This window comes from Bubalus bubalis, chromosome 1, assembly GCF_019923935.1.
Source record: "Bubalus bubalis isolate 160015118507 breed Murrah chromosome 1, NDDB_SH_1, whole genome shotgun sequence".
In the NCBI taxonomy this organism is placed as follows: Eukaryota; Metazoa; Chordata; class Mammalia; order Artiodactyla; family Bovidae; genus Bubalus; species Bubalus bubalis.
The window spans coordinates 67,183,268-67,255,356 of NC_059157.1; positions in this window are offsets into that span (position 1 = coordinate 67,183,268).

The following is a 72,089-nucleotide window of genomic DNA, read 5'->3' on the forward strand; positions in this document are numbered from 1 at the left end:
TCTGAGGGCTGCGATTCTCAACTGAGAATGATTTTGCCTCCCAAGAGGTACTTGGCAATGGTGATCACAACTGGGGATGATGCAGCTAGCATCTACTGGGTAGACAACAGAGATGCTGCTAAACACCTTGCAATCTACAAGACAACTCTCTACCACAAAGAATTATCTGGCCCCAAACATGAATACTGCCAAGGTTGAGAAATCCTACTGTAGGGACCCAGGAGAAAAGCAAAGCTTGGGCAATATTTTTTTAAATTAATTTTTATTGCAGTATAGTTGCTTTACAATGTTGTTAGTTTCTGCTGTACAGCAAAGTGAATCAGCTACACTTTTACATATATCCCCTCTTTTTTTTTTCAGATTTCCTTCCCATTTAGATCACCACAGAGCACTGAGTAGAGTTCCCTGTGGTCTACAGTAGGTTCTTATTAGTTATCTATTTTATACATAGTAGTGTATGTATCGGAGAAGGCAATGGCACCCCACTCCAGTACTCTTGCCTGGAAAATCCCATGGATGGAGAAGCCTGGTAGGCCACAGTCCATGGGGTCGCTAGGAGTCGGACACGACTCAGTGACTTCACTTTCATGCATTGGAGAAGGAAATGGCAACCCACTCCAGTGTTCTTGCCTGGAGAATCCCAGGGACAGGGGAGCCTGGTGGGCTGCCGTTTATGGGGTCGCACAGAGTTGGACACGACTGAAGTGACTTAGCAGCAGTGTATGTATATCAATCCCAATCTCCCAATTCATCCTACCCCCTGCCCCCCAACCTTGGTATCCATACACTTGTTCTCTACATCTGTGTCTCAATTTGGCAGACAGTATTTTTTATCTGATGCCAAACAACTGACAGTGAAGGGTAAGGACATTGGTTTCAACAATGATATAGCACAAAACATTTTCATTATTTTTCCAAGAGATATTATTAAGTAAAGTTTTAGTATTTACTGAACTAATCCAAGGAAATTATGTATTTTCAGATATGGCAAAAGCCAAATTTTGCCATCTCTCCTAACTGTGATATTTCTGGTTGTACACCACACAGCTAATAGTTGGATGGTAGATTGGAATTCTATGGAATTTAATTGCTATATTGACAGTAGATATCAGATTATGATATAGTGGTATATCATGCCTACTGGTTATACCCTGACCTTGTATTATAATCTAGGTGCTACCTTAAAAAAATGTTTTTAATTTTGTAAAAGCCTCCTGATGAAGGTGAAAAAGGAGAGTGAAAAAGTTGGCTTAAAACTCAACATTCAGAAAACGAAGATCATGGCATCTGGTCCCATCACTTCATGGCAAATAGATGGGGAAACAGTGGAAACATGTCAGACTTTATTTTTTGGGGCTCCAAAATCACTGCAGATGGTGATTGCAGCCATGAAATTAAAAGACACTTACTCCTTGGAAGGAAAGCTATGACCAACCTAGGCAGCATATTAAAAAGCAGAGACGTTACTTTGTCAACAAAGATCCATCTAGTCAAGGCTATGATTTTTCCAGTGGTCATGAATGGACTATAAAGAAAGCTGAGCACCAAAGAATTGATGCTTTTGAACTGTGGTGTTGGAGAAGACTCTTGCGAGTCCCTTGGACTGCAAGGAGATCCAACCAGTCCATTCTGAAGGAGATCAGCCCTGGGATTTTTTTGGAAGGAATGATGCTAAAGCTGAAACTCCAGTACTTTGGCCACCTCATGTGAGTTGACTCATTGGAAAAGACTGATGCTGGGAGGGATTGGGGGCAGGAGGAAAAGGGGACGACAGAGGATGAGATGGCTGGATGGCATCACTGACTCAATGGATGTGAGTCTGAGTGAACTCCGGGAGTTGGTGATGGACGGGGAGGCCTGGCATGCTGCGATTCATGGGGTCGCAAGGAGTCAGACACGACTTAGCGACTGAACTGAACTGAACTGATGGCCTATTAACAATGTTGTGATAATTTCATGTGGATGGCAAAGGGACTCATCAATACATATACATGTATCCATTCTCCCTTAAACTCCCCTCCCATCCAGGCTGCCACATAACATTGAGCAGAGTTCCCTGTTCTATACCATAGGTCCTTGTTGGTTGTCCGTTTTAAATATAGCAGTGTGTACCTGTCCATCCCAGATTCCATAACTATCCCTTCCTCTCATCTTTATCTCCAACAACCATAAGTTCATTCTCTAAGTCTGTGCTACTTTTAAGAGGGTAGGTCTAGAATCTGATGAAGCTTTCTCCCTGTCTATTGCATATTGTATTCCTATGTTCTATTACTATATCACATTTGCCATAGGCCAATAAAAAAGGAAGAAAGAAAAAGTAAAAGCAACTCCAAATGTATTACAAGTCAAAACAGTAAGAAAGGAATTATGTTTGTTGTGAACCAAAGATTCTGAGCTCAAGGGAAAAGAGCTACGAGAATAAAAAGACAAAAGAAGAATGGGAGGGAAAGAGAGGAGACTTTCCATATGGCATGGGAGATGAGGAGGGGAATTAAGGATTGAGAAGAAAGAAGGGCCTGGGAGCTTCATAACCTTTTTCCAGCAACAGATTTTTAGAAGTTAGCGGTGCTTCAAGAAAATAAAGTAGTGTGCCTGATGCCTTTTGAAACAGGAGTCTGTTCTCAGCTTTTCATCTTCTGTTCCGCCGTTATATGTAAATTGGGTTTCATGGCATATTAGAACTGTGAAGATGATTTAATATGCCAAAATATGCTATGGATCATTTGTTCATCAGCTCTGCAGTTTAACCAGCAGTCACTGAACTGAAACTCAAAACTTCCCTTGCCAAATCACAGAAAATTTTAGGCTTCACTTGAAAGCAGCATCCCCATCTGAAGAGAGACATGGCTTTCCGCTACCTGTTCCAGGTACATATCACAAACATGCAGTGTGTTTATTTGTTTTTATTGCAAAAATGTGAATGAGACTAGAATATAAGGATTTTCTTCATGCAGTATTGTCAGTGTAGTCCCGAGGTCTCTATACTATGTCATTTTTGCCTGGGCTTCAGAAACAGAAATTGAGATGAAATACAGCACCTAAGTACATTAACCTTTTCAGGAGCAAGCTGCCAGAAAATACTTATTCCTGGAGAGCAGACCCATCAGAATAAGAAAAGTGCCTCTGATTTCTCTGTGTTACCAGCCACGTCTATTTATTGAGCACTCATACTGAGGAATAAGCAACTTGTCATTATCATCACCATCATTATTATCATCACCAGCATTAGCATCATCACACCATCATCATGGTTGTGATTACAGTTCCTTTCAGTCCCTCAGTCGTGTCCGACTCTTTACGACCCCATGAATTGCAGCACACCAGGCCTCCCTGCTGCTGCTGCTGCTGCTGCTAAGTTGCTTCGGTCGTGTCTGACTCTGTGCAACCCCATAGACGACACCCACCAGGCTCCTCCATCCCTGGGATTCTCCAGGCAAGAATACTGGAGTGGGTTGCCATTTCCTTCTCCAATGCATGAAAGTGAAAGTGAAGTTGCTCAGTCATGTCCGACTCCTAGGGACCCCATGGACTGCAGCCTACCAGGTTCCTCCATCCATGGGATTTTCCGGGCAAGAGTACTGGACTGGGTTGCCATTGCCTTCTCCCCCAGGCCTCCCTGTCCATCACTAATTCCCAGAGTTCACAAAAACTCACGTCCATCGAGTCGGTGATGCCATCCAGCCATCTCATCCTCTGTCGTCCCCTTCTCCTCCTGCCCCCAATCCCTCCCAGCATCAGAGTCTTTTCCAATGAGTCAATTCTTCACATGAAGTGGCCAAAGTATTGGAGTTTCAGCTTTAGCATCATTCCTTCCAAAAACACCCAGGACTGATCTCCTTCAGGATGGACTGGTTGGATCTCCTTGCAGTCCATGGGACTCTCAAGATTCTTCTCCAACACCACAGTTCAAAAGCATCAATTCTTCAGCACTCAGCCTTCTTCATAGTCCAACTCTCACATCCATACATGACTACTGGAAAAACCATAGCCTTGACTAGACGGACCTTTGTTGGCAAAGTAATGTCTCCACTTTTTAATATGCTATCTAGGTTGATCATAACTTTCCTTCCAAGGAGTAAGCGTCTTTTAATTTCATGGTTGCAATCACCATCTGCAGTGATTTTGGAGCCCAAAAAAATAAAGTCTGACACTGTTTCCACTGTTTCCCCATCTATTTCCCATAAAGTGATGGGACAAGATGCCATGATCTTCGTTTTCTGAATGTTGAGCTTTAAGCCAACTTTTTCACTCTCCTCTTTCACTTTCATCAAGAGGCTTTTGAGTTCCTCTTCACTTTCTGCCATAAGGGTGGTGTCATCTGCATATCTGAGGTTATTGATACTTCTCCCAGCAATCTTGATTCCAGCTTGTGCTTCTTCCAGCCCAGCATTTCTCATGATGTACTCTATACATAAATTAAATAAGCAGGGTGACAATATACAGCCTTGATGTACTCCTTTTCCTATTTGGAACCGGTCTGTTTTTCCATGTCCAGTTCTAACCGTTGCTTCCTGACCTGCATATAGGTTTCTCAAAAGGCAGGTCAGGGGGTCTGGTATTCCCATCTCTTTCAGAATTTTCCACAGTTTATTGTGATCCACACAGTCAAAGGCTTTGGCATAGTCAATAAAGCAGAAATAGATGTTTTTCTGGAACTCTCTTGTTTTTTCCATGATCCAGGGATGTTGGCAATTTGATCTCTGGTTCCTCTGCCTTTTCTAAAACCAGCTTGATTCTTTCTTTTTAGAAATAATTGGTTTCAGTTATAAAGAAATAACCACACTTTCAGTTCAGTTCAGTTCAGTTCAGTTGCTCAGTCGTGTCCGACTCTTTGCGACCCCATGAATCGCAGCACGATTCAAGAGATGGACTGACACAGACATGCCTGTGAGTGTTCAGGAGTCTCCAGTGGAGTTGTGGGTCAGCAGTGGCCTGCTGCAGGGTCGGAGGCACTGAGTGCAGCAGTGCATGCCTGGGACCTTTTGAAGGAGGTTGCCATTGTCTTCATTACCTCCAGGCCTCCCTGTCCATCACCAACTCCCGGAGTTCACTCAGACTCATGCCCATCGAGTCAGTGATGCCATCCAGCCATCTCATCCTCTGTCGTCCCCTTTTCCTCCTGCCCCCAATCCCTCCCAGCATCAGAGTCTTTTCCAATGAGTCAAATCTTCGCATGAGGTGGCCAAAGTACTGGAGTTTCAGCTTCAGCATCATTCCCTCAAAAGAAATCCCAGTGCTGATCTCCTTTAGGATGGACTGGTTGGATCTCCTTGCAGTCCAAGGGACTCTCGAGAGTCTTTTCCAACATCACAGTTCAAAAGCATCAATTCTTCGGCACTCAGCCTTCTTCACAGTCCAACTCTCACATCCATACATGACCACAGGAAAAACCATAGCCTTGACTAGATGGACCTTTGGGACACTTTACCCACTCTTTTTTGCAGCTGTTTTCACAAAGAGAATGTACAGCCCCCTCCTGTGGCACTGGCTCAAATTCTTTCTCAAAGACTGGGTCTCTTATAAGAGGGTGAGCTCAAGACAGGGAGTGGTGGACCATTTCTTTCTTTTATTTTTTTTTAACATTAATTATCTAGAATCAAAGATGATCTGAAAAGTCCTGTGCAAATGATTGCAAAAAAGAAAAAAAAGATTTTGGTTTGAACATGGTTTTGACACTAAGCTTATTTCATAAACATGTGAAGTTTGTACATGCTCACTCATAGGTTATTGTCCCAGTAGTTCTAGGATCTCTTATTATACCTTATGGTCTGTGTCTTGATGCTGAACCCTCACTTTGAGTTATCATTCTCTTATGAACAAGGGGACCAGAGTGATGGGATGGATTTGGGTAATGCATAGACTGGGACCACAAAGAATTGTTTCTCCTACACCTTCATCCAGTGTACTTACTGACTACACAGTTAGAGGAGTAGCCAGTGGCTAATACTAGATGTAGACCACATGAACACATGACCACAGCTGGGAGGAAGAAGATGAGTTGCATAACTGTACCCATCCAGAAGATGGCTAGATAATTGTAGAATCAGTTCAGACTTTCTCAGGCACAAAAACTCAAGTTCCAAAATTGTACCCATCCTTATGGACTTTGGATGGGATGGGCTTTGGATGGGATTTTAAAGTTACCAAGATGATGGAGTAGAAGTACGAGCGCTCATCTTCTCCTGTGAGAACTCCAAAATTACAACTCACTGCTGAACAACCATCAACAAGAGACTGTTGGGTCTCACCAAAAAAAGTCACGCCACGTCCAAGGACAAAGAGAAAGCCCCAGCAAGTTGGTAGGAGGGGCAAAATCACGTTTATAATCAAACCCCATACCCACCAGAGATGCCTGAAGGGCTCAAACAAAACCTTGTATGCACCAGGAGACCCCACAGAGACTGAGACAGACATACCTTTGAGTGTTTGAGTGTCTCCTGTGGAAGTATGGGTCAGCAGTGGCCTGCTGCAGGGGCAGGAGCTCTGGGTACAGCATACCTAGGTGTGGCATAAGCCCTCTTGGAGGAGGTCATCATTAACTCCACCATAGAGCTGCCAGAACTTACACAGGACTGGGGAAACAGACTCTTGGAGGGCACAAACAAAACCTTGGCACATCAGGACCCAGGAGAAAGGAGCAGTGACCCCACAAGAGACTGACTGACCCAGACGTGCCTGTGAGTGTTCAGGAGTCTCCAGTGGAGTTGTGGGTCAGCAGTGGCCTGCTGCAGGGTCGGGGGCACTGAGTGCAGCTGTGCATGCCTGGGACCTTTTGAAGGAGGTTGCCATTGTCTTCATTACCTCCACCATGGTTTGGTCTCAAGTTAAGCAACAGGGAGGGAACACAACCCCCATCCATCAACAGAAAATTCAATTAAAGATTTACTGAGCATGGCCCCACCCATCAAAACAAGACCCTGTTTCAGCCCTCAGTCAGTGTCTCTCATCAGGAAGCCTCCATAAACTTCTTATCCTTCTCCATCAGAGGGCAGACAGTATGAAAACCACAATCACAGAAAACTAACCAAACTGCTCATATGGACCACAGCCTTGTCTAACTGAATGAAACTATGAGCCATGCCATGTAGGGCCACCCAAGATGGACAGGTCATGGTAGAAAGTTCTGACAAAACGTGGTCCGCTGTAGAAGAGAATGGCAAACCACTTCAGTATTCTTGCCTTGAGAACCCCATGAACAGTATGAAATGGCAAAAAGATAGAACACTGAAGGATGAACTCTCCAGGTCAGTAGGTGCCGAATATGCTACTGGAGAAGAATGGAGAAATAAATCTAGAAAGAATGAAGAGATGGAGCCAAAGCAAAAACAACACCCAGGTGTGGATGTGACTGGTAATGAAGATACAGTCTGATGCTGTAAAGAACAATATTGCATAGGAACCTGGAATGTTAGGTTCATCAATCAAGGTAAATTGAAAATGGTCAAATAGGAGATGGCAAGAGTGAATATCGGCATTTTGGGAATCAGTGAACTAAAATGGAATGCAATGGGCAAATTTAACTCAGATGACCATTATATCTACTACTGTGGGCAGGAATCCATCAGAAGAAATGGAGTAGCCATCATGGTCAACAAAAAAGTCCAAAATGCAGTACTTGGATGCAATCTCAAAAACGACAGAATGATCTCTGTTTGTTTCCAAGGCAAACCATTCAATACCAGAGTAAACCAAGTCTATGCTCCAACCAGTAATACTGAAGAAGCTGAAGTTGAACGGTTCTATGAAGACCTACAAGACCTTCTAGAACTGACTCCAAAAAAAATATGTCCTTTTCATTATAAGAGGCTGGAATGCAAAAGTAGAAATTCAAGAGATACCTGGAGTAACAGGCAAATTTAGCTTTGGAGTACAAAATGAAGCAGGGCAAAGGCTAGCAGAGTTTTGCCAAGAGAATGCACTGGTCATAGTAAACACCCTTTTCCAACAACACAAGAGACAACTCTACACACAGACATCACCAGATGGTCAAAACCGAAATCAGATTGATTATATTCTTTGCAGCCAAAGAAGGAGAAGCTCTATACAGTCAGCAAAAACAAGACCGGGAGCTGACTGTGGCTCAGATCATGAACTCCTTATTGCCAAATTCAGACTTAAACTGAATAAAGTATGGAAAACCACTGGACCATTCAGGTATGACCCAAATCAAAACCCTTAACAATTATAAAGTAGAAGTGAGAAATAGATTCAAAGGACTAGATCTGATAGACAGAATGCCTGAAGAATTATGGACAGAGGTTCGTGACATTGTACAGGAGGCAGGGATCAAGACTATCCCTGGGAAAAAGAAATGCAAAAAGGTAAAACGGCTGTCTGAGGAGGCCTTATAAATAGCTAAGAAAAGAAGGCAAGCAAAAGGCAAAGGAGAAAAGGAAAGATATACCCATTTGAATGCAGATTTCCAAAGAATAGCAGGGAAAGATAAGAAAGCCTTCCTCAGCGATCAATGCAAAGAAATAGAGGAAAACAATAGAATGGGAAAGACTAGAGATCTCTTCAAGAAAATTAGAAGTACCAAGGGAACATTTCATTCAAAGATGGGCACAATAAAGGACAGAAATGGTATGGACCTAACAGAAGCAGAAGATATTAAGAAGAGGTGTCAAGAATACACAGAAGAACTATACAAAAAAGATCTTCATGACCCAGATAACCATGATGGTTTGATCACCCACCAAGAACCAGACATCCTGAAATGTGAAGTCAAGTGGGCCTTAGGAAGCATCACTACAAACAAAGCTGGTGGAGGTGATGGAATTCTAGTTGAGCTATTTCAAATCCTAAAAGATAATGCTGTGAAAGTGCTGCACTCAATATGTCAGCAAATTTGGAAATCTCAACAGTGGCCACAGGACTGGAAAAGGTCAGTTTTCATTCCAGTCCCAAAGAAGGGCAATGCCAAAGAATGCTCAAACTACTGCACAATTGCACTCATCTCACATGCTAGCAAAGTAATGCTCAAAATTCTCCAAGTGATGCTTTATAGTATGTGAATCATGAACTTCCAGATGTTCAAGCTGGATTTAGAAAAGGCAGAGGAACCAGAGATCAAATTGCCAACATCTGTAGGATCATCAAAAATGCAAGAGAGTTCCAGAAAAACATCTATTTCTGCTTTATTGACTATGCCAAAGCCTTTGACTGTGCTGATCACAACAAACTGTGGAAAATTCTTAAAGAGATCAGAATGCCAGACCACTATACCTTCCTCCTGAGAAATCTGTATGCAGATCAAGAAGCAACAGTTAGAACTGGACATGGAAAAACAGAGTGGTTCCAAATAGGGAAAAGAGTACATCAAGGCTGTATATTGTCACTGTGCTTATTTAACTTCTATGCATCATGCAAAACGTTGGGCTGGATGAAGCACAAGCTGGAATCAAGATTGCCAGGAGAAATATCAATAACCTCAGATATGCATATTACACCATCCTTATGGCAGAAGCCAAGAGGAACTAAAGAGTCTCTTGATGAAAGCAAAATAGAGTGAAAAAGTTGGCTTAAAACTCAACATTCAGAAAACTAAGATCATGGCATCTTGTCCCATCACTTCATGGCAAATAGATAGGGAAACAATGGAAACAGTGACAGGCTTTATTTTGGGGGGCTCTAAAATCACTGCAGATGGTGACTTCACCCATGAAATTAAAAGATGCTTGCTTCTTGGAAGAAAAGCTATGATCAACCTAGACAGCATATTAAAAAGCAGAGACATTACTTTGCTAACCAAGGTCCATCTAGTCAAACCTATGATTTTTCCAATAGTCATTTATGGATGTGAGAGTTGGACTATAAGGAAAGCTGAGTGCTGAAGAATTGATGCTTTTGAACTGTGGTATTGGAGAAGACTCTTGAGAGTCCCTTGGACATCAAGGGGATCAAAACCATCAATCCTAAAGCAGATCAGTCCTGGATGCTCATGGAAGGATTGATGCTGAAGCTGAAACTCCAATACTTTGGCTACCTAATGGGAAGAACTGACTCACTGGAAAAGATGCTGATGCTGGGAAAGACTGAAGGCAGGAGGAGAAGGGGATGACAGAGGATGAGATGGATGGATGGCATCACTGACTCAATGGACATGAGTTTGAGCAAGTTCCGAGAGTTGGTGATGGACAGGGAAGCCTGGTATGCTGCAGTCCATGGGGTTGCAAAGAGTCAGACACGACTGAGCAACTGAACTGAACTTACAGGCTTTAGCTCATTAGCTGCTCAGTAATGGTGGCAACAACTTTGCCCTGGGTGTTTTTCTGGTGTCTTCTGGGGCCATTATGAATCTTGAAATCACAAGCCAGTATATGAAAATTATACATGCTGTTGGCTGGAATGATCACAGAGGTTGGAAGGTCTTGATCAGCATGGCACAATGGAACTTTCAGTATGTACGAACATGTTCTCTATCTGCATTCTACAGTATAATAGCTATTAGTTACATCTCACTAATGAGCACTTGAAATATACTAGTGTTATGGAAGAGCTGAATTTGAAACGTCACTTAATTAATTTAAATTTACGTTGCTAAATGTGGCCTATGGTTACTGTGTTGGAGAGTCTAGTTCCAGATATCCGCCCCCACCTCTTTGAATGTTTAATTCACTTGTTCACGAATGTCATCTTCCCTTATAATTCACTGAATTCTATCCATGAACAAAACAGTTAACGCTCCCTAATTTATTTTTGAAATCTATTCACTAGGGCACTTCTGCAGTATTTTAGCTGCTAGTTAATGAATAAACCATATAAATTAGTTACATAAAGCTGTTGATAGCTATTGCAAATGGATTCCAACCTTTTTAAATAATATATCTAGTCTTATTCTGACTGCATCTAAATTCTGAGTTCTGAGTGTACTCAGCAGGTCACTTTGTTCTATGTGTCCTTAGTTACCCAGTCTGGGCTCTATTCTGTGCTGAAGGATTCGTTCACATTGTTCTCATTAGTATTGATGGGAGTTACCTGTGGAAGTCTTCCAAGCCCCAGTGAGAGACAAGGCCTCCCTGCCTGTCTGGCTTTTAGCTAATCTTTATTGTTAAGGAAGCTCTCAGGCATTGTGTTACATACGGTACACTGGAGGTAGTTGTGAGCTCAGGAGGTAAAGCCAGTCAAATTCTTTGCAGTAAAGTTGAGGTGGTCCCTTCGTTCCTTGACTTGACATTTGTGTCTGGTAATATCCCTCTGTGTGTGTGCATGCTCAGTCACTTCAGTAGTGCAACCCTATGGACTGTAGACCCCAGGCTCTTCTGTCCATGTGTTTCTCCAGGCAACAATACTGGAGTTGGTAGCAGTTCCCTTCTCCAGGGCATCTTCCTGACCCAGGGATCAAATCTGCAGTCTCTTATGTCTCCTCCATTGGCAGGTGGATTCTTTACCACTAATGCCACCTGGGAAGCCCAATATTGCTCTAAAAAAGTGCTAATGAATTCTTGTTCTGAGGCTTCACAGAGTTTCTTCAGTTTTTAATTAAATGTTAAGCAATGTGTTGTTATAGCCACGGTAGTCAAAGTACATAATATTAAGCAAATGTACCTTTTTATTGTGGTGGCAAATTCTGTCAATGCCAGTTGAAATTAAAAATTAGAAAGTGATAGAAATCAAATAACAGAAGGATTATAGACCTTTCTCCATGTGATAGATTCAATTCTTATTGACCTGATACTCTCATGTTCTAAGTGAGCCAAGAACCCCTTCCAGACATCTTTGGTGTCAAACCCTGAGTTACACAATGCCAGATCAGCACCATGAAGTGAAGGAGGTCGAGTAATAGAAGCATTCAAATGGTTAGTCCAATACAGTATTAAAAAATGCAATAGAAACATGAAAGAATTACATTTACACTCTCTGAAGGCTGGGTTTCTGCCTTGTTCCAGGCTCAGAGCAAAGAATAAAGAAGTAGACGTTTCCCTCTCCCTTCCCAAAGCAGCTCAGCTACTTAGCCTTCGATTTTAACTCTTCATCCCCTCCTTCATCTCAGAAGCCCAGTGAGATGACTCTCTAACTTCAAGTTTTCTTTCAGACTCCTTTCCCCATATCCTTTCTGGGATCAAAACACACTTGCCAAGCCTCTAACATTTCATTGCCCCTCAAAGCTTTTCTACTATGTCCTTCTTTTTATTATTTTTACATATACCCCCTTCCTCTTGGACCTCCCTCTCACTCTCCCCCACATCTTGTCCATCTAGGTCATCACAGAGCACCAAGCTGAGCTCCCTGTGATATACAGCAGGTTCCCACTAGCTATCTGCTCACACATGGTAGTATATATATGTCTATCCCAACCTCTCAGTTCACCCCACTCCAGCTCCCCCACCTACATCCACACATCCATGCTCTACATCTATATCTCTAATTCGGCCCTGCATATAGGTTCATTTTACGATTTTTTTTTAGATTCCACATAAATTCATTTATATATGATATTTGTTTTTCTCTTTCTCACTTACTTCATTCTTGATCCTTTTCTGGTCAGAATGGAACAAGATCAACTCATGGCAATTTCTGTAGTTGTTTTTGGAAACCATTCCTTTGCCTGATTAAATTATTTTTCCAGTTGGTAAACATTATTCCAACAGTGTTACGGGCAGAAGAAAACACAGACCCATTCATTTAGAATATTAACTCAAAGAACAAATTCTTCATGTTTTTAGTCAGGCACTGAGTCATTCTTCTTAGTGAATGTTGACCTCTAAGGGAGATCACATCTATAGTGAAGGACAAGAGGTTAGAAGATGGAGAGGTCAAAAGGTGATTCCCGTACTTCAGCCATCAGGGTTCAGGCAGAGTGAAGTAGGTAGAGTTATTTTCCTTCTAAATTCTCCTTCCTCCAAAATAAACTTCCTTTGTCTCCACTTAGCAGCTATTGTCTACAAATGTAGACCTGACTCACTGCCTTAGGCCATTTGGGCCACTGGAACTGAATACCATATACTGGGTGGCTTACATAGAACACCATAGACTGGATGGCTTACATAGAATACCATATCCTGGGTGGCTTACATAGAACACCATAGACTGGATGGCTTACATAGAACACCATGACTGGGTGGCTTACATAGAACACCATGACTGGGTGGCTTACAGAAAATTACTTCTCACCATCCTCGAGGGGGAAAATCTAAGATCAAGGTGCCAACAGATTCGATGTCTGATGAGAAATCCGAGTTCCCACTAGAAATCCTACTCCCTAGTTCATAGTCACTTTCTCACTCTATCTTCCCAAGGAGAAAGGAGTAAGGGAACTCTTTGGGTCTCTTTTATATGGACACTAATTTCACTAACAAAGGTTCTGCTTTCATGCCCTAATCATATTCCTAAATCCCCACCTCCTAATACCATCACATAGGCGGTAAGATTTCAACTTATGAATTTTGGGAAACACATTCTATCTATGCTGCTGCTCCTGCTAAGTCGCTTCAGTCGTGTCCGACTCTGTGTGACCCCATAGACGGCAGCTCACCAGGCTCCCCTGTCCCTATGGTTCTCCAGGCAAGAACACTGGAGTGGGTTGCCATTTCCTTCTCCAGTGCATGAAAGTGAAAAGTGAAAGTGAAGTCGCTCAGTCGTGTCCGACTCTGTGCGACCCCATAGACAGCAGCCCACCAGGCTCCTCCATCCATGGGATTTTCCAGGCAAGAGTACTGGAGTGGGGTGCCATTGCCTTCTCCAATTCTATCTATAGTATTAACCTAATTGCATTTTAGAGGGGTCCAGTGAAATTTCTCCCACCTATCACCAATAGGTCACAATTAGCCTTTCTGCTTAGTTTACTCAGCTCTACCTACATAAAGAGGTAGATAGGTATTACCCCATTTATCAGCTGGAAAAGATATTGATTGGAACGAACTAACCAATCTTTGATCACCAGGCATAATGCAAATGCTACCCTCTTAGAGCAAGCACTTCTCAATGAATTCCTTGATGTCAAAGAGGTCAGTTCATGAACTAACCTGTGAAGATGCTCTAAAGAAGAGAGCAAAAGGACCTTCTATTCCAATAATACACAAACATTTACCTATGCTCTTTTGGAATCACACCTGTAGTGAATTTCTCCATTCATCTCTCCCCTGAGAATATCAGGCCACAGAGGGAAAATGTAGCATTGTGGTAATGTTGTGGAAGAGAGATTTGGGGGCAGGCAATGGCACCCCACTCCAGTACTCTTGCCTGAAAAGTCCCATGGACGGAGGAGCCTGGTGGGCTACAGTCCATGGGGTCGCTAAGAGTCGGACACGACTGAGCAACTTCCCTTTCACTTTTCACTTTAATGCATTGGAGAAGGAAATGGCAACCCACTCCAGTGTTCTTGCCTGGAGAATCCCAGGGATGGGGGAGCCTGGTAGGCTGCCGTCTATGGGGTCGCACAGAGTCGGACACAACTGAAGCGACTTAGCAGCAGCAGCAGACCTTCAGAATCTCACAAGCCATTCTGTGTAGGTAGTAAGGCACTGATTTCACTTACAGATAGGGTTGCCCCATCCAAACAGAGACTGCATCCATGCTAAGTCACTTCAGTTGTGTCCTACTCTTTGCAAGCCTATGGATTCTAACCTGCCAGTTTCCTCTGTCCATAGGATTCTCCAGGCAGGAATACTAGAGTGGGTTGCCATTTCCTCCTCTAGGGGATCTTCCCAACCCAAAGATCAAAACTGCATCTGTTTATGTCTCCTGCATCAGCAGGCGAGTTCTTTACCACTAGGGCCACCTGGGAAGCCCCAAAACGGAGACTACTGTATCAAAAATGAAAAGCAACAAAAATTGAATAAATCAAATCAATGCCAGTTATTCAGCTTGCTAAGTCAGTTTCTCCTGAATTAATTTTGCCTTTCAAATGTAATGGACAGGACTTCTCTGGTGACTCAGTGGTAAAGAATCCATCTGCCAAATCCATCTGCCAATGCAGGAGACATGGGTTTGACCCCTGATCCCGGAAGATCCCACATGCCACAGTGCAACTAAGCCCATGCACCACAATTACTGAGCCTGTGTTCCAGAGCCTGGGAGCTGCAACTCCAGAGCCCCTGAGCTGCAACTACTGAAGCCTGTGCACCCTAGAGCCTGTGCTCTGCAACCATAGAAGCCACCGCAACGAGTAAGTAGCCCATGCACTGCAGCTAGAGAGTAGAGAGTAGCCTCTGCTCTCTGCATAGAGAAATGCCTGTGCAGTAAGGAAGGCCAGCACAGCCAAAAATAAATAAATAAAATTATTTTTTTAAAAAGAGGATAAGGGACAATAAGAAGAACAACTTTTCTCATATTATCTATGTATGTTGCTCCTTGTAGTTCATCCAAAAAGTCGGCAAGTTTGGTGCTCATAGACCCCAATATGAGTCCCCCAGAAAAAGCATGATCTCAGCACAATGTGCTGTCAACACCTTCTCTTTCTCATTGGGTTATCCTATCCCTCTCTGAGTATAGACCAGAATATCCCTGGCTTTTCTCATTGTCTTATCTCATTACTTACAAATGGCCAGTCTAATTTGCTGTCTCCCGAACACTATGCATTCCTTAGCTATCTCACTTTGTCTGATTAATTTATCTTCATCTTTCCCCAGATTTTATTCATTTGCATTTTCCCTAAAATTATTGAGTTATGTTATCTCCTTCTTTAAAGCCTCTTTAGATTGTGGGAAGCAGGAAGATGCAGAGGATAACAATGGCTTACTGATATTATTTGGAGCTTAATTCTTATTCTATTCATGAATCCCTAGATAACCTCTGGAAAGTCAGTGAGACACTTTCAGCCAAAATTTCTTCACCTTGAAAAAATGGGAAAAGAACAATGCACCCCTTGAGGTGTCCACGGGGAATAATTAACAAAGTGAAATTAATAAAGTGAAAGTGATGCACAAATCAGCATTTTTGAGGATCACAGGAATATGTTTCCTTCCTTGCAGATTAACTGCAATGTGTCTTATTTTGGAACCTGACCATTTCCATAGGTGGGGTAGGACAAATCTTTGAATTTGTTGAGTTTACTTCTTCTTTACTGCTTCATGTCAATAATGGTCATAAGTGATATTAGCGCCTTGTACAAAAGTGTATATTTCCTTGTGACTTTGGTTCCACTTTTATGGGTCTTTGTCCTTCATTTTATGTCTTAATTATATTCAGAGCTCATTTTATGATTGGAATATGCTACAGAAGTTTCTGCTTCTACCACAAAGTATCTTCCTGATTTAGACATGACAATAACTTAAATCCTCACCAGTAGAAATGTTTTCCTTTATGCCTTAAAGGCTTTTGGTTCTTTAGGAGTTGCAAAACTCTAAGATAATACATAAAATATTATCTTTCGTATATATGGACAAACACACATATCTATTACCTTTCTTACATATGTATGAGTACATACACATACATGTATATGGAAGAGAGTACTTTATGCATTGCTGTTGAGTCACTAATAAACACATCAAAGCTAGAGAAGCTGAAGAATTAAAAACAGGAAAGAGGTCAATAAATATATTGCTTACATTATAGTTTTGCCACAGATTCACTTTTTAAAAAATATTTTTAATCTAGCTAGAATAGACTTTAAATTTACAGAAAAATTGTGAATACAGTGCAGAGAGTTCCTGCATTCTCAGTTTCTCCTAACATTTTACATCAGTATAATTTTTACAATTAATAAATAAATAATGATACATTATTATTAACTAATCCCACACCTAACATCATACTCTGTGGTGAAAAGTTAAAAGCTTTTCCTCTAAGACCAGGAACAAGATAAGAATTCTCTCAATACTTTCATTTATTAATAATATAGTATTAACGGTCCTTGCCAGAGAAATCAGGCAAGAAAAAGAAATAAAATATATCCAAATCAGGAAGAAAGAAGTAAAATTGTCTCTATTTGTAGTAGAAAAACCCTGAAAATTCCACCAAAAAGCTGTTTGAGCTAATAAACTAATTCAGTAAAATTGCAGGCTATAAAATCAATGTACAGAAATTACATGTGTTTCTATATACTAAAAACAAAGTATCAAAAGGAAAAACCTAGAAAACAATTCCATTTACAACTGCATTAAAAAGAATAAAATATCAAGTAGGTAAAATATCTGTACACTGAAAATTAGAAGCCACTGATGAGTTGAAAACACAAATAAATGAAAGGATATTCTATACTCATGTATTGAAAGAATTAATATTGTTAAAATGTCCATACTACCTAATTGAATCTATGGATTTAATGGAATCCCTATTAAAATCTCAGTGGAATTTTTCAGAAAAAAAACAACCTTAAAATTTGTACGGAACAACAAAATCCCCTGAATAGAAAAAGCAATATTGAAAAAGAACAAAGCCAGAGGCATCACATGTCCTCATTTCAAACTATATTACAAAACTATAGTAATCAAAACAATATCATATTGGCATAAAAATGGACAGTTAGCTCAATGGAACAGAAGAGAGAGCCCAGAAATAAATCCACACCGATATGGCCACTTAGTCTATATCAAAGGAGGCAAGAATATATAATGGGGAAAGGATAGTTTCTCCAATAAATGGTGCTGGGAGAACAGGACAGCTACATGCAAAACAAAGAAACTAGACCTCTATCTTACAATATACCACCAGTGAAATTGTTCAGTCATGTCCGACTCTTTGCAATCCCATGGACTGTAGCCTACCAGGCTCCTTCATCCATGGAATTTTCCAGACAAGAGTACTGGAGTGGGTTGCCATTTCCTTCTGCAGGAGATCTTACCAACGCAGGGATTAAACCCAGGTCTCCCACATTACAGGCAGACACTTGACTGTCTGAGCCACCAGAGAAGCACACAACATACAATAAAGTCAATTCAAAATGGATCAAAGATTTGAACGTAGGGCCCTTAAGCAATAAAACTCATAGAAGAAATGCAAAGACTAAGCTCCTTGTCGTCAGTCTTGGCAATGATTTTTTAGATTTGACCTCAAAAGCTAAGGCAACAGAAGCAAAAATAAACAAATGAGACTACATCAAACTAAAAATTTTCTGCATAGCAAAGGAATCCATCAACAAAATGAAAAGACAAACTATGGAATGAGAGAAAATATTTGCAAACCATATATCTGATAAGAGTTAAACATCCAAAATATACAAAGAACTCATAAAACTTAATAGCAAAATCAAACCATCAGATTAAAAAATAGGCAGAGGACCACACAGTTTTCCAAAGAGGACATACAAATGGTCAACCGGTACTTAAAAAAGCACTCAACACTACTAATGATCAGTTCAGTTCAGTTCAGTCACTCAGTCGTGTCTGACTCTTTGCAATCCCATGAACCGAAACATGCCAGGCCTCCCTGTCTATCACCAACTCCCAGAGTCTACCCAAACTCATGTCCATTGAGTCAGTAATGCCATTCAACCATCTGATCCTCTGTCATCCCATTCTCCTCCTGCCTTCAATCTTTCCCAGCATCAGGGTCTTTCCTGATGAGTCAGCTCTTTACATCAGGTGGCCAAAGTACTGGAGTTTCAGCTTCAGCATCAGTCCCTCCAATGAACACCAGGACTAATCTCCTTTAGGATGGACTGGTTGGATCTCCTTGCAGTCCAAGGGACTCTTAAGAGTCTTCTTCAACACCACAGTTCAAAAGCATCAATTCTTCAGCACTCATCTTTCTTTATAGTCCAACTCTCACATCCATACATGACTACTGGAAAAACCATAGCCTTGACTAGACGGACCTTTGTTGACAAAGTAATGCCTCTGTTTTTTAGTAAGCTGTCTAGGTTGGTCATAACTTTCCTTTCAAGGAGTAAGCGTCTTTTAATTTCATGGCTGCAGTCACCATCTGCAGTGATTTTGGAGCCCAAAAAAATAAAGTCAGCCACTGTTTCCACAGTTTCCCCATCTATTTGCCATGAAGTGATGGGACCAGATGCCATGATCTTAGTTTTCTGAATGTTGAGCTTTAAGCCAACCTTTTCACTCTCCTCTTTCACTTTCATCAAGAGGCTCTTTGGTTCCTCTTGGCTTTCTGCCATAAGGGTGGTGTCATCTGCATATCTGAGGTGATTGATATTTCTCCCGGCAATCTTGATTCCAGCTTGTGCTTCCTCCAGCCTAGGGTTTCTCATGATGTACTCTGCATATAAGTTAAATAAGCAGTGTGACAATATACAGCCTTGACGTACTCCTTTTCCTATTTGGAACCAGTCTGTTGCTCCATGTCTGGTTCTAACTGTTGTTTCTTGACCTGCATATGGGTTTCTCAAGAAGCAGGTCAGGTGGTCTAGTATTCCCATGTCTTTCAGAATTTCCCACAGTTTATTGTGATCCACACAGTCAAAAGCTTTGGCATAGTCAATAAAGCAGAAATGGATGTTTTTCTGGAACTCTCTTGCTTTTTTTGATGATCCAGCAGATGTTGGCAATTTGATCTCTGGTTCCTCTGCCTTTTCTAAATCCAGCTTGAACATCAGGAAGTTCATGGTTCACATATTGTTGAAGCTTGGCTTGGAGAATTTTGAGCACTACTTTACTAGCGTATGAGATGAGTGCAATTGTATAGTAGTTTGAGCATTCTTTGGCATTGCCTTTCTTGGGATTGGAATGAAAACTGACCTTTTCCAGTCCTGTGGCCACTGCTGAGTTTTCCAAATTTGCTGACATATTGAGTGCAACACTTTCACAGCATCATCTTTCAGGATTTGAAATAGCTCAACTGGAATTCCATCACCTCCACTAGCTTTGTTTGTGGTGATGCTTTCTAAGGCCCCCTTGACTTCACATTCCAGGATGTCTGGCTCTAGGGGAGTGATCACACCATTGTGATTATCTGGGTCATGAAGATCTTTTTTGTACAGTTCTTCTGTGTATTCCTGCCACCTCTTCTTAATATCTTCTGCTTCTGTTAGGCCCATACCATTTCTGTCCTTTATTGAGCCCATCATTGCATGAAATGTTCCCTTGGTATCTCTAATTCTCTTGAAGAGATCTCTAGTCTTTCCCATTCTGTTGTTTTCCTCTATTTCTTTGCATTAATCACTGAGGAAGGCTTGCTTATCTTTCCCTGCTATTCTTTGACAATCTACATTCAAATGGGTATATCTTTTCTTTTCTCCTTTGCTTTTCGCTTCCCTTCTTTTCACAGCTATTTGTAAGGCCTCTTCATACAGCCATTTTGCTTTTTTGCATTTTTTGGGGGGTTGGGGGGATGGTCTTGATTCCTATCTCCTGTACAATGTCACGAACCTTTGTCCATAGTTCTTCAGGCACTCTGTCTATCCAATCTAGTCCCTTAAATCTATTTCTCACTTCCACTGTATAATCATAAGGGATTTGATTTACATCATACCTGAATGGTCCAGTGGTTTTCCATACTTTATTCAGTTTAAGTCTGAATTTGGCAATAAGGAGTTCATGATCTGAGCCACAGTCAGCTCCCAGTCTTGTTTTTGCTGACTGTATAGAGCTTCTCCATCTTTGGCTGCAAAGAATATAACCAATCTTATTTTGGTGTAGACCATCTTGTGGTGTCCATGTGTAGAGTCTTCTCTTGTGTTGTTGGAAGAGGGTGTTTGCTATGACCAGTGCGTTCCCTTGGCAGAACTCTATTAGCCTTTGCCCTGCTTCATTCTGTACCCCAAGGCCAAACTTGCCTGTTACTCCAGGTGTTTCTTGACTTCCTACTTTTGCATTCCAGTCCCCTATAATGAAAAGGACATCTTTTTTTGGGTGTTAGTTCTAGAAGGTCTTGTAGGTCTTCATAGAACCATTCAACTTTAGCTTCTTCGGTGTTACTGGTTGGGGCATAGACTTGGATTACCTTGATATTGAATGGTATCATCAGAGAAATGCAAATCAAAACCACAATGACATCATTACTCACCTGTAAGACTGGCTATCATCGAGAAGACAAGAGATAATGTGTTGCCAAAGATGTGGAGAAATGGGAACCCCGTAAACTGTTGAAGGGAATATAAATCAGTTCAGCCATTATGGAGAACAGTATGGAGGTTCCTCAAAAAATTAAATATAAAACTGCCTTTGATCCAGCATTTCCCCTCCTGGGTATATATCCAAAGAAATGAAAGCAGAAAGAGATACCTGCACTCTGGTGTGTACTACAGCATTGCTCATGATAGCCAAGTTATGGAAACAACCTAAGTATCTGCCAACAGATAAATGAGAGAATAAAAATCTTACAGTCCAAGGCACAGAATGGAAGATGTAGGTTGGTAGGAGGGGATGAAGGCGTCTCTGAGTTTTCCAGTTGGACTCAATGAATGAGCAGCTGGAAATACAAATCAGTATCTGAAGACAGAGATGTGGGCTAGAGATCTAGGTTAGGGTGTGTCTTCAAAGTACAGGTGATAGCTGCAATCATAGCAGGGAATAAGAGCATCTAAAGCAACAGGAAAAGGACATAGTCTTTTTTTGCAGATGTGTACAGGGAAAAGGCTCCAGTAAAAGATGGTATTAAAAATGCATCTTACTCAACCCTTTCCATCATCATGGGATAAAGGCATTAGGAGTTCATACTTAGAGCTTCCATGTGTTTCCTCTACTTTTTTTTTTAATTTTTTAGATTTTATTGAAATGTAGTTTATTTACAATGTTGTGCTAGTTTCAGCTGTACAACAAAGTGAATCGGTTATACACATACATATATCCATTCTTTATTAGATTCTTTTCCCATATAGATCATTACAGAGTATAGAGTAGGGTTCCCTGTGCTATATAAAATGTTCTCATCAGCCACCTACTGATGTCACTTTTTCTGACATCCATGCCTGGGTGTCTTTAAACACCCACTGTCACCCAAAGACTCCCTTTCATCTTGCCACTCAGCATAACAAAAGCCTTGTTTCCTTCCTTCAATTCTGATCATTTATTTTCTCTTCTTGGCTCATTATATTTTTTTCCAGTCTTACATGGACTTTGGATGGAGAAGTGGGTTCAATCTTGTGTTTTGTTCTTTATAAGCTGCATGGCTTTGGACAAGTATCTTCACCTCACTGAGCTTCAGTACAGTTATCTCTAAAATGGAGATAATATCTACCACATGATGTGATTGTATGGATTCAAAGCTTTCATGGAGGGGCTTCCCTGGTAGTTCAGCAGTGGGGAATCTGCCTGCCAATGCAGGAGATACAGGTTTGATCCCTGATCCAGGAGGATCCCACATGCAGCGGAGTAAGTAAGCCGCTGTGCCACAACTATTGAGCCTGTGCTCTAGAGCCGTGAACCTCAACTACTGAGCCCACGTGCCGCTACTGCTGAGGCCCATTGCCCTGTGCTCCGCAGCAGGAGAAGCCATCGAAATGAGTGGCCTGTGCCCCGCAGCTGGAGGGTGGCCCCCATTCACTGCAAATAGAGGAAAGTTCCTGCAGCAATGAAGACCCAGTGCAGTCAAAGATAAATAAATAAATAATTTTTTAAAAAGAAGCTTTCACGTAAGTCAAACATCCGTTCTTGTACTTGATCCTGAGCAGGTACTGAGTAAATAAAAACTCAACTCTAACTCTTACTGCTGTCTGATTCCTTAGCATTTTGTTTGTATCTCTCTGTCCTCACTGTCCCGGGTACATTGTCATTGTTTTCTTCGCACATGCTCTTTGAGGACTAGAAATGGAACGTATCTGAATTTATATTTATGCCTTTCCTTCATGTGCACTGGGGCACAGTAAATAACTGTGAAAATATGTATGTATGTAAACATCTGCACATAAAGTTCTCAATAAATACCTGAAACATCGTAAGCTTTGACAGATATCTACTAAAGGAATGAAACCTGCTCATGATCTTTTCAACTCTATTCTGGTATAAATATGGAAAAAGAAATCTTAGCTTGTTTTTATGAATTGCAAGCAATTAATCTCCTAAATTCTAAACCTTTGAGGTGCTAGTATATCTCTGTGGGCTGTGCTCCTTCCTAAAGGTAAAATATTAATCCATGCTATCACTGGTAAGGAGCAGCACCCTAACCGACCCATTGGGTAACTAGTCTAGAATCCTGCCTCCCTGGCACTTGGGGCCAGGAAGCAGGCGAATGCGAAACACAGGTGCTTGGCACAAGGCCAGTGTGGACTCAAATCCTAGGTCTCTAAACCCTGACCTGAAACGCTCTTTCGAATTACATCTCCCACACTGCCTGGCCTCCTGATTTTATCTGGACTCTGTTCATTTCTATAAAGTAAAGAATGATAAAGAAGTATGCCCCTCTAAAGAAAACTTGAGTCAGGACATAGGGTAGCCCTGGACTAGAAGAAAAAGTGCTGAGAGGAAAGGCAGAGTGATGGACTGTGGTCTTGCTCCTGCAGTATATTAGCATTGTGACCCAGGCCGAGCAGCTCACATCTCCGAGGCAGTTTCCTCGTCTGTAAAGTGGGGATGCCAATTAATATTTTGCCACCTTCCCAGGACCCTTGCTGGATCAGGTCAAACAATGGGAACCACTGAAAAAGTGAAACTGGTTTCCCTCTGAGTCCTTCGTAGATTAAATGAACAACTAAAGAGGGCTTCTCAATACAGAATTGAATACCATTGATCTCCTGCCATCCAAGGAAAGGATTTAGTCTATTCTCAAGGGTAAATCTAGTATTTATTTGATCTTTGATCGTTAGAGAATTCTTTGACCTGTCTTGAAATTGCTCTCCCAAGTACTTACAAACTACTTCAAAGAATCTTAGTTTGATGTGTCTGCCTGGACCACAGTTATTCCTTTAGAAATAGATTTATAAACTAGTCTTTCACATGTCTTTATATCAATTGCTTTTGGACATGCACAAATCCTCCAGAAATTAGCTTGGAACCATTTAAACTTGCCTGTAAAGCATGAGTGTAAGAATGAGAAAATAATCTGTCAGTTGTATGTAATAATCATCTTAAATAAGCAGTTCCAGGCTTATCTAAAGCTGGCCCCAGCTAAACAAAGAAGGCAGTGAGCAGAGAGCCTCAGACACTGAACTCTGCACCCTGGCCGGACCTTGCGCCGGGCAGCCTGGTAACAGGAAGGCAGCAAGACACACTTTGAACCGGGGGTTCTAAGGCTGCGGTGGGGTTAGAGACGGGGTGACTGCTGCGCTTTGCTGCCTGAACTTTGTACCTAGACACAGGGGCATTTAATCTCCATAACAGGCACTTTGTCTCATTACTTATTAACAGCTCCTCCTTGAGTAAAGTTCTTTGTTAATGGAGCTTTAAAAGACGATCCCTCTCTCCTTTATTCCTGCCGTGGGGACGGGCGTCTGGGCTGGTTCTCACTAACTGGCTGGGACAGGGCTGGTCCTTCGAAGGGGAAGGCTTTTTCGTCTGCTCGCAACCGGCCCTTTTTAGAGGTGCTACTTTGCAATTACTGCCCCGGAGGCCAGTTTACACTCAGAGAAGGTCACCGGGGTCCTGGTACCATTAAAGGTCACACCAGACAATGACTGGTGTCACTTCAGCTCTCCTGGCTGTCGCACCTCTTCTCTTTCTGCCCTTTCTTCTTCCTTCCCCATTTTTTTTCCTCCTCCTCTCCTTGTTTCTTTATGCACGTCCAGACTCTCAGTGGCGCTAGAGTTAAATAATGGTGACTCCTGTCACATACATCATTTTCCCAGTCAGTGTAGCCAAGACATGTTGTGTTGCAGCTGGAAGTGAAGTGAAGTTGTTCAGTCATGTCCGACTCTTTGTGACCCCATGGACTGTAGCCCACCAGGCTCCTCCGTCCATGGGATTCTCCAGGCAAGAATACTTGAGTGGGTTGCCATTTCTTTCTCGAGGGGATCTTCCCAACCCAGGGATCGAACCCAGGTCTCCTGCATTGCAGGCAGACGCTTTAACCTCTGAGCCACCAGGGGCCAAGCAATTTAGGAGCACGTTCAAGCAAATAAACCATTTGTACTTCACTTCCATACACCAGGAGCTGATATCCAATCAGTTTGAAGCATTAGCAATTTAAAGAAAGGGTCTAGACTCAAAAAAGGGAATGTGTGTTGCTGGTAAGTCAAGTACTAGTTACCATCTGTAAAATAAATCCGAGTCCTACTGAAAATACTCAGACTTCTGAATATGTTTGTGTGTGTTCATTCATGTCGGACTTTTTGCCACCCAATGCACCGTAGCTGGCCAGATTCTTCTGCCCATGGGATTTTCCAGTCAGGAATACTAGTCAGGTTGTCATTTCCTTCTCCAAGGGATCTTCCTGACTCAGGGATCAAACCCATGTCTCTTGCAACTCCTGCAGTGGTAGGCGTATTCTTTACCAGCTGAGTCACCATGGAAGCCCTCGGACTTCCATGCCCTCCACCAAAGAATAAGTAGAGACTAAATTCCTAAGTTTTGCTCACTAATGATCAATGGGAAGGCTTTGGTTTCTGAGACCAGGGAGGCAGGGACTACAGGGTGTTCATTTACTAACTAACAAAGACCAAGCAGCCCCCTTAGAAGCTTTGCTTGAGGGCTTGGGGGGACCCCAAATTAACCTTTCACCACTCGGCTACTTTGTCTATTTTGGGAGCAGTTAGGCTTAGCTTGGACAATAATTCACTCTCTTCTCATTTTTCTTTTTATGTTTAAAAATGCCTGTGTGCCTACCTCTCAGTCACTGAAGGGTCAGCCCTGCAGTCAACCCTGTCTGGACACCATACATCAAAAACTCACCATCCTCCCAGGCCGTCCCTCACTCCCCCAACCACACACACACTCTCCATGGTAATTCAGCCCCACCCACCTATCTGTTAACAGCTCTCAGCCACCAAGTCCATCTGTGCTCAAGCCGCTTAACCAAAATGACTTTGCGAGTCAGAGTCCAAGTTTACACATCCCTGCCTGCCTTTCCTCTTTTTTCTTCTAGATCCCTTTCTGCCCCTCGGTGCTCCCTCCTCCTCATCTCACTCTCTTTCCCCTTCTTTTTTCTCCGCTTCCGTTCACACTCTTCTTTTTCCTTAACTTGCTCAGAGGCACCGTTTTCAAACTCATCACTTGTGCACATGTGGAAATGTACAGAAGCAGGTCTGGGCTTCTGGGTGCACATTGACCTCTCTCACCCCGACTGTATTTTCACAAGGCTGCTGGGACAAGGGGATGTGATCCAATTATTTACCCTGTTATCTGGGCTTGGATGATCTATAAGGACAGAGTGAAGTCGCTCAGTCATGTCCGACTCTTTGCAACCCCATGGACTGTATCCTACCAGGCTCCTCTGTCCATGCGATTTTCCAGGCAATAGTACTGGAGTGTGATTGCCATTTCCTTCTCCAGGGGATCTTCCCGACCCAGGGATCAAACCTGGGTTTCCCACATTGTAGACAGACGCTTAACCGTCTGAGCCACCAGGACAGAAGGGAACTTTAAAACAAAGTTAAATCCTTTGAAAAATGTCGTGCTACCCCTGGATGATCCAGAGACCCTGTGTATCTCATTTTCTAGACCTGGCTTTCCAGGTACCACCCTATTTCACAGCAGAGAGGCGGGAGATTCATAGTACCCAGGTCAGCAATGTTCTGGGTTCTAAAATTCTGCTCTTTGAAAGGGCTCTTGGGTTTGCTCCCTCCTGCAGGGTTCTCTGCTCACTGCTTTTCTCTTAGAGCACTCGAGTCCCCCAGGTTCCCCAAAGACTCGTCCCAAGGCCCAGGATTAAGGCTGCACCTGTTTGAGATTTATTCAATCTGAATAATAGTATAACTTCTCAAGAACACCTAATCACCTTTGTCCTGAAAGCAATGCAGTTGGGTACTTTGACAGCACACTTAGGCCAGCCAGAACTGCAGACCTGGCCTCCAAATTCAGTCCCAATTACCGTAAACCAAACACCAATTACCCCAAACAGAACACAGCAATTGAACCTTGATTTATAGCCCCTCCTCGCAACTCCACCTGTCTCTCATTCCCAGAATCTCACCACCTGCTCCAGGCAGGAAGGTTTAACAAAGTACAAGCAAAGGTTATTATAGCTTATGTAGCTGACAACTGTAAGATACATAATAAAATTAATCTGATTTTATATTCATTATAACAGTTCAAGCTTAAAGATGACAAACATGAACTTTATTGAATTTCTTTTCTCTTTGTGAGTGAAGATGAATTCAGGGAAATGAACATGATTATCCCAGTTCCTGACCAAGACTGAGAATTTACAAATTAACATGAGTTAGTGTTCCATGAAATTCCCATATAACAACTCCTGTCCAGAGCCTTCGGTCTCTTCTCCCACTGCACACACATGCTGTACACACACGTGTGCACACAAGCACACGTGGAAACAGAGAAGAGATGAAGAAAGCAAACAGTAATCTCAATGTAGGTTAGAAGGAGCCCTGGGCAGGATCAGCTGACCAAAACGAGTTTATACACCAGGATCTGTACCAACTGCCTAAAGGGTAGCATCATCACTTATACTTTTAATGATCAGTATTTTCATCTGGAAAATGAAACTTGGAGAATATAGTCACTGGTTCCCAGACTGTAAAGATGAAAGAAAGAAGTAAAGAAAAGGAAACCAGCAAGGACAAAGGCTTTTACACACTGAGAGCAGGAAGGTGATGGAGAGAGGGAAAGTACATTCTCCGAAAAGGATGCCATTGCTTTGCTTTCTGTGAGCCATCCTGCCAATCTCTCCTGAAATTTCTGGACAAATCCCCTTCCTTCTCATCATGTTCAGATTTGTTCTTTGTGGGAAATACATTGATACCATAACAAAAAACAGGAATGAAGGCTACTGGCAAATTTTACGTACTATTAAACTATTTAGATAGAGCACAAAGTTAGAGCAACTAGTTATTACTTGACCTAAGCAACTCTGGCTCCCTAATTTCCACACACAATTTCTTTTTGGTATTAATTTTGCATTTACATTTGCAGGTTTACTACCTTCAGTGATCTAAGAAGAGCTGTCCTGAGTTGAGAAAAGAATAGCATACCCTTTTAAAGTGTACATCTGCTTCCTGGTTCTCAATACCAGAGTTTGCATGAATGCCGTGTTACTGGTTATCACCTCTTATATTTCTTACCTATTTTTAAAATAGCACATAAATTTATATTTAAAAAAATTTTTTAAATAGCACACCAAAATTATTTGATATGAAAAGGCCAGACCTCAAGTATGTTCTCTCAGCTTCAGCTACTTCATCCCTTTTATATTTCAAGCAGCTTTTCCCATCATCACTTTTCAGTTATATATCCCTTCCCCAGTTGGGGTTCCCTGGTGGTTTAGTAGCAAAGAATCTGCCTGCCAATGCAGGAGACATGGGTTCAAACCCTGGGTCGAGATCCCCTGGAGAAGGAAATGGCAACCCACTCCAGTATTCTTACCTGGGAAATCCCATAGACAGAGGAACCTGGTGGGTTACAGTTCGTGGGGTTGCAAGAGAGTCAGACACAACTTAGTGACTAAGCAATGACAATGACAACAATCCCTTCCCCAGTTACCTCTTCCATTCCTGAGCTCTATAAAGGTAGATTATAGTTCTCTTTTCTTCACTGCATCCCTTCCTCGTATTGAGTCCTTAAGACACTTATTTACTGACTTAACTCTCAAAATGGTTTCTAATTTTTCCAAATGTAGGTTTATGTTCTCTACTTATGACTGATAGACGATGCTTTTCCTGGGATCTGTCTGCCCATGGCCACAGGCTCCATCCATGGTTTAGATCAGATCAGAACAGTTCAGTCGCTCAGTCGTGTCTGACTCTTTGCGACCCCATGAATCGCAGCACACCAGGCCTCCCTGTCCATCGCCAACTCCCGGAGTTCACTGACTCACGTTCATCGAGTCAGACATTCTGGAATGTGAAGTCAAGTGGGCCTTAGAAAGCATCACTATGAGCAAAGCTAGTGGAGGTGATGGAATTCCAGTTGAGCTATTCCAAATCCTGAAAGATGATGCTGTGAAAGTGCTGCACTCAATATGCCAGCAAATTTGGAAAACTCAGCAGTGGCCACAGGACTGGAAAAGGTCAGTTTTCCTTCCAATCCCAAAGAAAGGCAATGCCAAAGAATACTCAAACTACCGCACAATTGCACTCATCTCACACGCTAGTAAAGTAATGCTCAAAATTCTCCAAGCCAGGCTTCAGCAATATGTGAACTGTGAACTTCCTGATGTTCAAGCTGGTTTTAGAAAAGGCAGAGGAACCAGAGATCAAATTGCCAACATCCACTGGATCATAGAAAAAGCAAGGGAGTTCCAGAAAAACATCTATTTCTGCTTTATTGACTATGCCAAAGTCCATGGTTCAGGCTCCATCTATTAAACTCAGTCAGGATGCAAAGAAGGCAATAAAAATACAAGCTTGGGTTGTTGTTTGGTGGGAAGAAAACAGTGAAGAGAAAAGCTGGACCATTGACCTACTTACTCTGCAGAAGTTTCTAGAGGGAGAGAAGAAAGAGAAGAACTCTAGGGTTGCCAAGGAGGAGAGGAAATTTGCCATTTATGAAGTACATCCTATATAGCAGGCACAATGCTAGGCTGAAAGAATTTATGGATCTATTTCTACCCAAGGGACAGAAAGTTGAGCCAGAAATCTGCACCAAACATCTACTGTTTATCAGAATTTAACCAAGAACCATAAATTATTCCTACTCCATTTGGGACCTATCTAATCTTTGGGGGGCTTCCCCAGTGGCTTAGAGGTAAAGAATCCACCTGCAATGCAGGATATGCAGGAGATGCACATTTGATCCCTGGGTCAGGAAGATCTCCTGTAGGAGGGCGTGGCAACCCACTTCAGTATTCTTGCCTGAGGAATCCCATGGACAGAGAAGCCTGGCTGATTATAATCCATAGGGTCACTCAGAGGCAGGCATGACTGAAGCAGCTTAACATGCACGCATGCACACACTAATCTTTTTATCCTGACATTTAAATCCTTCCACAGTTTAGCTCCCTATGCCCCGGCCAAACTTACTGTCCATCTTTATGTGTAATAAATCCTCTCCTCAAGCCACTTCTTCACAATATTTTTATGTCTGTGCTTCTATTCTTTTATGGTAGAAAATGTAGTTTTCGGAACCAGCTGGATCTGTGTTTGAGCCCCGGTTCTGTCCTTAGCTACCTGTGACATTTTTGAGCCCTAGGTGCTTCATCTTTAAAAGGCTCCTAGTGATTCTTTGCATATATAATGTAATGTAATGTTGAGGCTTAGAAATATACATAAAGATTCAGCATTATAGCTGGCATGCTGGAGACACTCAATGATCTGTTATTATGGCAGCATTATGTTTAGTATTGAATGTCTTCTCCACCCTTGTCATCTTCTAAGACTTACTGATCAATCAACAGGATAACACTCAGGCTTCCCTAATGGCTCAGTGGTAAAGAATTTGACTGCCAATGCAGGAGACGCGGGTTCAATCTCTGATCCAGGAAGATCTCACCTAACATGGAGCAACTAAACTTGTGCCCTGCAACAAGAGAAGCCTTTGCAATGAAAAGCCCACACACTATAACTAAAAAGTAGCTCCCACTAGTCACAAATAGAAGAAGCCCATGCAACAAGGAAGACCCAGCACAGCCAAAAATCAATCAATCAAATTTTTTTTTTTAAAGTGTAATACTCAAGTTCTCTTTGAAATCATTTTTTTTTTATTCCTGGTTCAAATCATTGATTTATTTTCTTCATATATTTCATACTTGATAGTATACTATTTTGTTGGCACAAACCTGATCTTAAGTTCCTTAAATGAAAAAATCAAATCTTATGGGTCTCTATTGAGCAAGAGTTTTCAAAAATAAGCAGTAAACACGTGTTGAATTTTAACCTGTTCAGAGCGATTGTACTTATTGAGCTTCTTGGGATCTGGGACCATATTTTACAACATCAAGTGACAGTCAGTGTGTTAAAAGTTCTTAACTTTAAATAAGTTACAATTATATAATATAGTTAGCAGAGAAAATATAACATTCAATAGAATAACTCTAATAAACTATTTTTTAAATACCTGATATATAGACACACGTCTAAGAACTTTCTAAACCCATAGAATTAAACTATGCTAGAAACACACAGCCGGAGAAGGCAATGGCACCCCACTCCAGTACTCTTGCCTGGAAAATTCCATGGATGGAGGAGCCTGGTAGGCTGCAGTCCATGGGGTCGCTAAGAGTCGGATACGACTGAGTGACTTCACTTTCACTTTTCACTTTCATGCATTGGAGAAAGAAATGGCAACCCACTCCAGTGTTCTTGCCTGGAGAATCCCAGGGACGGGGGAGCCTGATGGGCTGCCCTCTATGGGGTCGCACAGAGTTGGACACGACTGAAGTGACTTAGCAGAAACACACAGCATTCCTTTTAACAAAGCAAAAAGTCCAGAGATTAACATAAAAAATGCTGTTTGTGTTTTGCTGTTAACTTCTCACTGAAATGAAAACTCAACTGAATGTTCTGAGAGCTAGCCCTCTGTATAAAAAAATTGTGGTTTGTTTTTGGTTCAATGTACTGATTTACACAGCATATGTAAAGCTTATAAATTACCTTTGGTAAGATAGGTGAACATTTTGAAGTGATGACTACATATACACTTTTAAAAAGAATCTAGAAATATTTTTATTTCCACTATGGGGACCTTGAAAAAAGTTAGAGGGCAGTAACATGTAAAGTCCAGGAGGTAGATTAGTCTTCAGCCAACTGCTCAAAGATTAGCAAAGCTTCTTCCCAGAACTTTACAGGTTTGATACACACCCAGGAGACACACCCAGCTCTGCCTCTGGGATCTGCCCCAACCAGCTTTCTTACCCAGTACAGATTCTAAGTAATTCTTTTGTTCCTCTTTATGTGAATCAATTTGTCTCACCATTTCCTGCATTTTTCAGAAGTTACTTCAATAGCTTATTTTTAGGAGCAAGTTGGAAGTTGCCACCAGTTTTTACCTTATCTACAAAGCTCAGAGTCACAAACTAAACTGCAAAACTTACCTCTGGTGTCAATCAACCTTCTAATCTATATAACCAAATTTCTATTAATCATTAGGACTATTTCCTTTCTTCCACATGTTTTGAGTTTCCTCAAGTCCTTCACTAACTGTTCTAGCTATGTATTTTTTTGCCACAGGTCAAATTTGGAGGAGGGTGGTTAACAAGGGGAATTGAAAAGTCTCAAACTCCTCTGAAATATTTTTTTAATCATGTTAAAAAAAAACTATTGTAGAGACAACAGAATCCTCAATATATATTAATATGAATACCTAATAGATTCCAAATATGTTTACATAACAAGTTTTGATTAGTACCTTCACCCAAGACTATTAAGTAATCAGGAAAGGCTCAAATACACTCTCATGTGATTGGTTTGTTTTGACCAATTTGCACACTATTCTTTTAAAGAACCTCGCAAATGATAAAAATGCTACGTGTCTAGAGGCATCCTCTAAATCAGGCGAGGTCTGTGCCACTGTATCTGTTCTGGGTGAAAAAAAAAAGACAATGGACTAATTCAGCCTTTCACTCAACAAGTATTATTCATCACCTACTGTTTATGCACGCAAAACAGTGCATGCTTAGCTCAGGGAGCATCCAGACCGGCCTAACTCCTGCACCCACAGAAGCAGTTACCATTACGAAAGGTAACACATACCTAAGTATAATCATGCATGAGAGGAATGGAGAGGGACTCTGCACAGTCAGCTTCTGGTCTCAGGTTCATCTTTTCAGGGAAGACATTTAACGTCTATAGATCTCAATGTACTTTTTCATAAACATTAAGAACCCACTGAGGCACTCTTTCAAATTTTCTTGAAAGCTGAAATTCTCTGATTTTACAAAGCAGGAAAAGATATTATATGACAAATGCTAACATTTTGTGGTATTTACAACTAGAGAATTAGGCTAAGGGATTCTCATCCTGGTTTACTAAAAATCAAAGAAAGTCAGAAACCCCAAAGCCTGAGTGTCTTCATGCTCCCATGGAAGCATCAGATGGATGGGACATCCAATTAAATAGCGAATGTGGTGATGTCATCTGTTAATGCTACTGGAAGTCAGGACAGGACCTCACTCCATCATTTTCTATTTCATCACTACATTCCTACCACACTGCTTCTTTCTGTCTCCAGAACATAGAAATGCTCATTTCCACCTTGGCTCCTCAAAAACACACACCCTTCAGAACCTGTGAATACACTGTCTTACAAGGCAAAATAGACTTTGCTGACATGATTAAACTAAGGATTTAGATAGGGTGATTTTCCTGAATTATTTGAGTGGGCCAAATGTATAATTCTCTAAGTTATTATAAGTGACAGAGGGGATCAGAAGCATAAAATTCAGAGAGATTTGAAGATATCACGCTGCTGATTTTGAAGACAGAGGAGGGGACCGTAAACCAAGGAAGGTAGGTGGCTAGAAAAGACAAAGAAACAAATTTTCCCCTACAGCTTCTGAAAGGAAAACGGATCTGTCAGTGTCTGAATCTTAGTGCAGTGAGGCCCATATTGGACTTCTGACCTCTAGAACTATAAGAAAACAAATCTGCATGGTTTTTAGGCCACGATGCTTTTGTTCATTTGTTATAGCAACAATCAAAAACGAATACACCCACCTTGGGGTCTTTGTACTAGCCATTCCCAGTGCCTGGAATGCCCTTTCTCTAGAATCTTTACATGGCTGACCCTCTTTGTCACTCTTGTCTCAACCTGCCCATTGTCTTCTTTGACCATATAATCTCAGGAGCCACCCAAGCCTTTAGCTAATTCTCTGCATAGTGTGTGTGTGATTTTTCCCAGTTAGTCTACTGACTGTCTTCCTTGCCATTTGTTTAGCTCCATGAGAATAGAAACCTTGTCTGTCTCAGCTACCACCTCACTTACAGTCCTTAGAACAATGTCTGGCTTTCATCAATATTTGTTGACTGTAGGATTTATGGAACCCAATCAGGATTTGATGTGTCTGAATCTTACAGAAAGTTTCTGGGAAATACACAAAGGAGTCACAGCACATATACTTTCATCATCTTTTAGCCTTTGCAAAAGCTATCCATAACCACCAAAACCCCCAGAATTTTCCCTCCACTTTCATTCTCTCTGTTTATATCACAGAGCAAAGTTGAGAAACTATGAGAATGATCTGGATATCCCTCAGAAATGAACTTTAGGATAAGGATAGTGCCTTATATGTGTAAAGGTCTCTGGGTTCTCAAGGAATAAATGGCACTATATAAATTTTAAAATACTAGAATTTCCTTTAATTGAAAATTCCATTTTTATGTGTCTCTTTGATAACTATACAACATTGCCGCTCCTGAAAAATACTGTTGCCACAAAAAGATGAGCACTTTCCCCCCTTCTCTTGAAATTTGTTAAAATGGCATTTCCCTTGTGCTGCATTGCCTTAGACCTGTGCAAAAACATCTCCTCCCAAGATATAAAGCAATGCACAGCTGGGAAGCATAATACTATGCTCAGAATATCAGATTTTTAAATCTACCAAAGCTGGAAAAGAGATTAAGAGTTAAGGCTGAATGTCTGTCTTTAATGTGCTCTATTATGCACCAGGCATTACAGTTAATATGTCCCTTCAGACTTTCCTGACCTACTTTCTGGGCTTACAGATGCGGCAGTACACAGTAAGGACAGAGGATCGGCGATGATTGTGAATTTCCTTGCTTCCTCTGATTAACCTCCCACCCCTAATGTTGTGGTGATGTTGTGAATGTGGAGGAAGGAGATTGGTGGTGAAAGAAAGAAGTAATTTGATTTATATGGTCACCATAAACATTGTGACATCAAAAAAAAAGAGAAGAGAGTTTTTGTAAAAACATCCATGTATCAGTAGTGCATGCATGTTTTTGGTCTTTCAATATTTTAACAATATTTTCCTTTCATTGGATTTGAAGTTTCCAGGGGACAAATTGAGGTTTTTATTTCATTTTCCTCTTAATCAGAATCAACAAACTGGCAGTAATTGGCCAATCGATGCTTGTACATGTGTTTTATGTGGCAGAACCTTGCTAATTATTTTTTAAATTGGAGCACTGTAGGTGGACATATCCATATCAACATATCTAGTTCCCAGTAGCTGCAAGCACTCACTATTGTCTTATATCTGATTGCTTCACACACTTACTTTCCCAATCTTCCTAGCCTCGAGTGCAGGAGACCCTATATGGTGTTAGTCACTCAGCTGTGTCCAACTCTTTGCAATCCCATGGACTGTAGCCCACCAGGCTCCTCTGTCCATGGAATTCTCTAGGCAAGAATACTGGAATGGGTTGCCATGCCCTTCTCCAGGGGATCTTCCTGACCTAGGGATTGAATCCTGGTCTCTGCATTGCACGCGAATTCTTTACATTTTGAGCCACTAGTGAAGCCAAGCAGGAGACCCTGGTGTAGTCTGTATCTGGTTCATATTTGCATCTTGGAACATCCAACTCTAGATGCCCCCATGTATGAGTACCAGGCTGTTTACTCCATTGTTCCTATCAAGTAAGTATATGCTTCATAGATTTTACAACCCTATTTTTTACTACCCAGATAGGATTTTTTCTGATTTATGAATTTAGGTAGTGGAAAATCTTTCCTATTTAAAATGTAAATTGCAATCAGATTTTTTTACCACTTTGACCTTTTTTCAGAAAGGATATAGGATAGCTATGAGATGTAGTTACAAAGATCCATGATGAATTGTTTTTATTTAAAAGCACCCAACAACATAAAATCTGGATAATATTAGAAAATCCTCACTGTATGAATACTGTGCCCCTGGCAGAATCACGCATGACAGATAGCCATTTTGTGGAATTTGTTAGAAATGCAGTTCTGAAGTAGAAGACAGATGTTCTATTTTCAAAGCATTTGATGCAATTGATAGATGGAAGATTCCACCCTGGGCCAAGGAAGACTGGGTATCCATGTAGCAGTGATCAGCATACATCTGTTTGTAGAGTGAGTCTAACTGAGCAGAGGAGCCCACGGAGACAATTCTCAGTAGAAAGTGCGGAGTGGAAGTAGGAAAGCAGGTGGAGAAAGTAGAGCAGGTGTCGAGGCCAGTATGGTAACTGTCAACCAGGGCCGAGTCAGCAGTGACTCATGAATCCTAGGCAGGAGACGAGAAGGTGCTTTTATCAGACTCAGAAAATCTTGAAGAAAAAGCACATCTCCCTTTCTCTGGACTCCAGTTATGTTTTTTTCTGCGTCTCCTCCACATCTAGTTAATTCACTCCCCAGTTCAAAGGTTAGGAAATTTGGGGATATATCAGCAAGATCCAAGCCACCATCATCTCTCATCTGATTTTGTTTAAAAAAAAAAAACTTTCTAGCAAAAGTCTCCCCCAACAGCAGTCAGAGATGGTTTCTAACATAGCAAATATAATCACATCACAGATTTTCTTCCACTTCTCCAATGGATTGCCCTTATTCTTATGATAAAGCATAGTGTTTTGAACCTGCCTTTCAAAATCCTACATGATGACTTGTCTATCTTGGTTTCTCAAGTTTGGCTCTATTGATACTTTTAGCTGAAAATTCCTGCTGAGGGATGATGTCCTCTGCCTTGTAGGATATCTAGCAGCATCTTTAGCCTCTACCTACCAGATGCCAGTAGAACTCCCTACCCCTAGATATGACAACAAAAGTATCACCCAGCATTGCCAAATATGTGCCCTGAGCTGAGAACAGTTGATCTATCCAGACTGTGACCTGACTTCCATCCTAATTCTGCACCACTCACCTCATGCCTCCCAGCCACCCCTGCCACTCTCCCCTTCTCCAGCCGTACCGGCTTCCTGCCGCCTCTTCAGATACAACTGTTTACCGTGTGTTAGTCTTTTCAGGCTGCCATAACAAAAATGCCATAGACTAGAAGCCTTAAACAACAGATATTGATTTCTCACAGTTCTGGAGACTGGAAGTCCAAGATCAAGGTACCAGTCAATTCGATTCCTGGTGAGGGCTCACTTCCTGTCTTGTAGATGGCATCTTCTTGCTAAGTCCTCACAGGGAGGAGAGAGAGTTCTGAGTTCTCTTTCTCTTCTTTATAAGGACCTTAATCCCATCACCAAGGCTCCAGTCTCAAGAGCTCTTCTAATCCTCATAAACTCCTGAAGGCCCCATCTCCAAATACCATCACACTGAGGCTTTGAACTTCAACATGAATTAGCACGGGCAGGGAATACAAATATTCAGTCCATAACACATCATTTTCCATCCACTTGTTTTCCACTCCTCTATCCCCAACTCTGGACTATCTAATTCCTCCTCATCCCTCAAAATGGATTCTTTCCGGATCCTAGAAGTTAGCCTTCTACCTTCAAACCTTTCCTGCTTTCATAATGTGTGTGTGTGTTTCTTGCACAGGACTATCATCATTGAAATTGCTTTTGCAATTAGTTCTGTCTGCCATTCTTTCTGCACTGAAAGCTTCATCAGCATAGGAGCCATAGTTGTATAGCTCGTTATAGTTTCCAACTTCTAGCACAGTGCCTGATGAACAGCATCCACAAATAAATATCTAAAGACAGAAAAAAGGCACTAAATCCAGGATGTTCAGTAAGGAATGTGACCACAGGTACACCCTGAAGCTGCTCAATTGGGGATTTTCTGTTAGATGGTAATATGGTATGTAATAAAGACTGCTGCTTTAATAATAATAACTAACATTGATTGAGTACTTAATTTATGCCAGGTACTGCACTATATATTTATTATATCAATGAATCCTTAAAATCATCTGATGAGGTAATAGCTATTAGCATCCCCATTTGATGAAAAGGTTAAGTAAATGGACTAGGGTCACCCAGCTCCTAAGTGGCAGAATTTGCACATCAGAAGTTGAACCTAATGGCTATTTTACTCCAGTACCATATCATCTGTCATGAGTTAGGGAACATGGAGTTAAGTTTTCAGCCATTCCTCAGACTATATGCTAGGAGATTCTTTCCAGTATAACCGAGATCTGCAGAGTCTCCATGTCAAGGTCCAAGTTCTCAATTCTGAAGCAGAATAAAGATTGTCCACTAATTCTGCTCAGTATCATTTGGAAGATGGGAATTGGGCACTTGGACATTAGGGCATAAACAAGGAGACAAGAAAGTTAAAGACTGTCTCCCCAGCATATTGCATCCATCTAAAGTTTCATTTTAATTAACAAACTTCTATTAGAATTCACAAGCATATTGGTCATTCATTCCTCAGTATGAACCATCTAGAGGCTAAAAGAAAAAAATTTCTTCTGATATTCTGTGTGTGTGTGTGTGTGCATGCTTGTGTATGTTTGACTATAACAATTACAGATTCTGTGGCCCTTCAGCGCAGGGTAGTGATGAAACGGATAACCCAGAAAAGAGTTTGGAAATCCACAGGCTTTGGTGAGGTCACTGAATACTTGGTTCCAAAAAAGTAGGTGGGATTAGGGCACTGGATATGAAGCGGGAAGATGCCAAAAGTAATTACTACCCATTTGCAATTACTTCCAGGGCCCAGAGGTTGAGAAAAATCATCCTAAGGACTACCTTTGGCACTGGAAACTTTCAATAGAGTTTTCATGAATAATTCACTTTGCCAAAGTAGAAGTCACCATGGTTTGTAGTTCACTTTCCTTCCATTAATTTAATCTATGACTTTCATTTCGTCTATCTGTAAAAACAAAAAGGATGCTAATATTTAGCTATGAGCCAGGAAATTGATTTATTAAGCAGCATTTATAAATCATTATTCATGGCACACCAATAGTTTAGCAAAAGTCTTTTAAAAATAAGATTTTTACTGAGAACGGATTCAGGAGAAAAATAAGCATTCTATACATAGTCAACTGAATTTTCTTTCTTCTACAGTTAAAATTTCATCTACCCGATTCTGATGCATGTATTCAAGTGCCAGAGAAGGCTCAAAATATAAAGTCCATCTGTCTAATGGAGGTTTGGCCTATCAATCAAATTTGTCATTACTTGGATTAAGTTGTTGAGATGAACTGCTTTTTGGAAAATAAGGAAGGTGGGAATGCCGTAACAAGTTATGGAGAGTTAGAAGGATTTGGGTTAATGAACCTATACCAGTAGAAATCCAACAGCTTGTTTCTTGGACTCCCTTCTGGGTTGGTAGAAAGAAAATATGCTCTCAAAGGTAGAGCCTTCGTCCCTTTGGCATCCTCCTGAGGCATCCACCCGGTCATCATGATACTGTCTCAGGCCCTGGCTATCAGTGCCCTCCTGACTAATTAAATCTTACATAACAGCAATGTTAAAGGGCTTGGAGTCCTTTCCCTCTGAAAGCAGGACTCTGGCTCCGAGCTTGGAGGTTGGTGATATCAAGCTCATTCTACCACATGGACACAGGCTATTTTTGGGCAAAGCCAACTCCAGTGCTTCACTCGCTATAGTGGAAATGGGAGCTGACCTTGGTTGACCCTAGGCGGCCTGGACATCATGGCTTCCCTTGAGAAGTTATAGTGAGCAGTTTGGAAAACAAAAGGGTGTTTGCCTGCAACATTCATGGTGCTGGATAGTCCAAACAAATCTAGAACCTCTCAAGAATGGGATTTTCAATTCACCCCAGGGGTGCAAGCATGAGCCTCCTTTCTTCTTTTCCTAGTCTTTTCTCCCTCTCACTGAAGAATGGTAGAGGGTTGTGAGAGAAGTAAAATGGCAAAATTGGTCCTAAGCTTATGCATAATGTAAATCACATACTGATCTATTTAAAAAGAAGTTTAGTTACTATTTTAGTTCTCTGGGTAAGTCCTGTGTATCCCTGTTAAGTCATTGTTTCTAAGACTGAGAGCATCTCAGAGGGAAGGTAATGTATGCTTAACTGTGTATGGCTAGTTCTCTGCCTGGGTCATTATTTAATATGTAAGTATGAACTATTTTATACCCAATGGGTGAAAGGAAAACTTAATTTCATTTAGGAACATTTTACATAAACACATTGTTGTCAAATATCATGCAAGGTAGGTGCCATTTTTCCAAAGAAAGAAGAAAATGAGTTATCACTCAATTCTCTTTCCTCCTTTCCTTCAGCAAGGTGGAAAAACTATCCTGCAATTCTATCTCAGACCACTAACTGACTTTATTCCAGGGACACATGGGCAGGCAGGCTTTTCTGTTTCCAAACTGCCACTACCTGGGGAGAACATCATGGAGGATATTAGCTGTCCTTCTAAATACATTCTGGCTTTCCTGGGTTCTGTTCCCTCTAGCTGGACATTTTTTCTCTTAGCCCTGCTAATGTAAGAGGGTTAGTGGCTGCAAAGATGACAAGGAAATATTGAATACAGGATTATAATGTGAGTTTCTCATTTTATTCCATATGTGTGCATGCTTGCTCAGTAATGTTCAACTCTTTGAGACACTATGGACTATATTCCAACAGGCTACTCTGTCCATGGGATTCTCCAGTCAAGAGTACTTGAGTGAGTTGCCATTTCCTCCTCCAGGGGACTTTCCCGACCCAGAAATCAAACTCATATCTCTTGCATCTCCTGCATTGGCAGGCTGGATTCTTTACCACTGCTGCTGCTGCTGCTTGTAAGTCACTTCAGTCGTGTCTGACTCTGTGCGACCCCATAGACGGCAGCCCACCAGGCTCCGCCGTCCCTGGGATTCTCCAGGCAAGAACACTGGAGTGGGGTGCCATTTCCTTCTCCAATGCACCACCTATGAATTTCTTGTTTTATATATCATCTATTGAAGAAAGTAAAACAAAGTTAACTTCCATGGTTATGAAGAACAGTGAAATAATGGTAAAGAACTTTTCAACTTTAATTTGTAACTGCTATGAAGGCATTCAAAGAATATCAAGAATAATAATTTCCTAATTGTTTGGAGCCTAATGGATTTTAATTATGAATGAAAACCTGCTCAGCAATTTTGTTGCACATGTTGTCCTTGTGCTCTAGTTAACTGTCTATATTTGAAAATCATTATATCAGTATGTCATTCAACAAACATTGTTGACCCCTTCTGTTGTTCCTCGGACCATGGGAACATGGAATGAAATTTAATGTAAAATAAAACACGGTTCTTAACTCTTGATGAACTTAAATTCTGATCCCTGAGTGAAGATGTGACATAATGTATGCCTATTACGAATGTTAGGAGAAACACAGTTCTAGGAGTGCTACACAAGTTTTTTTTTTTTAATTTTAAGTGACTTTCCAGTACCATAATCATGGAAAAATCTTAAGAGTTAGATAATACTTAATACTGAAATACAAAACAATATGTTGTCCACAAATTGCTTGTGTATGTCTTTTCTCCTCAATTACACCCTGATCTTCTTGTGGCTAGACATTGGATATTAAACTTTTTTTTTAATGATATTATACATGTTTCAATGCGATTTTCCCAAATCATCTCCCACCTCCCTCTCCCACAGAGTTCAAAAGACTGTTCTATACATCTGCGTCTCTTTTGCTGTCTCTCATACAGGGTTATCGTTACCATCTTTCTAAATTCCATTCCTTATATTTTACCCTGTTAGCAAGGATCAGCTACCTAGCAGGACCTTCATAAATATTGAATAATTGTTTTTTAATATTTGCTAAATGGTAAGAAAAAAGTCAGAGCAAATGCCAAGAATTCCATCTGTATCTTTCAGCTGACTAAATTCCAACAGAGATTGTCTATGGAAACTTCGACATGGCAGATACTCCGATGGCTTGCTTCTGTGTTGTCTGTGGGGAAAACTCAATTCTAATTCTCATTTTTCTTGAATTTTTGACTATAAAGTGAATCCAGCTTCAATAATCTCACCTAGCAATCAGCCCCCTAGCATCTTGAAGATTTAATAAATATTTTATGTCACAAAAGAGCTGTTAGTTTCTTGGGAAAGACATTATACAAATACAAGATGCCATTATGACTACCATGACTCAGGTGTGATGTTGTTTCTTTTTGACAAGAGGGCAGCATTTCCTTTAGAAACATGCCATTGTTTCCATTTTTTTATTTCACTTTTACGTTTCATCTGGCTCATCTTTTTGAAGTCACTTTCCTTGTTTAAATAGTTTTGTATTGTCCCTTTTCTCTCAAACTGGTTTTATTTTGATGGGTTTACACTTCTCTGGAGGAAGCTACATATGGAAAAAGCTAAGAACCATTGAGCTGCTAATAATAATTATCCTCTGCCCTGTTAGAGCTTCTTTAATTTGAGAATATCAAAGCATTTGTCAAACTGGTATATATAATTACCTCCATCATACAAAAGAATCACTGCTAGGGAGGCTGAATGACTTCCAGAAGATTGACCAAAGAAAATGCAGAATCCAAACTCCCTTCCCCCTTTCTTCTTCCCTGTCTCCCAGCCTCTAGGACCCCTAGACTGTAAGGAGATTTGGAGAAAAGGAGAACAAGTCTCCATGATCTGTTCCTCTAATGGAGATCTAAAGAGGGTGCTTAATGCAGGCTCATAGCCTGAGGATATATGAACTCAAAATGGCCAAACATCAATTAAGTAGCAAACCAGAGGCAGAGAGGTCACTTTGGGACAGAAAGTCAAAAAAAGGCTTTGTCAAGTGGAATTTCAGTCAACCTGTCCCAGTAAGTGGCTGATTCTCCACATGGCCTTGCCTTTGCTGTTTTCATTCCGATCTAGAAAAATCGAGTTTATATTTGATAAAGGGCAAGAGTTTGCTTTTTCTTCAGCAGGCCGAGTTGTGGGCTCTGTGTGAGTGTGTTTAGTCTGTCTGACTCTTTGCAACCCCATAAACTGTAGCCCACCAAGTTCCTCTGTCCATGAGATTTCCCAGGCAAGTGGGAAATGAAGTGGGCTGCCATTTCCTCCTCCAGGGGATCTGCCAGACCCAGGGATCGAAACTGCATTTCCTGCATTGGCAGGCAGATTCTTTACTCCTGAGCCACCAAGTTGAGGACTAGCAAGATGAATTTCTGGGTTCTCCTAAAGGGGATCATTTAGGCCTAATATTCGCTGAGTTTCAGAGTCCTTTAACAATTGACCATCTATGCTTGATAACATTCAGATTTCCTTTCTGAGTTCTATTTGCAGATAGAATGACATATCTCAAACTGACAAAGTTCCCTTAAGAATGGAAAAATGAATGACATGAATAGAGTTTGGCAAGCCAGGCATTTCGATTAAACCTGGGGTCTGAAAACTGCTGGAAGGTCTGGGTCTGACTGACGGCAGAAAGGGCCCTAGGGCCTCCATGCTAAATGGTGAACTAGGGACCGTAAAAAAGATAAAGTTGAGAAGAGCTCAGCCATCAAGTTATTCTGTAAATGGAGGAGGCCTTTTTACACCCAGAGAGAGGAGCACTGATTGGTATCTGAATATTGCTAATATGTCCCATAGAACTTACTTGGAATAATTTTTTACTATTAATTTGAACAAGAGTGCTGAGACTCTTTATGTGTATAATAAAACTAATTTCTGTGTTTTAATAGAGATGATTTTTTTAACTTAGTAAAATCAGAATCTTACTACATTTTAGGAGTGAATGTAACTTTTATAACTTTGGGTTCTGATTCTGGGTTCTGTTTAGTGATTAAGATGCTCTTATTTCAATCCTCTTGGATTAGATTGAACTCATGATGCTCACTGTTTCTCCCTTAGGCACACCACAATAGTTCTTAAAATATAGCATTTTCACAACAAGCTGTTTCATACATTCATTTTCATATTTGGTTTCCTACCTTTAAAGAACACTAATGGTTTGTATGTTTCTGATCAATAAGGAATTGATGATACTTGATTTGAGGGAAATAATGACTTATTTATGAAGAATTTACTCTATGCCTGGCCCCTTGTTAAGCCGCATATGCAGTGTCATTTCATCCGTAAAAGAACAATATACAGTAGTCACTAGTGTTATTTGCATTTTATAGATGAATAAACAAAGGCTTAAGAATTGAAGTCATTTGACTGATGCCACACAGCTTGTAAATGCCACAGCTGTTATTAAAATCAAGGCCCTACCAACTCCAAATCCACTCTCTTAACTGCAATTTTAACCTGTTTCATAATTGATTCTTAAATTTCTAGTTCTTTGACCTTCACTGTGCCTAGCTAAGCCATCACAAACCCTGTGCCACTTTACTATCCACTCAAACATCCTCGGCCAGCATGTTGGCATATATGCACATGTGTTAGATCAAGTTGGAAACACCAAAGATTGCTACCCCTCCACCTCATGCTTCAACGGGACTTTAAACACACTTTAGATAAGTGTTTCAACTTTAATGACTGTAATGTCTGCTGGAAAAGAGATGACCTTACTAAGGGTCATTTCTTGGTAAATAAAACTCTGCTGCTGTTGACTTTTGATTCATCATCACGCTGATATTTAGTGTCAGTCCAGTGTGCTGGACGAGGCAGCAGTCTTGGGCTCTTATAAAGGGAAACAGGTGGCTGCTCGCAGTGGACACATTCCTGTTGGCAGAGGTGGGGCACTGCAAACTGGCACTTAGGATTTCAGTTGAAGCTGGCATTTGCAGAACCGCTTTTCTCTTTAACATTCTTTGCAAAGGAGAGGCAACCAAAATAGAAAGTATCATAACTTCTCCCTGTGTCATGTACATTTTGCTCCTTCAGAAGACGAGACTTCCCTTTACTTGGACTCAAATATAGCATTCGCATGCTCCCAGGCTGATATACAGTTGTCAAAACTAATACACGCAGGTGTTGAGCATACCAGGGAGAGTAAATGTTTTTGTCAACTTTTTAAACAACTTCCCCCACAATCACCGATGCTCTCCAAATAGAATCTGCTGACTTCCAAATAGAATCACTGACCACTGGCAGGGTCAGAGTCACAGAGTGACTCACTGCCGGAGAGAACAAACAAGCTCAACAAAGGCTACTTGAAGATGTAAATACCGTTTCCTCATAGCTAGTGAAAGCGCCCTTTTCTTCCCCCCACAGAATAGAACTCAAAAGCCTGTGGGTGGGGGTTCCTGCATCTCAGATATCCCCGGGTCTCAAAAAATACACATACCCTCGAACAACTGTTCCCCCCCACCCTTCCTCTCCCAACTCCTAGAGTGCACCAGATGCATTCAGCTCCTCCGTGAAAATACTGCTGAACCCAATCCAGTCCAGCCCTAACCCACGCCACTTCCCAGAAGCTAGCCTTGCCAAGGTCTCCAGTAACACACTCACTGCCAAAACGAAATGGCACATCTCCATCTTGATGCTCCTTGACCTACGTACAGAATTTGACACTGCTGATAACCAATTACACAACTCTCTCTCCTTGGCTTCTGAGCCTCTTTCCTCATTTAGTCTGACTGTTACCCCCATCTGCTTTAGAGACCCTCCATCCCCCTTAACCTAGCTTTTGCTTTCTGTGGGGTAACCAACCACTGTTTGGCAAGAGAACTATTTCATCTCAGTGGCCTCACGGAGGGCAGAGTCCATTCTTTAGTCATGTTGGAACCCCAGTGCCTAGATGGTGCTTGCAAAATAACATGGGCTCCAAAAAATGTTTGCTAAATGAGTGCACATAGCTAATAAATCAAGTTCTGTATTCACCTCTGTCGTGCACACTGCAGCTGGCTGTAAGATAAGTTCTATGACCAATTCATATTAAACAGAAATTTGTCATCCGTCTTTATATTTTCCCACATCCAACATTGATATGTTGATAAATAGCGCTGATAAATCAGAAAGCTCCCAAATAAAACTCCTCACTGACTTTTGGTTGTTTTTTGACTTCGACTTCTATTTTCAGTTCCTAATTAAATCTGCTTTTTCAGTCATGACGTTTTCTGAATCTGATTTCCTTTCAACTCTTCTGAAGGATTTTTTACAGAATAAATACAAAAGTACTCAGTGTTCAATTGGCATGTTGTATAGTAACTGCTTGCTCTGATGTATTACAAAAAGCAGCCAATTAATATTTGTTGAGTGATGGCCACACGAACAACTGGATTACGTGTGCTGTTTCTCAATTTGATCATGAATGTAGTCCAGGCACATGAATTAGTGGTTCCATTGTCTGTTTATTTTAGTCATCCTAATGACCAAATTATATTATCTCAAAAAGTGATATAGTCCAAGTAAAGCAATTTGTTACTTCAGTAAAAAACAAAAACTAGACTCTATCAACTCTTAAATTTATCCTCTGGCTTATATGTAATCCTTCGTCTCCTATTGGGATAAAGCATGGACTCATCTCCCCAGAATTCCAAGTTATAATATTTCTTTCCTGTAAATCTTAAGTTCTTCTGCCAAAGTAAACTTTTTCACCTGTCATTTTTTACATGTGAGACTTTTCTTGGACTGTATTATTTTTTTTTTCAATTTGTCCTGTAAATCATGTGTAAGACCATTTGCCCAGTTGCAAAGTCTTCCTATTTTTTAAATGCCTTCCTAGTCATTTCTCTCTTCTTGAATACCCTCTAATTGAACCACATTTTGTGTCTGCTCGCTATCTAATTCGTTTGATCATTTTACTTTATATCGTCTTCCATTTGGATGGATGGATAGATATATAGATAGACAGATTAACAAAATCACTTCTCACAGACACTAAAGAATTGTTAATATAATCTGCTAGCACCAAGAGCTTACTTCCTAATGACATACATTGTCTTTTTATCCCCTCTTGATAAGCACATCTCTTCCATATTTGTAATGGATCAAGACATTCATATTTGAACATCATTGTATGTATGGTTTACAAAGCTATCCCTCCTTTTACCTATTTATGTTTTATTATCATCAGTTTCTGACTGTAAACTCCCAAATGGAAGAATAATGTTTATTAAACATATCCTAAACAATTTCCAGCACTGTAATATGAGGATATAGACAAGTAAAATATTGTTTATGTCTATTAACAAATTGTTATATATGTATCTGAAACTCTGTAGGTATCTGAAACTATAAAAAAATCAATTAATTCTTGCATCTTTCATCAGTATATCCATTCAACCTTGCTAAAGGGAATATGTAATGAAAATGGACCCCTTCCATTATTCAATGGATCCTGTTAGATCAATAGTATTTCCCGTTTAGTAAAATGTGATGTCTCATGATTTTTCATAGCAATCTGTATAATTGGAAGGGATGTGCTTTGATTAACATAGAAGAGTGGTAATTCAAAGAGGCATCATAATGAGATATAAGAGAAGTCTTGTTGATATTTCTAAACCATGTGAGTTTCCAAAATAAATACTTTTAGGAAACTAAAGAAAACACCTTTTCAAGTTTCCTGCTGCTTATCATCCCTTCTATTTGATCCTTTTAGTTATAAACCATGTACATTACAAATTTCTTTCTCCACTGGTCATAGCTACACCCTTTTGCCCGACATTTTAAATCTTCAATAAAATATAAATGAGCAACAGCTTCCTGCTAACCACAAATTCCCCTTCTTGTTTTGCTTTGTCTAAATGTTCTTCTTGAATGCCCAAAGGACTTTCTCTTCCTGCTTGGCACAGTCTGAAATTAGTTTGAATCACATTATTCTTACATCCAGGGTACCTGCATTATGATTCCAAGGGTAATTTGTGTCCTTTAACCATAGAGTGCTTATCATCAATGCTTCAAGGGACTCTAATCTGGCCTTGATCTTGCTCACTTCATCAAGGCTGCTCAGGGGTAGATCTGTTCACTGGAAAAAATATTGGTTTCATTCCTATGACAACTAAGAAATCTATTTCTCAACCAAGCCAGCGATTTCTAACAGCGTTCTTTTTTTTTTTTAATCACATTTTCAAGACAGTACTGGTATAGAAGTGTGCACCCATTTTTTTCACCATGAAGTTCAAGGCAAGCAGTTCTTTTTGCCATCTCTCCTTGAACTTCAATTCTGACCTAAATATTCAGCTCTTGAGTATCAACTAAAAATCTTGCTCTGCCTCTGTGTGAGTGTGCTATTTTTTAAGTGTGTGTATGTATCTCTGTGTGTGTTTCCTTTCCAATGTCTCATTAAAAGATTGACACACTATCATTACACACTGTTATTAGTTGAAATAAATGGGTAGACTTTGCCTTGCTTATTGCTCATTCATGCTTTTATTAATTTTATAATTAACTATATATATTTTATTATAATTTTAAAACTCTTCCAATTAGATCATCCTAATGGCAGGTCACTTTATCTACCAAAAAGACTGATTATAAACCTTTGTTTTGTGCAAAATCCCCACTGTCCAAGGGGTGTGTGCAGAGACACTCGAGCATTCCTGAGTTGCCATAATATTATAATATTTTTTGTGAATGAATTGATCTACTTTAGGAAATGTGATCTCCAAGTTGGATTTTGTAACCAACTATTTCCCAGGTTTATTTCTGGCCACTAACCTGGTAGCTATTCTCTCCGTTCAAAGTCATTGTCACACGTACACTGAAGATAGCTAACATTCTCCTAAATTCTTTGAAATTCTTGATTAATAGCATCTTGCCTCGAGTTGAATTTGTGTAAACCTCGAACTACAATGTGGAAAAAACTGTTAAAGCCTTAATTTCACATCAGGTGTGAAAAAAAATGTGTTGTGATAAATTCTTTCTATGGGCTCAATTCAGTCAAGACAGTAACAATGTGACATCAGACAGAAATGAAGAGATTTAAGCCCAGAATGTGTATATGACCACACTACTGTCATGTAAGCATTGAGGTGGGGGTTATCTCAAAGCACTAATAATCATAGTTCTCACTCCAGATAGTTCTCATTACCTCATCAAAAAGCTCAAATGATTGACATCCAGATCAAGTCTTGATACTCTCTAACTAGCTGGATGATAAGACAAGTTAGATAACCTCTTTATGCCTCAGTTTTCTTTCTGTAAAATTGGAGGACTGAGCCAGAACAGCAACTGACAGGTCCATCTGGCATGACTTGGGTCAGAGTATGACCGCGTTCCAGTCCTGGCACCAGCTACAGTAGAGCCAAAAGTCTAGTCTACATCGTCTCCCAGAAGGCCCTTTAGCCAGTGGGAATGAGTGGCAACAGAGTGTTAGTCCTCAGGTGGGCCAGGGGCGATAGAGAGGTTGATATCTCCTGGTGGAGATGATCTCCAAGATATCTTCAAGGATATAAATTCTTCCACCTAAAGTGAATCATTGGAATACAAAAAAATTAACCCATTTTAAAAAGAGATTCTGAAAATTCAACCTGGAGCTACACTGTATAAAAAATAATACCGTTTTAATCAACAAGGATGTCCTGTATAGCACAGGGAACTCTACTCAACACTCTGTGGTTAACCATATGGGAAAAGAATCTGAAAAAGAATAAATAGATGCATATGTGTAATTGAACCACTTTGCTGTACACCTGAAACTAACACAACATTGTAAATCATCTGTTATTGTTGTTCAGTTGCTAAGTCATGTCCAACTCTTTGTGACCCCATGGACCACAGCATGCCAGGTTTCCCTGTCCTTCACTATCTTCTGGAGTTTATTCTATTTTTTTTTTTTTTTTTTTACTTTTACTTCTTTTTATTTTATTTTATTTTATTTTATTTTTAAACTTTACATAACTGTATTAGTTTTGCCAAATATCAAAATGAATCCGCCACAGGTATACATGTGTTCCCCATCCTGAACCCTCCTCCCTCCTCCCTCCCCATTCCATCCCTCTGGGTCGTCCCAGTGCACCAGCCCCAAGCATCCAGTATCATGCATCGAACCTGGACTGGCAACTCATTTCATACATGATATTTTACATGTTTCAATGCCATTCTCCCAAATCTTCCCACCCTCTCCCTCTCCCACAGAGTCCATAAGACTGTTCTATACATCAGTGTCTCTACTTATGTCCACTCAGTTGGTGATGCCATTCAACTATACTCCAATATAAAATAAAAATTAAAATAATAATAATGCATCTTTAAAGGGATAAGATTATGTGAATAAAACATGTAAGAAATATTGTCATGTTGACCACTTTCACTCAAAGATAGTGAAAGAACAAGCTTCCTTAGTGGCTAAGTGGTAAGGAACCCACCTGTCAATGCAGGAGATGTGCATTTGATCCCAGGATCAGGAAGAGCCCCTGGAGAAGGAAATGGCAACTACTCCAGTATTTTTGCTTGGAAAATCCCATGGACAGAGGAACTGGTGGGCTACAGTCCACAGGGTCACAAAAGAATTGGACACAACTTAGTGGCTAAACAGCAAAATAAGTAGAATAAAATATCAAGACTGCTTTACTTTTCCAGAACGCAGCCTATGACTAGTGAAACAGCACCCATTCTTTCAAAGGAGGCAGACATATTTTCTAACAATTAAAATGCATGTGCTTAAAGAAAATGTGGTACATATATACAAGGGAATTTTACTAAGCCATGAAAAAAGAATGAAATAATGCCATTTTCAGTAACATGGATGGACCTAGAGATTATCGTACTAAGTGAAGTAGGTCAGATGAAGACAAATATCATATATCACATATGTAGAATCCAGAAAAATGATACAAATGAATTTATTTACAAAACAGAAAGAGACTCACAGATTTTGAAAACAAACATGTTTCCAAGGGGGAAAGTGCAGGGGAAAAGGGATGAATTGGGAGATTGGGATTAACATAGACCCATTACTATGTATAAAACGGGTAATCAACTAGGACCTACTGTATAGCACAGGGAACTCTATTTAATATTCTGTAATAACCTGTATAAGTGTTAGTTGCTCAGACGTGTCTGACTCTTTGTGACTCCATATGGACTGTAGCCCACCAGGCTCCTTTGTCCATGGAATTCTCCTGGAAAAGACACTGGAGTGGGTTGCCATTTCCTTCTCCAGGGGATCGTCCCAACCCAGGGATTGAATCCAGGTGTCTTGCATTGCAAGTAGATTCTTTACTGTTTGAGCCACCAGGGAAGTCCAATAATCTGTATATATTCTCTAATAACCTACATGGGAAGAGAATATGAAAAAGAATATATGTATGTATATGTATAACTGAATCACTTTGCTGTACACTTTAACAAAATGTTGTAAATCAACTGTACTCTAAAATAAAATAAAAACTTTTTAAATAAAATAAAGTAAACTGCATGTTTTGCATGAGGTCAAAACTAACTTTGCACAGGGGCTAGTAGGTCACCTGAGAAGGATCTTGAAGCATGAGTAGGAGTCCATTAAGAAAAGAAAGGTAGTATGAACTGTCCAGGAAAGAGAAATAAATTTCACAAAGGTTCTGTTGTATTTGAGGAAAGATGAGAAGTTTCTTGAACCTGGAGAATTAGAACATTGGGAAATCATCAAAAGAAAGACTGAAAATATGGTAGAAAGTAGCCTCTCATGGAATAAAGTAAGGAGTCTGGATTTTATCAGGTAGTAAATAGGACTCCTTGGTGATGTCTATTTTTATGGCATTTTTTTAATTCACCTATTTTCTCTGTTTTTATGACAATATCTGCCTTCTAAGAGAGGAGCAAATCAAATGACAGGCCCTTTAGTCTGTCTGTGTGTTTTATTGAATAAATCTGATGGGTTTAACTTACATGAAGCTGGGAGGAGTTTAGCCAAAGTTGCTAAAAAATGAAAGGAGAAGAAATTGGAGTTCTTAGTAATGAGATCAGAAACACAGGAATGAAGGGAGAATTCAACAAGATAAAAAAAGGTGTGTGGGGAGGAGGAGTTCATAAACACATTAGTAAATATTCACAGCGAAGGATATTTTAGGGGTAAATGAGGGATATTTTAAGGGTAATTGAGGTATATTTTAAGAATGATTATCTCTTTGCTCCATGTAGTTATTTTTATTCATAATGTGTAATTCACTCTCCAGTCTTTCTCCCAAATCTCCAAGTTCATTGAATTTGTAATATTTATGTAAGTAGGGATTTTAGTGTTTGTGAAAATCGAGTGGGCTGAGTTAGTTGTATAAGACACATTAAGAAGGCAAGGCCCAGAGGCTGAGGTGACTAGAGAATTTAATTCCTACAGGCATTTTTAAAAGTCTTGGAGAAGGCTTTGGCCAATAAGTCATGAAATCAGGGAAGAGGAAGAGTTTTTGCTAATTTTATCTGGAAGTCAAATGCAAGGGCGGGGGTGGCAGATACCCACCTAATCTAATCTCTGCTCAGAGTAGGTTTTTCAGTAAGAGAGTGGCGTGACCAAATTCACAGAAAGATAATTTAGTAGTATAAGAATGGACAGGGACTATCCCTGTGTAAAACTGAGTCAGAGATTGGCACAACATTGTAAATCAACTGTACTTCAATAAAAAAGAAATGAACAGGGACTATGAAAGTTGAGGCAGTAGAATAGAACATCAATACTGAAGCAATAGCAAGTAGCATTTGAAGCAAAGGTAGGTGTCAGTAAGCACACCAGTGTTATCTACTGGATAGATCTGGGAAATGATACCTAGCAGGAGGGAATATAGAGACGGAGGTAGGGGAGGGGTAGTGAATTAAATTTAGAATGTAGACTTCAGACTTCAGAGTGGCTGTGATAGAGTTAAATAGAAGTGTCCATTAGGAACGTGTGTATAGACCTCAAGAGATTTTATATTCAATAACATTTGATTTCACTTCCAGATTATCTTACCCAGAATGTGGGTCCTATTACTAGGTATTAATATGTTGTGTTTAGGCTCCCAAGTAGAGCACATTAATTCCCATTGTGTATCCTCAAGTTATGTTGCTCTTTCCCTCTTTCCTTCCTCTTCCCTCCCTTCCTTTTTTCTACTTCACTGTCTATTCTCTATCATCAAACAGTTATTGAAGAAAACAAAAACTCTCATTGTTTGCAATTTTCTCTAAATCCTATATAGCAATTATTTTACACATTAATTTCATATGATATGAAAATATTTTCTCACATTTAAATTAAATGAGTTGTCACAGTGTTTTGATACGGTGGTAGCTGTTGTTATCTTAATTTTTTAGGTTTTTATTATTATCATTAAAAGAGAATTGTTGCTGTCATATTTTATACACATCTTATTTCTCATACTCTTTCTGTTTTAAGGAGAAAGTTATTCGTAAAGTTTTTCCATTATTATCTATTAACATCAATTTAATTCTCTACAACTGTTTTCTCTTTTTCCTGTTAAGTATGTCATCTTTCTATGCTCTCTTCTCACATGAATGTACACTTTCCCATGTCTTCTGATTTGAATTCCACAAATGTAAATGGCTCATGAGATCACATCAGTAAGCATTTATGAAGTTTTACCTACTTTTTTTGGCTCTGTTATAGTCATCTTAAGGTTGGTATATAAATACTTCATTAGAATCATTTAAAATTCAATTTATTAAGGTAGCCATTTTTCCATAGAGCAAAATAGAGAAGCATATTAGAATCATCATCATAAGGAGTTGAAATATACAACATAATCATTGTTTCTTCCTGAAAATACAGAAGAATAAGGACCTTACTAATTTGTTTCATTAGAATTTTTACTGAAACATTTGAATTTGTACAAACCACTAGAAATAACTTTCAATTATCTTTTTTAGAAATTAGGAGAATTTTAAAGACAGTATCTATGATATATAATTAACAGTAAGATAATAAAAACATGGTAAGTGTAAAAGTTTAATGCTTGTACAACATCAGAGAAAGATGCTAAAATGCTTGCAGAAATTGGTGACAGCAATGAGGACCGAATTGTATTAAATAAAAATAAGATAAAGTATCATTCCATACTTATGGAATTGGTATGGAATGATAGTATATCTTATCTACCTATCAATTATCTATCATTATCTATCAATATATAGATATCTGTCAAGAGATAGCTATCAATTATCTTCACAGAAAGTTTACTTTTAAACACCATACTTCAATTTTTTTCCAAAAATTTCACTCCTGTAGATGCATTCCAAAGATTTATAATGTCAATGATTTTTAAAACTTAAGAGGACCTAGAGCCTATTATAATAATTATAATATAATATAATAATAATATAATAATCTCTAACTTAAATGTTTCTTATTGTTTAGTTGATGTAAAAAGTATAGGACAAAGGACAATTGAAGTAAATTATCATCATGTAGATTTTGAGAGATTTTTTTCTGAAACAAATTACGTTTGAAAAGGGTAGTCACTACTTAGACGTTTTCCATTTATATCTTAAAATAGCTGAATTTGAGTATGATTTGCTTAATTATATATTTCTTCTGTGGAACTCAATGTATTTTATTACATGCATAATATAAATCAGCAACTAGGCAATAGATACACAATACTCAGCAATAAAATAATGGATGTAAAAAAAATCGTCAAGAAATTTTCCCAAAGTTTCACAGGAATCTAGTACTAGGACTAGAAAAAAGAATATATGCAGTAGTCTAATGCAATGATCCACTTCTAAGACTATGCTATTTCAAAAGTTTTGTCATATATGTATAAAGATATCCAAAATTCCCCCCTTTAGGAGGAGAATCCTCACCATTTGTTTAGTGGTGGACAAATTCTTCAGAATGCAGTCTAAGGTTTTAGAGCTAGTACCTCTTCCATAAACCTTTCATGAAAAGGTCACTGCCATTCAAGCTCGCCCTCCTTTCTCCCTTATATATTTATATGTGTCACTCAGCGCCCTTTCTCTGGCTTGGAAAGCCATCAAGAACTTTTATCTTAGGAGTCAGTTGCCAGTTCTATGTAATGAACCAGTCAGCAGGATTCTCGAGGGCCATGAATATAAGCCTGTCTGTGCCCTTTTTCTCAGACTAAGAATGCCATTACCTCAAAAGCTAGCCATCAGGAAACAGTCTTAGAACTGCCTACTGGAAGTTATACAGCCTCAGAGCCCACTCCTATTCCTGGGTATGCAGTCATTCTGTTTTCACTTTATAAGCTTACTTTTTTCTTATGCATTTTTAAAATTTCTGTTTTATATTGGAGAGCAGTTGATTCAGCAATGTTGTGTTAGCTTCAGGTGTACAACAAAGTGATTCAGATATACACGTGTGTTGTGAAAGTTACTTTCATTTTCATGGCCGACAGTTTGCAACCCCATGGACTGTAGCCCACTAAGCTACTCTGTCCATGGGATTCTTCATGCCAGATTACTGGTAAGGTAAAGTCGCTCAGTCGTGTCCAACCCTTTGCGACCCCATGGACTGTAGCCTACCAGGGCCTTCCATCCATGGGAATTTCCAGGCAAGAGTACTGGAGTGGGTTGCCATTTCCTTCTCCAGAGCATCTTCCCAATCCAGGGATCAAACCTAGGTCTCCTCCATTGTAGGCAGAAGCTTTACCGTCTGAGCCACCAGGGACTGGACTGAAGTGGGTGCCATTTCCTCCTCCAGGCTTCCCTTGTGGCTCAGCTGATAAAGAATCTGCCCGCAATACGAGAGACCTGGATTTATTCCCTGGGTTGGGAAGATCCCCTGGAGAAGGGAAAGGCTACCCACTCCAGTATTCTGGCCTGGAGAATTCAAAAAGTTGGACATAACCGAGCGACTTTCACTTTCACTTTCCTCCTCCAGTGGATCTTCCCAATCCAGGAGTCAAACCCATGTCTCTGAGTCTTGACTCCTGCATTGCAGGCAGATTCTTCACTCCTGAGCTACTGAGGAAGCCCCCATACATATACAAGTATCCATCCTTTTTCTAATTATTTACCCATTTATTACAACATATTGCACAGAGTTCTTGTTGGTTATGTATTTTATCTTGAAGTCTATTGACACTGATAACAGGTTTCTCAAGGAAAGAGAAATCACTAAAAACTCTTTCTCTTCCCTTTTACATTATCTTACCCAGAGTGGGTACTAGAGCTATTAAAATGTTCTGTTTAGCCTCCCAAGTAGAGGCCATCAATTCACAGAGCCTTCAAACATCTCTGTTATTTCATTTGTCCCCTGTCTCCCTCAGGATATTATCATATTTGGCAAGATGGAGTTCAATTCCACTTAAAATGATGGAATTAGACAGCCCGTCTAATGCTTGGAACCTATACACTCTTAGAAGCATAGTTACATTTAATCAGATATTAGGCCATAAAATTAATAGTTCTACATTTGGATCTAAAGCAGATTTTTGACATTTTAAGAGTGAGTTGAAATAAATATGTAGTAGAATACCAGGCCCATTAAACCAAAATATTTAGTGGTCATATTTTATAATTTATGGCTTTACAATGTTACAAATTGCTAAGCTATATTTCAATTTTACTGCATTTGCATGTTGTGTACAATATGATAGGAAACAAAGTAAGGGAAGCAGTGTGGGCCTTTGGAATGCAGGAAGAAGTGATCATGCTGCAGATAAAGTTTACTGTTAACAAATTAAAGAAAATACATGGAGTGTGTAATTGATGCTGTGATACATCTTTTTGGAGGTCAACCATTCCTCAAATTATAATAGAAAATTTTAGATTTTCTGTACCATATTTTCAACAAATGGAATAATGCTTGTATTCAGATAAGCTATACTTCTTGATTGTTTTTATACTTAAGTTAACCATATCGTAGAACGCTATCTTCAGACTCTGAGATTGAGTCTTTATCCCATCACTGAGCTTTTTCTTTGATTGTCATATACATTTTGGAAGAGAGATTCCTATTCGAACTTCCCTCTCCTCAGTCACCCCATCCCCAGTCCTTCCCTGAAATACAATCTTTTGCTTCCTTTCAATAGTCGCAGATATTTTAGGAAAAACAACTGCAAATTTTGGAAGCAAAATGATCCCCAAACTAGATCATTAAAAGTTTCTTTTGCCAATTTTGATAAATAAATGAAAAATGAAGCTAGTGTGTTCTTAATTTTTAGTGCAAGTCTCAATTCCATGAGTCAGTATGTGGCTTTCACTCTAACCTCATAAGTCATGGCTCTTCATAGAGGAAAGAGAAATTGTCTTTTCATTATCCATCAAAATGTTAGGCATCCATATCACTGCTTTTTCTCTTCAATATGGTAGGACTGTTAACAGTCCTTTTCTATACCTTTACAATTTTCTGGAGCAACACAGACTATCTTACATTTTTCTGCATTCTATGGAGAAAAATTTTTGTTTATTTTATATTTTATTGTAGTCATGTACAGAATTACCATCTGGGGATCCACAGCCCTATCGGGCATGACTGAGAAAAAGATTAGGAAGGAGATAAAGGAGTAGATCTTCACTTTTATGACAGAAAATTTTGGTTTTCCCAACATACAAAAGAGGCAAAGTGTGGAATTTATAATTCTCTATTTTATAGCAAGTGTAGAAGGGGCACTAGTCTTTATTGAGCACTGACCTTAACCTTGTACCAATAGACACTTACATAGCCTTTGTTTAATTCAATTCAAACTTTGCAAATTTTGAACAAATAGAAAAATGCTGTTTTAATTAATTTTGCTTTCCTTCCATTGTTTTTTCTACAAATGGTTGATTATATAATTCTTACATAACTCCAACAACTCAGTAATTATATGTTAACTTTTTTCATTTACTCCTTCTGCATTATTATATTGTTGGTATATACAGTTAATAACTAAATAATAACCATATAATCCCTTGGTGTAGAGTTGATATACTATAATCAACTGTTTCTCATGGATTTTAAGTTGTTACCATTGTTGGTATTTCTAGAATAAAAATCTTTGTCATAAAATTTCTTTGTTCTTATTGTTTGTATTTAGGATTTTTCCTTAGCATAAATTATCAAGAGTAAAATAAATGGGAAATGGGGCAGCACAAATGCTAATAGAATAAAAACATTAATTAAATTTTACATTTGCATTGCAAATTAATAAAAATAATTGTTATAGAAATAATACTAGTAAAGCTATTACTCTGTTACTCTTATACAGTGCTGCTGCTGCTGCTGCTAAGTCACTTCAGTCGTGTCCAACTCTGTGCGACCCCATAGACGGCAGCCCACCAGGCTCCCCTGTCCCTGGGATTCTCCAGGCAAGAACACTGGAGTGGGTTGCCATTTCCTTTTCCAATGCATGAAAGTGAAAGAGAAAGTGAAGTCACTCAGTCGTATCCGACCCTTAGCGACCCTATGGACTGCAGCCTACCAGGCTCCTCCATCCATGGGATTTTCCAGGCAAGAGTACTAGAGTGGGGTGCCATCGCCTTCTCTGTTATACAGTGCTAGTAATATATTAAAATGGTACAATTCTTTGGAAAACAATCTGATATATAATTTTTTATATCAGTGACTGAGCACTACATTTCTGGGAGTCTCCCCAAATTAAATAGTGCAAAAAAGAAAACTATATCTAGCACAAAAATGATCATTACAACTTTGTTAATTTATCTATTAGTTCTAATCTTACAAGTGAAAATTGCTCTTTCATTATTATAAGTACAATGCATATCTATGGTAAACAATTTAAACAATATGTAAGAACAAGACATACCCCTCTCAGTTCCATTTCCTAGAGACAACTGCTCCTAAGGACTCCTTTACAAAATTTTAATAGTTTACTATTCAAATTTATGTGAATACATATTTCTTTTAGCACAAATTTACACCATACGAATTGTTCTTTAATGTGCTATTTTCATTTACTGTCATATCTTAGACATCTTTCCATTTTGATACATACAACTCATTCTTTTGAAGAGCCAAATAGTTTTCAATTGTATGACTGCACCGTTCTTTATGTACCCAATACTCATTTTGAGTTGTATGCCTTTTTCCCTGTTAGAGAGAATGTTGCAAAGGATATCCTTTTACATAAATCTCTTTATACTTACAAGAATAATTGTAGTATATTCTTAGCTGCTGCTGCTAAGTCACTTCAATCGTGTCCGACTCTGTGTGACCCCATAGACAGCAGCCCACCAGGCTCCCCCATCCCTGGAATTCTCTAGGCAAGAACATTGGAGTGGGTTGCCATTTCCTTCTCCAATGCATGAAAAGTGAAAGGGAAGTCGCTCGGTCGTGTCCGACTCTTCGCAACCCCATGGACTACAGCCTACCAGGCTCCTCCATCCAAGGGATTTTCCAGGCAAGAGTACTGGAATGGGGTGCCATCGCCTTCTATGATATTCTTAGCTAAATATGGCTAAATAGAGGGTATATTCATTTTAAATTCAGGTAGATTATTCCTAACTGCCTTCCAAAGTCAATCTATATTCCCACCAACAGTTTTCAACAATGCCTGTTTCCTCCTATCCTTCACAACACGAAGTATTCTCAAACTTTTAAATCTCAGCCTACATAATAAGAACTTATTTTATCCACAAGTATTTGTGTTCTTTAAGGCACCTGAAGAGAAGTCAGTAGAAGACACATCACCAGTTCCAAAGAGGTAAACAACATTACAAGAGAAAAAATATATGCCATGAAATCACAGAGTCAAAAAAATCATGTCTTGAAGAGTTATTAGAGCTGATATGCTTCAAATTCCTCATCTATTATTCAAAATTTACATCTTTTTAACTTTACACAAACACACCAGTGCAGGTACACACCCAAACAAAAGTACATAAATAGCCTTGGGAATGTGACAAACTCCTTATACTCATTTCACAGGAAAGGAGACTGAGATCCAGAAAGTAAAAAGACTTTCTATTGTCACACAACTACTTCCAGACAGAACAAGTTATATCGAGATTCAGCTACAGGAACAAAATAATTTCCAAGGTAATATGCAAGTGTAATACGGCTTTATATACAATATAATATAGATCATGGTACAATAAAGCAGGTTAATTTGTCATTTTATTCTTGGAAATCTCTTCTAATGAGTACAGTAATAACTAACATTTACAATGGACAACTGACAAAAGATTAACTTCTGTTCTCTGTAGTTTTAGATTTATGGGTTTAGTGTTGAATGTATTTTGTTCCAATTATTTGAAATTAACCATAGATGTATGTTAGATTTTGAAGCCAGAATGTGAGTTTCCAAAGCAATTCCCAATTTTCCCAGATGCAAAGGATATTTTTGCAAAACTGCTGAAATAAGAAAGAAAAGAGAAACAGAAAGGAGCCTGGATTGGATCTGATTTGAACAGGATACATACAGCTGTGTGTCCTCTGTAATTCCATTTTTTTTTTTATCACATGAGAATTTTCTCATGTCATTAAATACTCTTTGAAATTTAATGCTTGCAAAGAAATTAATTTATTCAATTCTCTTTCAAATTATTTTTATTTTTCTATGTCATGAATAATATTTCAAAAAACAATCTTATAGGTAAAATTTGTGTATGTATCTCAAATGATTACCTCAGTAAAAATTCATAGAAGTGTGTGTATTAGGCCTAAATATACAAAATTTTAAGAGTACACATGCTTTTCCTGAAAGACTAGTCCCAGTGAAAATACCTACCAAGAGTGTATTAGTGTGTATATTTTCCTTCATTCCTCCAATATTGAGCATTATTAGTATTTTGAAAGATTTTTGAAATGGAAAATCTGAGCAATGATACTATGAATATTCCCCCATATGCTCCTCCCTCATTTTTCAAACTTTATATTTTGTTAATTTGCTTTTGTATTTAAGTAGATTAAATTTGGCTGGGCATATGTGACTAAGAATTGTGACGATATAACAGCCGTTAAGTCTAAACCTTCATGATCCTGTAAGTATAATGGGAAGTCAGTGAAAGAAATTATCACTCTGATGGAAAGTTTCATAGAAGGACGAATAGAAACCAGGTTGGCAAAAATAGGTAAGGATGTGTTCTAGACACAGGAAAACTCAGAAGTTCAAATAAGCAGAAAACACTTTTAGGAACAACTGTTTTGACAAACTGACTTAAAATAGGGTTGGTTTGACTTTAAAATCTCCTTGGTGGTTTTCTCTTTTCATCTCACTGAAAAACCTCCTCCCTCAAAATGGTTGAATTAAATATGCTCAAGAAAGTGAATGCTGAGGAAGTAGGTAAATGTTTTCAATTTTCAAACCATGCTTCCTCTGGTCAGAGATCACCTGTTCTCTGCAGACACTTGGCTTGATTGGGATTCTCATAGCCCATTTTTCCATGCCTGCTAATTTAAAGAAAACCCAATATACTCATGTTTTCCCAGTTTGCTTTTCTGCATTCTTAATCAACATACCACTAGGCAGAATCTTCCTTAGGCTGCAGAATCTGAGCTGACAGTTTTCAATTTGGTCCTTCCAATAAAATTCTTTGGCTAAATATAAGTTTTTTTCTCAGTGAACAGAGGGAAGAAAAGTTTTTGTAAGCCTGTTTTTAGAGATTATGTCTTAATTAGTTATCTCAAGTATAGAATACCCCCCCCCATCCATCTGTAAACTAGTATTCAAGTCTGACCACCTCATTATGTACAAACAGATTAAAAAAAAAGAAAAAGAAACGGCAACCATCTGGATATCTGATATAACAGCAAAAGTCAGAGTCCTTAAAACACTCTGTGTTTACATGCAGTTTCCTCTTATTATTTATTCATTCATTTCTGAACTTCTATAGTCCATGTCCAGAAAAGGATTTGTGGCTTTGTATAATTGAGCTGCTAACAAGCCTCATTTTGTGCTGAACAACAATAGCCTTTTCTTCACTCCTCAAAGTGCATTAGGGTACATAAATGTTCATAGAGGCTTTATTTATAATAGCCTTAAACTGAAAGTAACCCAGATGCCCTCCAGTGAGTTAATAAAATCTGATACATCCATACAATGGAATACTACTTTGCAATATAAAGGAATGAGCTATTGACACATTCAACCTTGGACAGGTCTCAAGGGCATCACAATTAGTGAGAAAAGCCAATCTCCAAAAGGTTGTATACTGTATGATTCCATTGATGTAATAATTTCTAAATGAGAAAATTGTAGAGACTGAAGACAAATGAATGGTTTCTAGGGAACAGAGACAGGCATTGGTGAGGCGCTAAAGAAAAAACAAGAGGAAGGTCCTTTGTGATTATGGAATGCTTCTGTACCCTGACTGATGGAGGAGTTACACAACTGTTTACATGGGGCCAAGCAGCATAAACTACACACATGCATGCACACACAAGTGAGTGTGCATCAAAACTGGTAACAACTGAGTCACAACTGTAGACTAGTTGCTTCTATCATACCATTAGACCAATATCATTTTTTTGTTTCTTTTAATATTACACTACAGTTAAGAGGCTACCATTGGAAAAGACTAGTGAAGGGTTCACTACACATTCCTTTTGCAACTTCTTGTGGGTCTATAATTTTAAAGTTTAAAAAAATGAGTCAGGATCCCTACCTATGTTTTCCCTTTGCTGGGACCATTAATGCCCTACATTCGATCATTGGGCCCCTAACTATTTTTTTAAATTAATTTATTTAAATTGGAGGCTAATTACAATATTGTAATGGTTTTTGCCATACATTGACATGAATCAGCCATGGGAAGGAGGTGGGAGGGGGGTTCAGGATGGGGGACGCATGGACCCCTAACCTTTTAACTCCTAGTAGGCAAGTCTTCCTAAGTTCCACAGACTACGTGCTTCCCTCTGTTATATGTTCTCATGACGTTTCATGTTTCTTCTTTGGGTCTAGCACAATAGCTCTTAAATAATTCCATTAGAGTAACATAGTGTTTAATATCTGCCTTCCCCAGACTATAAATTTTCAAAAGGCACCAAGTTCACTACTATATCTTTAGTACTTGATATATTCCTTAAAATGTTGTAGGTGCTTAGTCAATATTTGTTGAAATAAGGAAGGAGAATGACATAGCACATGAGCAAGGATTTCTGTAAGTCACAGCTGGGGAATTTCAGTCTGAGTATGAAGATGAGATCATGGAGAAAGTCAGTCCATTGCTAATAAGTAGCTCATCACATTTTATACAGATGTCTGGTATAAAGAGCATAAATATTAATGCACACCCTGCAAAGCCCTCAGTTCATTTAGAACCAATCAAATGTGCTTATTCAATTATTTTCATCCAATCAAGAACATTTTGACTATTTTGCTTGTCATTGGTAAAATACAGTCTCCATCCCCATTCTCTGTCCTCCGAGGTATTTTCCCAGCAAAACATGTTGGAACAAATTCTAAAATCCCTGGTGTTCAGTGGCTTTCAAAGATGTCCCCAGGGCCCAGATAAAACATCAAGGAGAGAACTGGCCATTGACAGTCTATACATTTCTTTTTCTTAGCCTGTCCCCTATTTTCAGAAACCTACCTTCTCTCAACTCAAGTTATCTCATTCCTTCATACTATCTTCTAGCTGTTAGCTACCTCCAGTGTAGTATGCACATACACACACACAGACAACTGTCCTTCCTTCCTTTTTCTGTGTCATCTCCCCTAAATCTCATTTCCTCAATGTTCACATCAGTCCGCAGGAGAAAAGGAGCTCACTTCATTGACTCAAGTAATGAACAAGCATAAATCTCAAAAACAGTGAAGAGAAGAGATTTTTGAAAGAAGAGGCATCTGTCTAATCCCATTCACTATCCCCAGGTCCCCCATCAGACACCAGAAGAACAGGGATTGGCTTCAGAACATGGCAGCTTATTTATGAAAGTCTTCCAACCCTCAAGTTACAAATCACACGAAAAGTGTATGAGACATCTGGACATCCAAAATTTTGCAATGCTAAATTGTGTGTTTTGGAAGCAAGCACACAAAAAGACATGTATGAGATCCCAGTCTCTTTCACAAAATTAGTTCAAAGATACATAGGGAGGAGAACGCTGGTGGTAAAAATCAAATGCCAAACAGCACTAGGGAAATTCTGGGCAAAAAAACATAGCTAAAATAAGTTCCTAAGTAAGAAAACTTGATTTTTATTTCCCTGGTGATTTGGAGTAGCAAGATGACAGTGGTCATTATGTGCTATTGCTTTCTCAGACAACATTACTTTTAACATCATAAATGGAGCATTTTTTGATGTTTATTTGATGTGTTAATGAAAACTACACAATATTTTTATTGTCAGTTACTTGAATCATCATCATATGGCAGAACCAGATAATATCTAGCTTTGGAATAATAACCATTGATTAATATGGAAAAGAAAAAAATCAAAACAATTTCGAGAATCTGAATTTTCCACAAAACTTTTTCTGAGTGTAACAAATTGTCTTTTTTTCATTTCTCACTCGCCATTTTTTTTTAATGAGAAAAGGAATACATGTGAAAGTATTGTCATTTACTGACCCATACTGGTAGCAAATTCTGGAGACAGGAATAGACTAGATTTCTCTTTTTAATTTTCTGGCTTTGTTTATGTGCAAATCTCTTCAATTTGAAGCCATGTGCTATTTGAGTAAATTAATCTCTTTTTCAAGTATAAACCATCCATCTGTCCCTTTTGTTGTTCCCTGAGTTATTTTGGAATTCACTATTGAAAATAAAGTTAATACCTTTAACCTATGTAATAATTCCACAGGGAAAAGAAACTGGAAGTAGGACACATAAAGAAAATGAAAATATCAACATTTTTTCTCCTACATTCATGGCACTATCAGAACCAGAAATTATCAGAACAATAATAAAAATACAGACTCCAACAGGCAAATGGATTGTGCTCTCAAAACTTTATTTCCAAATAGGTTGCTTAAGTCATTACCACATAAAATAGAAATAATGTCCTATGTCATAGTTAGGACCCTCAGGCATTCTATGCATGTCTATTTAGTCCAGAAGCATGGAAGTCATAGTCACAAATGGGTCCCAGGCTGAATAAGGAAGGAGCAGGAAGAGAGAATGGAAGAGCAACAGTCTATTCTCTGTAGTACAGACTTAAGCACATTTTCAAAAAGACCAAGCTCATCTTTGGCCTCCTTGTATTTCCCCTGTGGCATCCTTTCCCACCTTTTGGTTCACCTGGTTTTTGACTTTTAGATACTTGCACCTTTACATTTCCCTCAAACCCCCATTATAGACATCAAACCGACTTGGACCCTTGAACCACATGCCATGGACCTAACATCAGACGAAAGTTTAAATTCAAAATTTATTTACTTTTTAAATTTAAATTTATCTATCTTTTAATTGAGGGAAAATTGCTTTACAGAATTTTGTTGTTTCCTGCCAAATATCATCACCATGAATCAGCTATAGGTATACATGTGTCCCCTCCCTCTTGAACTCTCTCCCATCTCCCTCCCCATCCTACCTCTCTGGGTTGTTACAGAGCCCCTGTTTGAGTTCCCTGAGTCATACAGCAAATTCCCATTGGCTATCTATTTTTCATATGGTAATGTGAGTTTCCATGTTACTCTCTCCAGTCATTCTTTCAGGTAAATTTGTTCATATGGTATTCCAACCTCTACACTAATGCTTACCATACATTGTTGTTCAGTTGCTAAGCTGGACTCTTTGCAACCCCATGGACTCCAGTGCTTCCCTGGAAGCCTGAAGGACAGGCTTCCCTGTCCTTCACTATCTCCTAAAGTTTTCTCAAACTCAGGTCCATTGAGTCAATGGCACCACCCAACTGTCTCATCCTCTGTTGCCCTCTTCTCCCCCTGCCTTCAATCTGTCCCAGGATAAGGGTTTTTTCAGTGAGAAGGCTCTTTGCATCAGGTGGCCAAAGTATTGGAGCTTCAGCTTCAGCATCATGCCATACATTAGGTGGTCTATAAATATTTGTTGAGCAAATAAATGAGTAACATACAGTTGATATCAAGTCCATGTGAAGGAGAAATTTCTAAATTAGGTAGAATCCATATTTGCATTGGTTTGAAGTCCTTAGTTTTGCTGAAATTCATCCATAATTAATTTTCTTCTCACTGCATTGTAGGGAGCTGGTATAAAAAGTTATTCAATTATCCATACTTTAAAGTGAAACCTGGTGTCTTCCTCAAATTTTCTTACTATAACAACAACATATAAGGTAACAGATGTAGCACTTCCTGTGGTTTAGAGACTTTATTAAGTGCTTCTCATATCTTAATTTAATCCTCTCATTAGCCCTAGGAACATGTACTATTTTATTCTCATTTTAGAGATGAGCAAACTAAGGCACTGTTTTATTAACTTCCCCAAATCACGCAGCTACCCTGCTTAGCAGGCAGACTCAAGCCTGAGCTCTGAGCTCCTCCACCATCTTTGGGGAAGTCTGGTCTCCTTTTCCATTGATATGCGTGCGTGCCAAGTCACTGCAGTCGTGTCCGACTCTGTGCAACCCTATGGACTGTAGCCAGCCAGGCTTTTCTCTCCATGAGCTTCTCTAGGCAAGAATACTGGAGTGGGTTGCCAAGCCCTCCTTCAGGGGATCTTCCCAGCTCACGTCTCCTGTGTCTCCTGCATTCGCAGGCAGATTTGTTACCACTAGCGCCACCTAGGAAGCCCTGATATAAAAATTCCTTAGCGAGAAGGGGTCCTCCCAGATGACCCTTAGTTAGGTTGTGTTCCACTTGTCAGTCACTGGTAGTGTTACTACTGTACATTCACAATCCCAATGACACTGGGAGGAAAAACAGAAAGTGACAGAGTAGTATGCAAAAGAACTCGGTCACCATTTGTACATTTCTCAACAATTTCTAGCCTGTAGGATTGACGATTGACATAGGAGGCGTTTGGGTTTTTTGGTTTTGTTTTGTTTTGTCTCACGGTATTTTTCAGTTTGCAGATTTTTTCCTTACCAAAGCAGACAGCTTGGCACTATGGCTCTAGCTAAGTTTCCCCCTTACCAGGTACATTTCCATTCCTGGACTAAAGAAAATTGGTTACTTTCAACTCATAGACTATTAAAATGAAATCCAAACCTGTATCTTGTATTATCATATACTTCCAATAGGGCTTTCCTGGTGGTTCAGATGGTAAAGAATCTGCCTGAAATACAAGAGATTCGGGTTCAATCCATGGGTCAGGAAGATCCCATGGAGAAGGGAATAGCAGCCCACTCCAGTATTCTTGGTGGAGAATTCCATGGACAGAAGAGCCTGGTGTGATACAGTCCATGGGGTTGCAAAGGGTTGGACACGACTAAGCAATAAATATTTTCACTTTTCACACTTCCAATACACTTTTTTCCCTTTTATTTTACTCTAGTCTCTAATGTGATACATGGTAAAATAGAATAATAGTTTAGAGTGAGAAGTCTTTTGAAATTGAAGTGATTTGGTTCCAAAAACTAGATGAGTGCTGTCTTTCTTTTTTTGCAATAAATTCCTTTATGTTATCTAAATCACCACAAAATATCTAAGTCAACCTTTCAATAACATTTTTCAGTGTTCATAACCCTCTTGCTGCCAGTTTCTTTGTGTGTGTGTGTGTGCGTGTTCCACTTTCTCTATTAAAGAAAAATAGCTACTTAAGCCCAAATAGTTTTCTACTCAACATAACTTTCTCACTGTTTAGAAAACACTTATCAGTCCTTTTGGAACTTGGTCTATCTGTTGGTACATTAATTAGCTTTAGTGCATGCTATCTGACACTTTTACAACTGAATTTTGTATACAATTTTTCCCCTAAGAATTTCATATGAAGTTGCTAATTTTCTTTTCAGAGTTTAATTTTTTTAATGTCATAAAATAAGTCAATCTATGGACTTTCCAAAAGACAACAATAGAAAAAATATAGATTCATAAGACCAATGATAACCTTGCATAATGCTGTATGAACCCAAGTTCAGAGAATTAAAGAATATAAGAGATTGTGTAATTCCTGCCTGGATTCAGTGCTCCCTCTTGAGTTACCCAGATACTAGAGGAATTCTCCACTTGGATTGTACAACCACATTTTCCATTTCTTTTTGCCAGTGTAGTATGAAAAACCAAAAACTGTGAAGAAATAGAATGCAGCCTTTCTCTTTAGCTTTAGAAAATGTATAAACTGGAGAAAGTTTACAAAAACACCTTCCAGGATAAAAACAGGAAATGGGGAGCCATGTGAAGAAAAGAAAAATTGTATCATGCTCTCTTTCCACTTTACTTTGGCCACCTGATCCAAAGAACTGACTCACTGGAAAAGACCTTGATGCTGGGAAAGATTGAAGGCAAAAGGAGTAAGGGCAGCATAGGATGAGATGGTTAGATATCATCACTGACTCAATGGACATGAATCTGAGCAAACTCCAGGAGATAATGAAGGACAGGGGAGCCTGGCGTGCTGCAAATCATGGGTTCGTGAAGAGCCAGACACGACTTAGCAACTGAAACACAACAACTTTTTCCACTACCTCCTACTTCTCAAAGGCCACAGAATAATAAAAGAATGCATTTTAAACCCAAAGACCAAGCCTAAGAGGACTCGTAGTACCAAATGGATATTTGGCATTTAGTTGATAAATTAAATCAGGATAGATTCTTGTTGTTTAGTCATTCACTCATGTCTGACTCTTTGCGACCCCATAGTCTGCAGCATGCCAGGTTTCCCTGTCCGTCACTATCCCCTGGAGTTTGCTCAAACTCATGTCCATTGAGTCAGTGATGCCATCCAACCATCTCATTCTCTGCTGCCCACTTCTTTTCTTATCCTCAATCTTTCCCAGTATCAGGATATTTTCCAACAAGTTGGCTGTTAGCATCAGGTGGCCAAAGTATTAGAGCTTCAGTTTCAGCAACAATCTTTCCAAAGAATGTTCAGGGTTGATTTACTTTAGGATTCACTAGTCTGATCTCCTTGCTGTCCAAGAGACCCTCAAGAGGCTTCTCCAGCACCACAATTCAAAAGTATCAATTCTTTGGCACTTAGTCTTCTTTATGGTCCAACTCTCACATCCTTATACGACGACTAGAAAAACCATAGCTTTGACTATACAGACCTTTGTCAGCAAAGTGGCTTTGAGCTGATGAATTAAATCAGGATAGATACATAATCTTGGAGAAGGAAATGGCAACCCACTCCAGTGTTCTTGCCTGGAGGATCCCAGGGACGGGGGAGCGTGCTGGGCTGCCGTCTACGGGGTCGCACAGATTCGGACACGACTGAAGCGACTTAGCAGTTAGCAGATACATAATCTAGATGAATCCAGTGGTCTTTGGTCAATATGTCCATCATCTGGAACTTTGTACTATATTCACTTCACCTGGTCTAAAGGAAAACAATCAGAGAATTAGACCTCTTAATCAAGTGGGATGCCAATATAATGGGTTATTCTACTTTATTACTCTCTGGCTCATGGATCCTTGAGCCTTTCTTTGACAGTGCTTAGCTGACAGCACTTCTGCATCACTATTCTGCGCATCAATATTTATTGAATAGCCACTGCAGCAAATGAAGAAGGTGCAGAAGATGTATCTGATGAGGGGCTAACCACAGTATATGACTTATATGATTTCAGCAGAGGGGCTTAAAAAATAAACCCATGATGACAGTTTGTTTTATTTGTCAAGTGTAAGATATAAATTGCTCGCAAATAAGGTTGCTGATTAATCAACTATGTGCTTTTCACCCTAGAATGCTAAATTGTATGGCTTTTGTTTCAGTGAATGGATCTCTGGTATTGTTTCAATGTTGGATCTGCTTCATAATTAACCAGTGAAATAGCTTTGGCTGACAGTATCATTTATGGTGAGCTCTATGGCATTTTTTTTTATTACTAGTTAATCAAAAGGGAAATAATGAACCACTTGCTTCTAAATAGGAAATCCAAAATAAATAGAATTCAAAAGTCAAATTGAAAACTTTTGTGTTGCTGAAAGTTTAATTTGGAAAAAGATTTAACTCAAACAAATACATCAGGCCTCTAAATAGGTTTAAGTACTGGATGTTATGACAAGTCACTGAGTCTTTATTGCTGCCCTGTGAGCAACAGTATCAATCTGTTGGTCTGGACTTTGACCCAGGCCCCTGGGGACTCATATTTCAAATGTTTGACTGTTATATTAAGGTTTGAGATTAGAAGCAAAACACTGTAAATGAAAATTACAAACTGTGAGTGTTGAAGAGATGCGTTTTCTGATGCAATAACTTTTTAAGGTGATTTGGGTGGGGGGGGGGCTTGGATTTTGGGGGTGGTTATTTTTTTGGTCATTACTACTATGTCATAAAAGTGAAAAAAAATTTTTTTCTTTCAAGACAATGAGTAATTTAGCCCCTTACTTTGGAAATCCTGACACTAATGTGCTGCATTAGCACAAATGTCTTAGTGCTAAAGACTCAAAAGAGTGCTAAGTGAAACATGAATGGTTTATGGAATTCATAAATTCTACTTTGAATTTGAGAAAACAGCCCATCTTTTGAATGACAGTGTTTATAATTGTTGACTTGTATACACAATAAATCCTTTATTCCTGTCTTTTGGGTTTTAACTCTTGGACTAGGTTATAAATTGTAGACTGGGCAATTTAGAAATACCCAAAAGATATTTTTCTGAGTTTCTTCTCCTCTCTGTTTCTATAGTTAAATCATAAAATAGAAAAGATTAATGTGAATCTAATCAAAGATACAGTATAAAATCTCTTTAAATTGATACCCATAAAATTCATTTAATTAGCTATAGTGTAATTTGTAGAACATTTCCATTGGTATCTTGGGCCAGTCTCCTCAGTATCTGATCTAATGGAAAGTGCTAGGCAGATACTTGATCCCACACAGGCCAGTAACTTAGGCCCACAGCAATATATTGCATAATGCATGCAGAAGTTTTGCAAATGGATGCTGCACTTTGCAAGATGGGGCTTAGAGAATGTGCCGGGCTCAGACTGGGCCTCAGCTTATGGTTACCCATGCTGTGCATGCATAGGGCAGCCTGCCAAGGGTGTGGGTTGTGGTGAAAGCCAGTCCACATTTCACTACCCATGTGTCAGCACAGAAGACAGGAAACCTTGTGTCTCTCATCGAGAGAATCTTTTCTCTGAATGGGCTATCCAGAGGTCAGAAGTGGTGCCATTAATAATCTACACCCAAAGATAATCTGCCAATTTTGACCTTGTGTTAGTTGCTCAGCCGTGTCCGACTCTGTCCGACTCCATGGACAGTAGCCCACCAGGCTCCTCCGCCCATGGGATTTTCCAGGCAAAAATATTGGAGTGGGTTGCCATTTCCTTCTCCAAGGGATCTTCCCCACCCAGGGATCAAACCCAGGTCTTCTGCATTGTGGGCAGACCCTTTTACTATCTGAGCCACCAGGGAAGCCCGTAAGTGTGACCTTGGCAGGGTTGAAATACCCATTTCCACTAGAAACACAATGCAAAGTACATGTTATGAAAATGACAGTTAAGTCCTTTTTTGCATTTAAAATATGCACAGCACCTGTCAAGCACATAACAAGCACCGAATAAAATTTTGGCTGGCAGAGGGGGACAGGAAGGCAGGCAGGCAGGAGGAAGAGGCAACAAGGTGGTAGGCAGAATTTCTACAATGGTCTCCAAATATGTCTTGCCTTAATCTATAATCCTCAGAAACTATGGATTTGATTAGATATCACGTCAATGATTATGTTATGTTTTATGGTACAACTGACCCAGGAAAGGGAGATTATCCCGGTTGGCCTGAATGATTCATATGAGCCCTGAAAGCAGAGAACTTTCTCCAAATGGTGGCAGAAGAGGAGATTGGAAAGATTCAAAGCTTGAGAAGGACTCTTTGCCCCATTTCTGGCTCTGAAATGGAGAGGCCACCCGAGGAGGAATGCAGGGTGATCTCTAGAAAATGAAAGCAGCTCCCTGCTGACAGCCAGCAAAAAGTGGTGATCTCAGTCCTCCAACCACAGGAACTAGATTCTGCCCACAACTTGAATAAGCTGGGAAGTGCATCATTTCCCAGAGGTTCCACAATACAACCCAGCCTGGTCAATGCCTTAATTTCAGCCTTGGGAGACCCTGAGCAGGGAGCCCAACCAGCCTACCTGGTCTGCTGACCTTGACAACTGTAAGATAATAAGTGGGTGCTGTTAGAAGCTGTTAAAATTGTGGTGATATGTACCACAGCAATCGAATACTAATATAGGTATCTGGAGAACTGGCTTGACTTCCAGAAAAGATACCTATTCTAATTGTTAGGGTGCATTTCAAAAACAAACAAACAAAAAAAGACATTTCTGTATTTGCTTGGAGAGAAATCTTGTGGGAGAATTTTAATCAATAATTTGAAGTACTAAAGACTAACGTTTTGATTTCCCTAATAGCTTACAAAAATGATTTACTATAAAGAATCAGTGTCAACCTTTCTGAGGGGGGATGACTTGTGCCAACAACATAAACAAAAAGAGGCTACTTCTAGAAATAATTTTTCGAAATAAGCTTCAGAGGTGAAGCTTGGGAAATTCTTGCATCTCAATCCAGTAAACAGCTGATACTTTGGTTTGCCTTTTTTTTTTTTTTTTTTCCCATGACTGCCCATCTTCCTAATGAGTCAATTCACTGGACACTTATCTGTTCCTCCAGAGGGTTGGGTCTTACTTCATATTAGCCAATCAGAATACCCCAAATCACCCATACTACCTTCTGTGCTTAAACGATTGGTTCAGAGTCCTTCATGGTACTAAAGCCAGGGGCCAATCAGGCTAGCCTCTGTGGATAAAGAGATTGATTTACCCACATCCATACATCAAATTCTC